Source organism: Danio rerio, chromosome 9 (genome assembly GCF_052040795.2).
Source record: "Danio rerio strain M-AB ecotype USA chromosome 9, GRCz13ab, whole genome shotgun sequence".
Classification (NCBI taxonomy): domain Eukaryota; kingdom Metazoa; phylum Chordata; class Actinopteri; order Cypriniformes; family Danionidae; genus Danio; species Danio rerio.
The window spans coordinates 56,171,351-56,243,439 of NC_141029.1; the positions used below are offsets into that span (position 1 = coordinate 56,171,351).

Here is a 72,089-nt window from a genome sequence, read left to right on the forward strand (position 1 = left end):
ACGTGCATGCAAGTGTGTTTGTGTATATGTATGTGTGTGTGTTTGACAGAACTAGAGGTCTGAGTGAAAGTTTGAGTGTGTTCCTCGTCTCCAATAAATGATCAGGTTTCCTCCTGCTGAGAGTTCAGCCTTTGAAAGCAGCACACACTGATTTCCTCCCTCTTCACACACACAACAGAGGATTGATTGGCTTTGATCTTTCTCTTAATAAGCAGAGACTTGCAGCTCAGCTTTACGAGGGGAAGAGTTTTGACGTCGCACCTGAGACTGACGCACACCTGGGATCCGGGAAGAACTCAGAGCTGATGATGTTTTTCTTTTGAGAGAGAGAGAGAGAGAGAGAGAGACGTCTCCAGTCGAGGTTCAACAATTCCTCAAGACGGAGAGAAAAAGCCCCCGCTGAGCTGGAAGTACATGAACATCTTTAAAAACTTCAGCTCTGAAGCAAAGCTGCAGTCTACAGTGATCACATCCAGCAGGTTTCATCTGTATAGATATTAATCCAGTGTGACAAAAATGATGAATGAAAACCATTGTAAAATACTACTAATACTACTACTAATTATTATTATTATTATCATCGTCATTATAAAATTAACAGTAATTCATAATTAATCCTTTACAATTTACTGGAGACAACAACACCAAAAATAATATTAATTATTATAATGGGCGAGGCAGTGGCGCAGTAGGTTGTGTTGTCGACTCATAGCAAGAAGGTCGCTGGGTCGAGCCTCGGCTCAGTTGGCGTTTCTGTGTGGAGTTTGCATGTTCTCCCTGCGTTCGCATGGGTTTCCTCCGGGTGCTCCAGTTTCCCCCACAGTCCAAAGACATGCGGTACAGGTGAATTGGGTAGGCTAAATTGTCCGTAGTTTATGAGTGTGTGTGTGTGTGTGTGTATGTTTCCCAGAGATGGGTTGCGGCTGGAAGGGCATCCGCAGCGTAAAAACTTGCTGGATAAGTTGGCGGTTCATTCCGCTGTGGCGACCCCGGATTATTAAAGGGACTAAGCTGACAAGAAAATGAATGAATGAATAATTATTATTAATATTATTGTAGCTCCTTGGTTCAATAAAGGATTGACTCTATCCCTGGTGGGGCAGCATTCACTTCACCGACGCCGTCATCTTACACCAAACACCTTACACCGTAAGCCAAACACCGTAAGGTAAACACCGTAAGAGCTTTGTATACAAAAAGAAAATGAAACCAAATGTAAGCAAACATGAAAGCCATGCACAAACAAACAGACATCACTAAAACTTCATATACAAACTCAATACAAACAAACAAACAGATTAAACAAGGAGTGTCAGTACCTTGTTCTTCAATCAAACCAGAAGCTAAACCTTCAGACCGTGGCATAACGCACGGCTGGGACGCCGTGATCATGTGCGATCTTTCCGTGTCTCCGTTTATATCCGTAATGATAATCAATTCAAAATAAAAGACTCCTGCTTTTACACTGAACACTTCCATAACAAAAATACCGTAAATATCAAAAATACATATAATAAAGAAGAGAGAGGGCGAGGCAGTGGCCAAGTAGGCAGTGCTGTCGCCTCACAGCAAGAAGGTCGCTGGGTTGCTGGTTTGAGCCTCGGCTCAGTTGGTGTTTCTGTGTGGAGTTTGCATGTTCTCCTTGCCTTCGCGTGGGTTTCCTCCGGGTGCTCCGGTTTTCCAGGTACAGGTGAATTGGGTAGGCTAAATTGTCCGTAGTGTATGAGTGTGTGTGTGGATGTTTCCCAGAGATGGGTTGCGGCTGGAAGGGCATGCGCTGCGTTAAAAACTTGCTGGATAATTCCGCTGTGGTGACCCCGGATTAATAAACGGACTAAGCCGACAAGAAAATGAAAGCATGAATAAAGAAGAGAGAGAAAAAAATGTATATAAAAATAATCAATATAAACATATTGTAGAAAATAGACATGATAACATAAACACCATATTAAAGTCATTAACAATTATTATTATTATTATAAAATTAACCCTCCTACATGAATCGCCACCTTGCATGGGTTTTGAGCACCTGAGTGATCATAAGAGCTATGTTGTCGGGGGCTAATGCCCCTGGTAGGGTCTCTCAAGGCAAAAAGGTCTTAGGTGACAGGTCAGATTAAGCGCGGTTCAAACACCCCTTATTAGTAAAATAACATCGAGGACCGTGACGTTGCCCAGTATGGGTCCCTACCCTAGAGCCAGGCCTGGAGTTGGGGCTTGGTGGTCGGGTTTTTTTTCCAATGGAACCCGGCCAGGCTCAGCCTGAAGGAGCGACGTGGGACCATCCTCTTGCAGACCCACCACCAAGGCGCCGGTGCATTGTGGAATGGGTGGTGGTTGAAGGTTAGGACAACGACAACCCGATCATCGGCCACAGAAACTGGCTTTTGGGAGGGAAGGAGTCCGAGCTTTTGCGGGAGGTAGAGCGTTTAAAGAGTTTACATCGGAAGTGGAAAGCTGTTGATCTCAACTGGGGCTGTTGAGAGGGTGAAAGGAATACTTTGACGATCTCCTTCACCCCACCGACATGTCTTTTATTAACATTGAGTTTAGGTCTCTGGATGCTGTGGGGCTGTCTTGGCTAACACGTCTCTACAACATCACATGGAGGTGGGGGACAGTGCCTATGGACTGAGGATCTGGGGTGGTGGTTCCCATTTTTAGGGGACCAGAGAGTGTGCTCCAACTATACAGGGGGATCACCTTCCTCCGCCTCCCTCGGAAAGTCTATGGCAGGGTACTGAAGATGAGAATCAGACCGATGGTTGAACCTAGGATTGCCATAATGGAATGAACCGCCAACTATTCTAGCATATGATTTATACCACGGATGCCCTTCTAGCCACAACCCAGTACTGGAAAACACCCACCCACACACACACACTCATACAATACAGCAAATTTTAGCTTATCTATTTCTCCTATAGTGCATTTATTTGGATTGTGGGGAAAATCCGGAGCACCCGGAGGAAATGCCAACACGTGGAGAGCATGCAAACTCCACACAGAAGTTGTGCTAACCACTGAGCCACCGTGACACCCCATAAATAAAATAAATATAATAAAAAAAAAATTCTCTATAGCAGTAGAAATAGCCAAATTAATATTTAATACAAAGGCATCAGTCACATCACATTCACATTCTCAAAAATTACCTCAGGAACTGAGAGCCCATGAAGCAATAACAGCCGAGGTATAAGACTGATGATTCATTGTGCTGTAAAAACATTAGTGTAGCGCCTCAGACATGCACATCACACATTTATTAGACACATTCAGCACTCATACATCCCATTTCTGAGTTCACAAGAGCATTTACGGACAAAACCTGAGCAAAATGTGACGACGCTATAAAAGGTCACAGAAAACGCAGAAATATTTGGTATTAAAATGCACGGGATCGTCTTTTTAGGTTGTTTTGTGGCTGTTTTGGATGACGGCGAGGCGGCTAATGGAAGACGGCCAAGCAAAGAAAGAGCGCCTGCAGGAAAATAATCAGAAATGAAGCATTATGGGAAGCTGGAGACTGGCTGAAGTATGAATGATCCACAAAAAAATGTGTCAGCGTGATACAAAATAATCTAGTGCACCCTTAACACACACTGTTTACTTTGAAACTATATGCACGTTTATGGGCTGCTAAATGTAAAGGGCATGATGAAAAAGACCTTCGGTAACCTGTTCAGAAAGGGTGTACTCTAAAAAAATTGAGTTGACTGTATTTATTTAACCCAGTGGTTGAGTTAAAAGTATTTGGTGCTATCCCGCCAACCAACCCGCTCCAAGCTGGTATCAAGCCGGTGAACTTCTGCATGGAAGTCGGGTGCTCTACCAAGGAGGCTAAAGACCATGGCCTCTAGTATAAGTCGCTAGAGCATCTTTAGAGGTCAGAGAAGTGAGGTTTACCTGCACAGCACACACTGTTACATTGGGTTATTTATAACCTTAGGTTATTTACAGTGGTGAAAAGACTCCTTAAAAATTATACTCAAGTAAAAGTACCATTACTTGTCTAAAATGTAGTGCGAGTGAAAGTATCTGTGGCAAATACATGCGCTGTGAAACCTGAGTAACAGCCTTTTGTGCAGAGGTGTCGGCACGCAGCGAGTTTTTAAGTTGACAAAACTAAAGTTTATATAATATGACGATGTTATTTTGACTAAGCATAGCTATGAAGCAGAAAGGAGGGATTATGAGTCAGGGAGGTAAGACTTAATAACATTAATTCTCAGTTATGAGTCTGGTCCATAGATATATATACACTAGATATCGCATAGGGACCCTGAGCATACGTCAATAGCGCCGCCACATTGGTACAGTGCTCCCAGGACAAATGCCATTCAACTGCACTAGACAAGACGGTGTTATTACGTGAAGATGCGGGACTTTAGCGCTGTCTACGGGTGTAGTAACGAGCAAACAAAGAAAACAAAGCACAAAGGCAGAACATTTCATGGGTAATATTAAGTTTTTATCTGTTTTTGTATGTTCTGAACTTTTGTGCTAATCAGGTAACGTTATTGATGATAACAGTCACTTACTGCATTCACCATACGACAAAGCAGCTCCAACTCGCACTAAACACTCGGCTTATGCTAGTTTTGTTGAATAAAATCAGCAAACAATGCAAAAGAAATATGACAATGAGATGCTGCGCTGCCAGAAACTTGTATTATTGTCGGCTAACGTTAGTGAAAGAGTCGTTCAGGGGATTCATTCACAAACGAATCGCTCCCTCCGTCAGTATGAGAGGTGAAAGCAGGAGAGGAGCTGTGTTTCAGGACATGATTAGATCAAATTTAACAGGGAGGGTGAATAGTACATTTCTGTACACACAAACACAAGCTTTTTGTCAGGAATGCCCGTGCGGTCACTGATCCATCAATGTAGAAAAGTGATGTAAAATTATAATTTTCGTAATAGAAAAAAAAAATACTAACATCCAGGAAAACTCCCGATCATAGATATATGTGTATATGTGTATATCTCTGGCTTTGTGTATATTTCTGGCCATAGTCCTCCACTGTACCTTGGTCCCGCATTCATTTCAAAGGAGCGCTACCCTGTAGCAAGATGGCGGAGCTATTGACGCATTCCGCCCAATAGACAACAATAGGCCAGGCGACATCTAATGTATATATCTATGAGTCGGGTCTAAGACCACAGATAATTCTATAAAACATTTTATTTTTTTGTATTCTTTAGATTTTGTCATAGATTGTCGTAATATTCATGCAAAATATTTCTTTGGTGACCTTGGCATATCACTCCAGTTGTGTTTCGCATTGTTTTCCAGTTTCATTTAGGATAGTTTTTTTAGATTTATTTAAAATAATAATTCTATAATAATAATAATAATAATAATAATGTCAATAATAAGTTGACAACATATTTATTATTAGGGCGTCACGGTGGCACAATGGGTACCACGATCGCCTCACTGCAAGAAGGTCGCTGGTTCAAGTCCCCACTAGGTCAATTGGCATTTCTGTGTTTGCATGTTCTCCCCGTGTTGGTGTGGGTTTCCCCCACAGGATCAAAGACATGCGCTATAGGGGAACTGGGTAAGCTAAATTGTCAGTAGTGTATGAGTGTGAATGAAAGTGTATGGGTGTTTCCCAGTGATGGGTTGCAGCTGGAAGGGCCATCCGCTGCCTAAAACATTTGCTGGATAAGTTGGCGTTTCATTCCACTGTGGCGACCCCAGATTAATAAAGAGACTGAGCCTAAAAGAAAATGAATGATTGATTATTATGAGTAACATTTCAGTTTGTTTGCTGTCTGAATTGATTATTTAAGACAATTACATTTGTTCCAAGGAGAGTATTAAAAAGTCACATGGGGTTTAGATGGGGTGGTTCAGCCAGGGTGCCATTTGAGTGTGCCACTGAGTGTGTAACCTATGTTTATTTAGCACAGGCAATGCCAAGGGGATAGAATTGGCATGGACAGATGGGGCGTGTCCCCACCAATATCCACCAATTACTAAAATGTCCCTACCAATAATTTAATCCACTTCAAAATAAAGTAATGCTCTATCAACTCTTAACCTACACATGTATTGTAAATAAACAGTTAAACTGTCAGTTATATGTTTTAAAATTATTATTAACAAAAGAAAAGTAAATATATACATTAGCAGCAAATACATTAGCAAACAGTTAAATTAATTTTATTAAAATTAATAGCTATTATAATGAAATAGAATCAAGCTATCAAATCTCATTAGCCGTTTCTCCACTGTATAACTCACACATTCTAATTAAAGAGCAACGAATGAATCTCTCATTTAATAAGATTTTTTAATTACATTAACTAAGAGGTGTCACTTTAAAAATGCACACATCTAATGTTATAATGAAAGCATTCGACTGCTTTTCTAGCTTTTTATGCTCATTTCAAGAGTTCACACTTAGCTCATGATTTATACATAGCTTGTTTGGCATGCTGTCCCGGGAGAGAGCCCTGAGCTCAAGGGATCCTCGAGCCCAGGGCTCCCCCCCTTTTGCAGGGCGAGTGGAGATTGAGCTCAGGTCTATCTCAAACTCCCCCGCTGCTGAGGCCAAGGCGAACTTCCTGAGAGTAAGACATTATAAAAAAGGTTTAGGCTTGTTTTATCTATAATATAGAGCACATTTGGATGGTGGGAGGAAACCGGGGAACCCGGGGGAAACCCACGCGGACACGGGGAGAACATGCAAACTCCACACAGAAATACCAGATGGCTCAGCGAGGACCCAACACCATTGGTATTCTTGCTGTGAGGCAACAGTGCTAGTCACTGGGCCACCGTGCCGCCCATTCTGGATAAAGGAGGAAGAAGGGGAGGAGGGGGGGGGTTTCTTCCAGACGAAGATAGTTGTAGAAAGGAAATGAGGGTATATATAGTGATTTGGGATCCTTCGATTGGAGGATCATAATTAGTTAATGTGGACCAGCTGGGTAAATCATGAGCACATGCTCCTCTCGAAATTAGTTTAAAACTAAACTTCACTTAAGACGAAATTAGTTGTGTTTGGAAAAAAAAAACACCAAGATTGACATCCTTATATGTTATTATTATTAATTATGTGTGTATGTCTGTTTAAACACGCACCCAAAAACCAGACTTTTTCTCTGCTTCAAATCAACACTTGGGAAACAGCGTCTGTTTATCTATGGAGCGCGTCAGCTGACAGTCATGCACCATTATATTTATTTGTTTTTTTGGATTTAATAGGATCATTATATGTTTTGAGGATTGTATAGGATGGGCGACGGCACCTGTAATCAAAAGGAAATGGAATCGCGCCATTTTTAATACTTATTTATAAGAGTTTTCATTCCTAAACAAAGCGAAAGCACAGAAGACTCACATTTTAGACGTGGGGCGACCCGTGGTGGTTCGGCAGTATAGGTTGTGTATAGGGAGTCTCGGCTGTTTAGAGAAAGACTGAAAATACGGGAAAATACCTTTACGGGATGATAGCAGGATAGAACAGTAAAATACGGGAGAATCCCGGGAAAAACGGGAGAGTTGACAGGTATGCTACTAGTTCACCGTAATACTAATTGTCACGTTTGGCGTGATCAAAACAGTACAAAAAACAAAAAGGTGCGGATCCAAGTGCAGATTATATTTATTTACAGTGCAACCAGCAAGGTGATAAGAATACAAAGTAACAAATAAACAACAAAACCAGAAACTAAATCAGAGACGAGGCTCAGGAAAAACAAACCCAAACAACTAAACCTAATTAGAACACAGACTAGACAAATGACACACGAACTAGACTAATGCAAAATACAAGAACAAGATCAGAATAACAAACTTGGAATCTAAGACTTACAGGAAACTCGGACAAGGAAGACAACGACGCGATCACAAACAGTGGTGAAATGGTTGTATAAATAGTCCAGATAATCAACGGTAACGCAAAACAGATGTGATGACAGGTCAGTGTAGGTGTTCCGGTGTGTGCGCGGGGCATGTATGAAAATTTAGTTTTTCTGAGACGCTGTAGTGCTGTCTTAGTCCTGATGCACTACAGCGCCCTCAGGTGGTCACTGATGGATGTGACAATTAATAACCAAGGCAGTGCAATTAATTAAAATTCAGTTTTGACTTTGGCCTTGATTAGGAGAAACAATAATCAGGATAAAACAACACAATCTCGCGGCAATTCGTAACTTTTCATTAATGGCTAATTCGTATGAATTCGTATGATCTAATTAGTACAATTTAGTACGATTTGCTCATCCCCCAATGACGGTTGGGTTTAGGGGTGGGGTTGGGTGCCACGCCTCCTTTTTAAAATCGTACCATTTCGTAAAACTAAACTCGTACGAATTAGCCACTAAACTAACAAAACGTAAAATACTTACATTTTCTCGTGAGATCAGGCTGGATAAAACTGTTAAATTGTGTCACACATCTCTCTAAATTTCTCTACATTAATACCTCCTTAAACCCTGACTGCAGTAAAATCATGTAAATTGACTCTTGCAGCATGGGAGAGGATTGTTATTTGTATTATTAAGTGTTTATTTTATATTACTAAGTACCTTGATCGTGTTTTTTAAAAGCGCAAAAGAGAATTTGAGCTGTTCAATGCATGAGCTGGATGTATGTCCCCACCAATGTCAAGAGCGAATCTGCACCCTTGGAAAATGCACCAAGCATCCATGCATTATTATATGTAATAGGCAAGAGTTTAAGACACTAAATGTCATTAAAACACACGTTAGAGAGGAATGTCTTATAAAGCAAAGGTCATTGGCATATTTTCCTTCTATCTCCGTGTAATTGTCAGAGCTGCTGTTGGAGACTGGCACACACTATTCTCATGGCATTTTCCCCAAATGTTGCAAATCATAATGCGCTTCACAGAAAAAAAAAAGAAAACAGTCTGGTTTCCCCAGGAGAGAGACGGCGTGTCCAGAAGGAATCTTAAAATCATCTCCTGCGAGAGCACTAATCAGCCGACTGCGGGCATCGCTGCCGTATAATTCGCTTCCCATTTCAAACCTTTATGAAGCCCGTTTCTAGTTTTATGTGTCGACTTCCGTGCCATTTCTTGAAGCATGTCATAGACGGATGTGATTAGCAAACTTGAAAATGCAAAAAGATATCCCCTGAAACCAAATGCATTTAGAATCCTATTAAAAATGGAATTATGTCTGTGAGCGGACTATAAATTTGGAATCGCTATCTCCTCTCAAACAGTTGCACAGCAGTTTTTTTCTGCCCCTACAAAAACCTCTTTTCAGCTCCTCGGATTCATTTGAAAGCACAAAAACAGATTGCCCTGAACTTGCAAAGAAAAGCTCTCTGCAAAATATAATGGAATGTTCTGGAATAAATTTTCCCGCCGCTCGATAGGTGTGTACGATAAACTGGAAATTCATGAAATATTTAAAAGAACTTCGCTGATCTGACTGCAGTTTTCTACAGAAAATTGCTAATTTCTCTCACGAGTTGCACCTGCTGTTCTCTTATAAATCCACCAGAGGCCGCTGTCAAATAACAGATTGACTGACTTACCCACCCACCTCCTTCCCTAAGCCCAACCAATAGTGTTCTAAAAAGCACTGATTGACCCGTCCACCCACTTCCCTAAACCCAACCAACAGTGTTTTCAAAGGCAATCCACAAAAAGCAAATCCCTCGTCTGATTTTTACCATGTTTACTAATTTGATCAGATTCTCACCCTGTTATTTTCTTGTTTATTTTATTTTATGCCTTCTGCTTTTGTCTTACCTACTTTCTGGAACCGAACTTCACCAGACTTGAACCCTGTCATCGTGGTCAACTCCTCTCTGCATCTCAAGTCTGCCAACATACCAGGCGAGCTACTGGACAAACTGGTAACAGCGTGAAAGCCATCCATACGAAGGTAAGTGAAAAATTATTCCAGAACATTCCCGATTATATTTCGCAGAAAGCATTTCAGGGCAATCTTTTTTCGTGTGCTTTCAAATAAATCCGACAACACAGGCTCATCCTGAAAACGCACCCCTATATACATTTCTGGAGGTCGTGAATTATGAAGCCAGAGGTACGTATGGCTGCATTTCGTCTTTAAAACAAAGTCGACAGCGGTGGATTTATGTGAGAACAGCAGGCGCAAATGGCACTTGTGAGAGAAATTTGAGATCTGCAGAAGTGTACACAGCGACCTCTGGTGGTGCAAAGAAAAAAAAATACCTCCAGAGACATATTTGGCGCTCCCAGAAATATATATAGAGGGTACGTAATCAGAATGAGAATGGGGTCGCTACAAAAACCTCTTCTCAGATCTGCGGATTCATTTGAAAGCACACAAAAAAAGATTACATACATACTTCTGGCTACATAATTTGTGATCTCCAGAAATGTATATAGGGCTACATGTTCAGAATGAGCCCGTGTTATAAATTTGAGATCTGGAAAAGCATGCACAGCGCCCTCTAGTGCATTTGCAAATACAAAAACTGGACAAAAAAGCGCACCTCCTGGGACATCTTTGTGGCTATCCTGAAATGTATGAAGGTAATTCAGTTGCGAAACTCGAGAGCTTGCAAATGTAAATGTGAGCACTTGTGATAATAATATTTGTATGTGTAGGTTAAAATGTACACTTACAGCTCTGATGTGAACAGCTGAAATCCTCGATTTGCACACACACACAACAATCCACACACTTGTGTTTTAAATTGGAAGTTGCAGATTAATAGTTGTGTATTTGTAAAATGTCATTTACAAATACAAAATGACAGACACACGTGTGCACGGCAAATTTGATTGCATCTTATCTCTACAACCACAGGTCGGCACTCACAACCTCTCAGATTCGTCAGTACAACTACAAATCTCCCGCGCTCTGACTTTTGCTACACATCTCCCGCGATCTCTGTAGCAGAACTCATCTGTGCACTCGCAGATGCAGAGGCGTGAGCAGCGCGGGGCGGGGGAGGGGCGGGGCTGGTGTAAAGCTGTTTGATTGGCTGATGCCTGACCAATGAACAATGCCAGCAGCCAACAGGACTGAGGTGCAAAATAATCATTTCCCACGATTATTTCATTATTTAGGGTTTATTTAAACTCTTTTCTGAAGAGATTCTTGTTAAAAATCATAAATTCTGTGAAAATGTACATACCAGTAAAAGAGCAGCAAAGCCAGTTTATTGGCTAGAGCCAGCCAATGAGATGGGGCGTTTCTGTTTGTCAGGACACAGGGCAGCTCACGTTGTTGGAGGGCTCGAGCAATCAGAGGGTAAGTTATGATTTTTAATAATTATCTATATGTTCAATACTGTTAGCTAAGCTAAGGACTGTGCTGGGTGCTTCTCTTGTGTGTTTTTTATATAAGAAACAGTTTTGAGTTATCTAGGAGTTGCTTTCAATCATGTTATATGGTTCTAAAGATACGATTCAACCCACATGAAATAAGAAGTTGTAATAGTATTTATAGTAAATAATATTACGTTTTTGAACCATACTAACTATAATAAACTGTATTATACTGTATATATTGCAGTATCTACAACTTTGTTAATGAATGCAACAGCACACTGTAGTATTAACTAGCATGAACTTTAATGAATTGAAGTATATTTACACACACGCACACATTAATAGCAATTAAAAATAACACTAGGCGTTTCAGTTTCTTACAGATCATACAGGTTTTTGTTATTATAACCTGCATCATATCTATCTATCCATCTATCTATTTACATGTTTGTGTACAGTGTGTTCTTTATATCACTTTTTTAATTATGAAAGTTACTACCTTTATTTCTCAGTTTCCTGTAAGGATGGAGTGACAGGAGAGATCAGTGTGTTTCAAGTCGATGAGGAACTCAGAGAAGCTGCATAGCTTGAAAAGGATGTTATTTATGCTAAAGATGACATGATGATCCAGCTCATCTACAAACACTTCAAAATGATTCAGATCATTCAAGAGGAAGCCGACCATTTATTTTTTCTTTTTACCTGCCAAGATGACTACAGATTTGAACAAAACACACACTCACCCACACACACAACTTTTATTTTGATAATTGTTTAATGTAGTATTTTTACACTTTACTGTAAAGTAGGGCTGTCAAACTTAGTTCCTGAAGGCCCGTAACCCTGCACGTTTTTAGTTTCAACCCTGCTTCAACACACTTAAGTGAAAGTTTCAAACAAACCTGAAGGACTCAATTAGTTTGATCAGGTGTGTTTAATTAGGGTTAGAACTAAACTTTGCAAAGCTGCAGCCCTCCAGGAACTGAGTTTGACACCTGTTCTGTAAGTGAAATGTAATTTGTCAAATAAAATTTACAGTCCAAATAAGTGCAGTGCAAATGTCTAGTTACTTGTATTGAAATATTTCAGGGTTTTTCCTTGTTCATATTGAGATGGAGGTGGTAAATCCAACTTCATCATTACCCATCAAATGTTATCTCCTCTTTAATCCTTTGCTCAAACCTTTACTAATGGTCAGAAAGCAAGCCATTGTGTAAAGCTGGTTGATGCTCGCTGTAATAGAGAGAGATGATGACTGTTCAGCTTATGTTGCTTAACCCTGCAGATGAGATGCTCAAAGTGGACCCTCAGCTGAGCGATGGACACTGTCTCCCTCACCTAGTTGCTCTTCCTGTGAACACACATATCATGTTGAAGGATGCAAGTTGTGGACCTAAATCAGATGTAATGCATGTAGATGTATAAATCAGAAAGAAATGAAACTGCTTTAAAATGTATTAGGTTTTACATATAAAGTATACTTCAATTCATTAAAGTTCATGCTAGTTAATACTACAGTGTGCTGTTGCATTCATTAACAAAGTTGTAGATACTGCAATATATACAGTATAATACAGTTTATTATAGTTAGTATGGTTCAAAAACGTAATATTATTTACTATAAATACTATTACAACTTCTTATTTCATGTGGGTTGAATCGTATCTTTAGAACCATATAACATGATTGAAAGCAACTCCTAGATAACTCAAAACTGTTTCTTATATAAAAAACACACAAGAGAAGCACCCAGCACAGTCCTTAGCTTAGCTAACAGTATTGAACATATAGATAATTATTAAAAATCATAACTTACCCTCTGATTGCTCGAGCCCTCCAACAACGTGAGCTGCCCTGTGTCCTGACAAACAGAAACGCCCCATCTCATTGGCTGGCTCTAGCCAATAAACCGGCTTTGCTGCTCTTTTACTGGTATGTACATTTCCACAGAATTTATGATTTTTAACAAGAATCTCTTCAGAAAAGAGTTTAAATAAACCCTAAATAATGAAATAATCGTGGGAAATGATTATTTTGCACCTCAGTCCTGTTGGCTGCTGGCATTGTTCATTGGTCAGGCATCAGCCAATCAAACAGCTTTACACCAGCCCCGCCCCTCCCCCGCCCCGCGCTGCTCACGCCTCTGCATCTGCGAGTGCACAGATGAGTTCTGCTACAGAGATCGCGGGAGATGTGTAGCAAAAGTCAGAGCGCGGGAGATTTGTAGTTGTACTGACGAATCTGAGAGGTTGTGAGTGCCGACCTGTGGTTGTAGAGATAAGATGCAATCAAATTTGCCGTGCACACGTGTGTCTGTCATTTTGTATTTGTAAATGACATTTTACAAATACACAACTATTAATCTGCAACTTCCAATTTAAAACACAAGTGTGTGGATTGTTGTGTGTGTGTGCAAATCGAGGATTTCAGGTGTTCACATCAGAGCTGTAAGTGTACATTTCAACCTACACATACAAATATTATTATCACAAGTGCTCACATTTACATTTGCAAGCTCTCGAGTTTCGCAACTGAATTACCTTCATAGAAATGTATATAGGGGTATGTTTTCAGAATGAGCCTGGTTGGTTTTCTGAGTTTAACAATCAGGGAGAGAATTTTACCCTGTGGGCGAGATTTGGATTTAGATTAAATATGAATACATTATAGCTGACTTATGCTTTGAGAGATTTATGATAAGAGACGGTTGGATGGATGAAGCTGACAGGCTGAAAACTGTGTTTTTTGCAGATATAAAAAAGTGCATGTTTTGAAACTCTCCAGCAGCTCTTCATGTGGTTTTTCAGCACTTTTAATCAACTTTTCACTTTCATTTCAATGGCCCTGCAGTGTGACAAATGAATTTTTATAAAGCACATATTCTCTGTAGTCTCTCAATTAATGAGGCCATGAAAACTGAAAGCACATAAATAATAAGAGCTTCTGAAAATGCACTTCTTTTTTTCATTCGGCTTCGGCTGTTTCGGGAGGTGTAACACCACAGGGCTGAATAAATGAACATGGATGGGTTTCCACAGATCTTAAATAGTTAATAGCAGGAGGCAGAACTTTGTTATTCTTAACTTACACGTTTGGAAAACTGTCTTATGTCCCGTCGGGGAAAAAGTGCCACATTTATCTCTAAAGATGCACGTTTAGAAAGAGATTTAGTAAGTTCCAGGAGTCCAATCGGATATTCTTTTTTATACCAAAGTGATCAGACTCGTGGTTTTGAGATCACAGCAATGTCTTATTTTTATAAGCAGTGTTAATTTTAATGTTTCTAAAGACACTTTTTGATCAGATTGCTCTTGTTCACTCACAGTGCATTAACTAATGTCATCAAGCACAACCTTGGATCTTAATAAAGCATTAGTAAACGCTGAATGATACTTAATAAATGCTGTACAAGTATTGTTGATTAGATCATGTAAAATGTGACCCAGTCATGTTACATCAGGATGAAGTGATGCTGCTCAAAACCAGATCAAAGATCTGCCATTTGAGCTCAGATTATTTTCCTCTTTAAATTAATGCATTATTCTGACTCTTCAGACGCTTCTGTTGTTTTAAGTGCAAATTCACTTATTTTTAGGATTATTTTTCAGAAATAAAGACTTTGTGTCTTTGGTAAATGCATCTTGATATAAGAATGTTTTCAGATTTTGCAGTCTGGATGTGCATTTCTAGCAATTCGATGTAAACTGTCTTAAATCCTTTTAAGGAAAAAGTGCCACATTTATCTCTAAAGATGCACATTTAGAAAGAGATTTAGTAAGTTCCAGGAGTCCAATCAGATATTCTTTTTTTATACCAAAGTGATCAGACTCGTGGTTTTGAGATCACAGCAATGTCTTATTTTTATAAGCAGTGTTAATTTTGATGCTTCTAAAGACACTTTAAGATCAGATTGCTCTTGTTCACTCACACTAACTAATGTCAACAAGCACAACTCAGGATGTTAATGAAGCATTAGTAAATGCTGAGTTATAATTGATAAATGCTGTACAAGTGTTGATTAGATCATGCTAAATGTGACCCAGTCAAGTTACATCAGGATGAAGTGATGCTGCTCAAAACCAGATCAAAGATCTGCCATTTGGGCTCAGATTATTTTTCCACTTTGAATAAATGCTTTCGTCTAATTCCACAGGCAGATGATTCTGTTGTTTCAAGTGTGAATTCCAATAGTATCTGGATGCAGTCTTTATGATGTAGCTGAGATTGCATCGTTCAGAGATGCAATGTCAGACACAATGAACTCAATGGAGCTAGTGATGTCACTGTGAGGGGTATAGAGTTAGTGGTGGGGATCTAGGTGAACGCATTAAAAAGCATTACATGCAGCTCAGATTTTATCTTCACATAGTCTGCAGTCACTTATTTTTTAGGATTATTTTGTTCATTAATCTTTGCTAAATGCATCTTGATATAAGATGCTTTCAAATTGTACAGTCTGGATGTGCATTTCTAGCAATTAGATGTAAAAGTATCTTTAGGAGCATCAAAATTAACACTGTTTATAAAAATAAGACATTGTGATCTCAAAACCACGAGTCACTTTGATATGAAAAAGAATATCCGATTGGAACTAACTAAATCTCTTTCTAAATGTGCATCTTTAGAGATAAATTCATTCATTTTCTTTTCGGCTTAGTCCCTTATTGATCTGGGGTTGCCACAGTGGAATGAACCACCCTTTAGAGATAAATATGGCACATTTACCTCAACAGGACATAAGACAGTTTACATCAGATTGTTAAAAATGCACTTCCAGACTGCAAAATCTGAAAACATTCTTATATCAAAATGCATTTACCAAAGACAAAGTCTTGATTTCTGAAAAAATAATCCTGAAAATAAGGGAATTTACACTTGAAACAACAGAAGTGTCTGAAGAGTCAGAATAATGCATTAATTTAAAGAGGAAAAATAATCTGAGCCCAATTGGCAGATCTTTGATCTCTTCATCCTGATGTAACATGACTGGGTCACATTTTACATGATCTAATCAACAATACGTGTACAGCATTTATTAATAATCATTCAACATTTTCTAATGCTTTATTAAGATCCAGAGTTGTGCTTGTTAACATTAGTTAATGCAATATGAGTGAACAAGAGTGATTTAATGTGAAAGTGTCTTTTGAAAGAATCAACATTAACACTGTTTATAAAAATAAGACAGTATATTGCAAAACCATGAGGCTGATTACTTTGGCATTAAGAAAAATATCTGATTGGGCTCCTGGAACTTACTAAATCTCTTTCTAAATGTGCATCTTTGAAAATAAATGTGGCACTTTTTCCCCAACGGGATTTAAGACAGTTTGCATGATATTGCTGAAAATGCACATCCAGACTGCAAAATTTGCACACATTCTTATATCAAGATGCATTTACCAAAGACACAAAGTCTTTATTTCTGAAAAAATAAAAATAAAAATAAGTGACTTTACACTTAAAACAACAGAAGCGCATTCATTCAAAGTGGAAAAATAATCTGAGCCCAATTGGCAAGTCTTTGATCTGGTTTTGAGCAGCATCACTTCATCCTGATGTAACTTGACTGAGTCACATTTTACATGATCTAATCAACAACACTTGTACAGCATTTATTAATAATCATTCAACATTTACTAATGCATTATTAAGATCCAGAGTTGTGCTTGTGGACATTAGTTAATGTGAGGGAACAAGAGTGATTGGATGTAAAAGTGTCTTTAAGTGCATCACAATTAACACAGTTTATAAAAACAAGACATTGCTGTGATCTCAAAATCTAATCACTTTGGTGTGAAAAAAAATCTGATTAGGCTCCTGGAACCAACTAAACCTCTAAATGTGCATCTTTAGAAATAAATATGACACATTTTACCCAACCGGACATGAGAGAGTTTACATTAAATTGCTGAAAATGCACATCCAGACTGCAAAATTTGGAAACATTCTCATATTAAGATGGCTGTTTCAAAAAAATCCTCCTTAAAATGAGCGAGTTTGCACTTAAAACAACAGAAGCGTCTGAAGAGTCAGAATAATGCATTAATTTAAAGTTGAAAAATAATCTGAGCCCGAATGGCAGATCTTCTGGTTTTGAGCAGCATCACTTCATCCTGATGTAACATGACTGGGTCACATTTAACATGATCTAATCAATAATACTTGTACAGCATTTATCAATTATGACTCATTATCACATTTACTAATGCATTAATATGATCCAGAGTTGTGCTTGTTGACATTAGTTAATGCAATGTGAGTGAACAACAGAAACTAACAATGGAGGAGTTTATTTTTAATTAGTTTTGGTTTGGGACTTGTGGGGCTGTGATGGATGGATTTGCTCTTCAGTGTTTGGACTTTCAGCAGTGAAAATTAAACCTGACACAGTTGCAGTTCACTAGAAGTTCTGTGTTAAGCTGCTTTAACATGATCATTGTAAACGCGCTATAGAAATAAACATGCATTGAACTGAATTAACTACTGTTATGAAGATTAATAGATACTTCAATAAACGTTCGTTTTATTATTGCATGTTATTAGATCAAGTGAGTGTCATTAATTTAGAATAAAAATTCAGAAAGTGATCAGTCTTCATCTTTGAGTACAGAATTGTCACGTCTCCCTCATTCCCACACAATGCCAGAAGATTCTCCTCAACTCAGTGCACATTTGGAGACAAAATCATGAAGACATTTTAAGGCTCCACTCAAACTGACAGGCACGCGCACATTTGAAGCGTTTATAAATAGTCTTTCTGTTCATAAGGAAGGACATTTCAAGTCCAGTCACATGACTGAAATACACCAGAAAGAGAAACGAAATCTCTTTTCTTTGTCCTGTCGCCCTCCCCGTGCGCGCGCGCCGATCATTCCCATCAGTTTTATTCCAGTGCGCGCTCTCGCACCGACCAGACCTGTGTGAAGGAAGGTGTGTTGGTCATTCGCGTGAATTGTAAATGTCATTGGAGTGTGTGTGTAAGTGTGTGTGTGAGAGAGTCGCGGGAGGAGTCAGAGAAGAAGAAGAAGAAGAAGAAGCTGCACGCAGAATAAGTGACTTCAGACTTCAGAGAGGCTGATGAGCAGCGGGACTCGCGCAGGTGACTCGCGCGCTTCTCCCGCCGCTGAACATGCAGACCCGGCTCTCTCTCGCGCGGACACTCGGAGCCGCGCTGCTCTGGGCGGCGGTGCTGTGCGAGGAGCGGACAGTCCGGTATAAGATATCCGAAGAGGTTCGTCCGCCTACAGTTATCGGAACACTCGCCAGCAATGTAACCTGGACTCCGGATAAAACGCGCAGGACTTTCCCTGGCATCAGGTTTAAGCTGATGAGTCCGTCAACCGGCTCCTTCATCCGATTTCGGGAAAGCGACGGCAGGCTGACGGCGGAGGAGCGCGTCGACCGCGAGCGCATCTGCAAGCGCAACCCGCGGTGCGTGATTACTTTTGACGTCGCCTTCGTGTCCGCCGAGCAGTTTGAGCTCTTCCATGTTGAAGTGGAAGTGCTGGATGTGAATGACAACTCTCCGGAGTTCCCGCGCGCAGAGTGCACCGTCGAGATCTCCGAGAGCGCGGCGCTGGGCACGCGCATCGCGCTGGACGCCGCCGAAGATTCAGACGTGGGTTCAAACTCCATCCAAAGCTACGAGCTAAGCGAGAACTCGCACTTCAGCATCGATGTCATCACGCGCGTGGATGGGGTTAAATATGCGGAGCTGGTGCTCGTCAAAGAGCTGGACAGAGAAGCGCGCGCTTTTTTCGCGCTCAAGCTGGTGGCGGCAGACGGAGGTCATCCGCCGAGGAGCGGCTCCACTAACGTGACCGTGAAAGTGAAGGACGCGAACGACAACAGCCCGCTGTTTGACCACAGCCACTACTCGGTGGACGTGCCGGAGGACACCCCTGTGGAGGCTCTACTGCTGGATCTAAACGCCATCGACCCAGACGAAGGACTTAATGGACAGGTCGTGTATGAATTTGGCAAACAAGTTACAACAGAAATCAGACAGCTGTTCAAGCTGGATTACAAGACTGGATATTTGACATTACAAAGCCCTGTGGATTACGAAGACGAGACGACATATGAAATTGATGTGCAGGCTACTGATCTGGGGCACAACCCGGTGCCTTCAGTGTGCAAAATTATCATCAACATCAGAGATGTCAACGACAACCCTCCTGAAATCATCATCACGTCCATAACATCAGTGACCGACGGTGTTGCGCATGTTAGTGAAGCCACAGGTCCAGATATCCTGGTGGCTTTAATCAGCATCAAAGACAAGGACACCGGGGCGAACGGACAGGTGAGCTGCACTCTGAATGGAGGACATGGGAACTTCAGGCTTAAGAGAGCCTACGAGGGCAGCTACACCATCGTCACGATGGCTCCTCTGGACAGAGAGAAGATTGCGGAGTATAATCTGACGGTGGTGGCTGAGGACTTCGGTGTGCCTCCGTTACGCACGGTGACTCAATACATTGTACGTCTGACAGACGTCAACGATAATGCCCCGGCGTTCAGTGCTAAGATATATGAAGGTTTCATTGAGGAGAATCAATTACCGGGTACTTACATCACAACAATTTTGGCTAGCGATCAGGATTCGGGATTAAATGGGGAAATAACCTACGAACTTTTTGACTCGGACACAAACAGCGTTTCCAGGTTTGCTATTATGAACCAAGCTGGGAACGTTTACGCGCTGCAGAGTTTCAATTACGAAGTCACAAAGAGGCTGGATTTACGCGTCCAGGCCAGCGACAGAGGATGGCCACAACTACACAACAACGCCATACTCATCATCAATGTAGTCGATCAGAACGACAACACTCCGTTTATAACCCATCCGCCGCTTATTAACGGATCTGCTGAAATACAGCTTCCCCGAGACGCACCTCCCGGTTACATCGTAACGCGAATAATAGCTAAAGATTCAGACGCCGGATTAAACGCAGAGCTCACTTATAAGATCTACGACGGAGGCGATTTTGGTTTCGCAATCGATCCGAATACTGGGGAAATATACATCAACCGCAAAATCACGTACGATGAGTACGATTCGTGGAAGGTCCTAGTGACGGTTAACGATAACGGCCAACCATCGCAAACGTCAACAGCCACGATTCATTTCACCCTAACCGAATCGGCACCCTCAAACGGCAACTTTTATGACGAAAGAGAGGAGGACGAGCCTAAACAATGGACGCTTGTTTTAATATTGGCTCTGACGACTTCCTCGCTGCTGTTTTTGGCTATTTTATCATTCATACTATGCAAAAGTCGTAAAAACAGTCCGAAGGGAAGCGATGACCTCCCTGAGGCATTGGATATCCCGTACTCCGATGAGAAAAACAGTGTGTCGATGATCTCAAACCAGACCGCCAATGTTTTCGAGACACACACTTTCCACTCCACGACCATCGACAGTCCTGAGAAGCTACACAGCAGTGTGCAGGCGACCGCTGAAGTCTTTAACGAAACCCCGCAGACCTTCAAGAGCAAATACAGGAGTGTGGCGGGGGATATCGATGTAAGTGGAGACAGTGTTTCTTTCTCTCTCTCTCTCTCTCTCTCTCTCTGTGTGTGTGAGGAGCCGTTCACACAGCACACATTCACCATGCATTGAAAACAGCTCGACGGAGCACAGCTGAACAACGCAGGGCTCAGAATGCAATGCTAATGATGAAGACGTGACAGCCAATCACATCAATCTAATGCAAATGTGCAGGGCAATACAAACTAGTGCAGGACACCAAAGGAGATGCTCCTCATGTATGTGTACAAATAAAGTGACTTGTCGAATAAATAAACACAGCAGCGGAAAAACAATGCAATATGCTTGCAAAAATAAAGAAAGAAATAAGGAAAGAAATAAAACAATATTCACATTGTAATAAAAAGTTTAAGACAAAATTATTAGCCCTGTTCTGAAATGTTAATCTCTTTTATAATACAAATATTTCCCAAGTGCTGTTTAACAGATATTAGGATATTAATATTGTCCTATTATATTTTTCTCCAGGAGAAGGTCAATTTTAAACTTTTTAAGCTGTTTGGACAGACATGTGTGTAAGTGTATTGTATATAGCGTCATATTGGGCTGATATAAACACACACAGTCCTTTGTTTTCAATTTAACGACATATAAACGATGGACCAATTGGACCGGTTTTCAGATCGACCGCATCTTGACGTAGGAGTGCGATCCCCCCGCCCACCAATACTGATTGACAGGCGCACATCACAATATCCTCAGTTTGTTGTTTCACGTCTGCCATTTCCAGCGTGTGAGTCAAAGCGATGTCACTAATGCCTAGTTCAGACTGCGTGATTTTAGCCCCAATTCTGGCTCGCCGACAGGTTTTGAGAAATCGCCGACAAATGCCTGAAATCACAGGCAAATCGCTGCTCGTGCACGTGAGTGACAATCACACAGTATGAACGATCAAAGACGTGATCTGAGAGAATCGCCGATGAGTCGCCGATGCCTGTGAGATATTTGGCGTGCTGAATATCTGGAGCTGTCGGCGATTCAAATCATGCCGTGTGAATTGAGTTTTGACTGAAAATAACATCAGCGATCGCCTACAGCCAATGAGAGAGCGGCATCCACTTGAGTGTGTGTGTGTGTGTGTGTGTATACCTGCTGCAGGCCAGCGGGAGGCTGGGGGAGAAGTTAAAAGCGCTCTTTTTCGGTTTATTTGGACCCACGAAATGGAGGGAAAACTTGTAGAGGTTTGACAGGACTCAGGAGCAGCCGTGTCTGTTTGACGTTTCATACAGAAAGAAATTAGTTTATTATCAACGTTGAGGAGAAATGGCTAATTCCCTTTAAACCCAGGTGAGCAAACATGTGCATGTTCTACCCCATTAAAGGCTTCTTTCTCATTATGTAGTTAATAACCAAAGATAGGCTATACGACGTGTTTTTGGCTGTGAGACGTAGTTTGGACGAAGTTGTCGGCGATTCTCCCTATAGTAAAGTCATGCAATGTGAAAGTCCCTGTCGCCGAACCATCTTGCAGTGTAAACAAAGCAGCGACGACACACAAGCCCAGATAGTCAAGCAGTGTGAACACATCTGTGACACGACTAGTTGGAAAATCATGCAGTCTGAACTCGGCATAAAGGAACACCCTTGCTCTATTTCAGGTCGCACACCAGAAGCGCCGCTCGCCACGCAGAGCCATGCATTTTGGAATTCTAAACATAGGTTTCTATCAGGATACACACACTGGCGCCACAAGTTGGCAGCTGTCGGCGGCGCCCGGCCACGGCTCAGGACGCAGTTCAATTTTCAGCCGCGCCACAGAGCGCCATCTTACTAGTTTCATGTTAAAAATCATTCGAATGTGCGCGTCTGGTGTGTGATACTTTAAACCAGGGGTCTCAAACTCGCGGCCCGCGGGCCATTTGCGGCCCTCAGTGCAATATTTTGTGGCCCACGCCGACCGCTGTACACTGACAGAATCAGCGGAGCGGGGAGAGAGAGCGCTCCCCGCTCCGCTGATTCTATCCGTACACAGCGGTCACTGGCATTCCCCGCCCGCCGTGTAAACAAAGGGGCGGGGATGCCGGTGACGTCACCACGCACCCCGCCCCTTTGTTAGACGCTGTGACTCGCGCCGGCCAGAACCAAGGTAAGCTGTTCCCGCCCCTGCCTGCCACTTAGCTACCTATCTGCAGCCTGCCACCTACCTAGCTACAGCCTGCATCTTATATATATTATAGGTAGATACAGACTGGTACAGACTGATGTGACTGGAGTGGGGTGGGGGTGTTTTATTTATACATATATACGCCTTTTTTTTTGGTGAGGTGAGGGAATGGAAGTTTTGAGTGAGTTCCCCCAAGCCATACTGAGGGTCTCAACTGCTTCCGCTCTAAAGCCAAATGTGGTTCAGATTTGTGAGAAGAAGCGCTGTCAAGTCTCTGGCAGTAAGGAGTAGGCAAAAGATGCCATGTTCAGAAGAACTGTTCATAATCTTCACTCAATGTTCTATTAATGTTCAGGACACTTCATGTTCAGAAGAAATAATTAAAACTGTTAATAATGACATTTGAGGACTTTTTTTTTTTGTGAAATCCCTTATGCAGCCCAGCCTCACCCAGACTGTGCCTCCTGCGGCCCCCAGGTAAATTGAGTTTGAAACCCCTGCTTTAAACTGTCATGTGCGCGCCATGTTGCGGCACTTCTGGTGTGCGATCTGCTTAAGGCTTATTGGGCTCGACAAAAGATCAATAATTACCACATTTATTATTTATTTGGTGATTGATTTAATGATCTGTTTATAGTTTTTCTACATATATATACATATATGTGTATGTATACTACTCCACCCCCCGTCCTCTTTTTTTATTATTTTCTTTTACTTTATTTAATTTAATTATTATGTACGACTCGGACACAGATCAAGCAGACAGTACACAATCATTTGTGTCTTTGTATAGTTTTACAGCAACTGTGTGCTAGTTTAAAGTGCCGAGTTTGTACACTGAGACTAATAACCACGTACACTGAATTAACTTTGAGTGCGGCACATGGATGACCCGCTTAGAGCCGCGACAATCCTGGCTGGGCCCCGCGGACAGCCGCCGACTTGAAGCGCCGTTATGTGTACCTTGATAGAAACCTGTTTAGAATTCTAAAGTGCATGGTGATGCGCGTCGCCGAGCGGCGCTTCTGGCGTGCGACCTGCAGGCAAGTTTGTTATTTTATTTCCAATGGAGCGACACTCACGTCGTGAGGCAAAGGCGCTCACACTTTCAGCTGCACCGAGTTAAGATCACCCAGGGAGCTTCTGTGACCTCGAGAAATGCAAACGGCTGAAGTTTAAGGTAGACGCAATAAAAAGTACACTAGTTTGCAAACCTACCTACAAACAAACTAAGTTGCAAGCAATAATTCCGATTAGAGCAATCATGTGGTGAATATTGATCTTGCTTTGAGCCCAATGAGCCTTGCATCTAAAAATAGAGCAAGGGGGTTCCTCTAGTAACATTGCTTTGACTCTCACGCTGAAAATGGCGGACGTGAAACGACAAACTGAGGATTAGGCTACGAGTGCCTGTCAATCAATATTGGTGGGCGGGGGGAACGCTCTCCTACATCAAGTTGCGGTCAATCTAAAAACTGCTCCAATTGGTCCAACGTTTTAAAAAAGGACTGTGTGTGTTTATTTCAGCCCAATATGATGATCTAGACACTATACTTACACACATGTCTATCCAAACAGCTTGAAAAGTAGATTTGTCACCAGTGGCGTAGCGGACAGGCCCGCAGGGAGTAGGGGGCCCCGCGTCGTCGCGATTTTCAATAATTGTAAATCCGGCGACCGCAATAATCAAACTCTTGGGAACAACTGTGGTCGGAACCAAAGTTCACAGGTCTGTGTTCTCTGAACACCTCTCAAGCGGTGGACTACTTCATTCTGATTGCTTGCCGCCAATGTTGCCAACTTAGCGACTTTGTCACTAGATTTAGCGACTTTTCAGACCCCCCTAGCGACAAATCTAGCGACTTTTTTGTGTGTTATTGTAGATTTTTTTAGACTGTCATTTGTCCATACTGTACCGTCCCTACTCTTCTCAACAAGCTGCGTGTGATGCCGCCGGCCCCTCCCCCGCCTCACAGCACTGACAGGCGGCCCAGTCAGTCCTCATACAGCAGCCTCTCCCACCTGCAGCCCGAGAGCAGATCACCCCTCTGCGTACCGACGACAAATGATTTAGCACAGGCAGTGTGAAGGTATTTCCCTTGTACAGTCAAACCGATCTACTTCTACTTTATTTAAACAATTTAATTGGACCGTTTATTCTTTTCTTGTTCACAATCACAGATATTTTAGTGACAGTTTCTGAACTTGTCTGAGTTTATTTCATATGAGAGATTACTGCACATTCACTACACATCTATAATGACATACTGTATTCAAACAGCAATACATTTAGTTAAATAAACATGCTTATATAAAGTGTAGTGCAATTATAAATACCCCTTAATTAACCATAGGCTGTTAAACAAACAAATGGTGGAACGTGATGACGTCAGTGATATGCAAATTGACGTATGACGTATCCCCCCCCCCACTTCATCAGGGGGCCCCGTCATCGATCCCTGCAGGGGGGCCTCCGCATTTTGCGCTACGCCACTGTTTGTCACCATAGGTGAGCTTTAATGTTGTCCTTAAAAGCATAACACTCATAGTGTGAAGCACTGAAGGAAAAAAAAAAAAATATATATATACATATATATATATATATATATATATGATTCAGTCATTGGTTTTTAATTTGACACGTTGTTTTAGGAATTACACCATTTGCAGTGTGTGGTGCTGAAAATGAACATGCAGTGAAACGTGACTAATTGAACAAAAACTGTAAAACAGACCAAGAAAAGAAGAAGCACAAAGCAGTGGGTTAATCACTGGGGTCATAAGATGCCTTTTAAAATCTGATAACTTAAAGTATGCAACGGCCAAAAGGGGGCTTATACTTTTGCACGTTATAAACAGGTCTATAGTCTTTTTTTATAAAATATCACTTTTTAAAGGGAACCAATTAATACCTATTCACAAGATGTTAAATAAGTAATGTCCCTAGAGTGCGTGTAGTTAAGTTTCAGCTCAAAAATAATAAAATAAAATAATAAATGAAAATAAAAATAATACTTTCTAACTCTCTGAAACTGACCCTTTTAGGTTTTGGCCCCCGTTGTGGCGTTTTGGTGACTGTCTCTTTAAATTAAAATGAGATTGTGCTCTTTTTAAAAGAGGGCGGAGCTACAAATGTCTAGTAAGCATAGTGGCAGATTCAAAATAGTGTTATCAGTGCTGGTCAGGTGTGCATGTGTGCTTCTGTTGCTGTTCATCTAAATCTCCACATCTATAATCCTTTTAGTCAATGCTGACATCATCTTCAGCAGCTCAAACACTCTAATGGCTAATGGACAGACGGCTGCTTCTCACTCAGGGCTGCTGTTTATGCTAATGAGGGAGAGATGGGCACTAGTGGGCGGGGCTCTTCCCCTTTGATGACACGTACAAAGGGGGATTGTCAATCAAAGTGTTTCTGAACACTGTTTTGATCAAGTCTGATTATAACAAATACAATTCATGCATTTTCACCATTAGAGGCTGGAGGTATTCACACACTGCTGACACACAACTGTGTTTAAACCTCTTATAAAAGTGATGTTTGCATAACAGGTCCCCTTTAAAGCTTTACATCAAATAGATTCATGCCATGGGAGGTTAAAATAAAATGCAATGCACGCATATACACAATAGCAGCTAAAATATTGCATACAGAACATCATTGTGTGTTAAATAAGGATGGGTGTTTGTTCTTGTGTTTTTTTTTGTTTATATATAGGGATATTCTACTTTACCTGGATATGGTAAAGACTCTGCTCGACCAATCACAGTGTGGAAAGGAAACTCCATGATGACCATCGCTGTCAGAGATCCACAGATCAGCGGTAAAGACAGTGGAAAAGGAGACAGCGATGTTAATGACAGCGATTCTGACATCAGCGAAGGACTCAAGAAAGACTACACTACATATAAAGGTGACTGACTAGGACTATTTATTATACATATTGATTATCAATATTCCTACTGAACATATAGGTGGAAGTATTTACTGACAACAAGTCGTTGAATTATTAGATAATAATGCACACCTGTCAGGTGTTTGTCCTCTTTAAGCTGTGAGCACTAGTGTGTAGCACTAGTTTCTTCCACATCGCGTCCAAAGCCTTCAGCTGTGTTCTGATGTGATTTCTGACTGTTGTAGCTGTGAAATAACTCTTATCATTCAGTGGAGTGATCTGGAGCTGTAATGTGCTCTAAACCTGCCGGAACTACTTTAGCTGTGCTTTTATCTGAAAAAACTGCACATCATATATTGTTCATTAGCCAATCAGAATCAAGCATAACAGTTACATATATGCAACTCAATGCATTTAGGCATGTAGACATGGTCAAGATGTTCTTTTGCAGTTCAAACCGAGCATCAGAATAAGGAAGAAAGGGGGTTTACATGACTTTGAACATGGCATGGTTGTTGGTGCCAGACGGGCTGGTCTGAGTATTTCAGAAACTGCTGATCTACTGGTCCACTGGGATTTTCACGCACAACCATCTCTAGGGTTTACAGAGAATGGTCTGAAAAAGAGGAAATATCCAGTGAGCGGCAGTTCTGTGGGCGTAAATGCCTTGTTGATGCCAGAGGTCAGAGGAGAATGGCCAGACTGGTTCCAGCTGATAGAAAGGCAACAGTGACACAAATAAGCACTCGTTACAACCGAGGTCTGCAGAAGAGCATCTCTGAACACACAACACGTCCAACCTTGAGGCGGATGGGCTACAGCAGCAGAAGACCACACCGGGTGCCGCTCCTGTCAGCTAAGAACAGGAAACTGAGGCTACAATTCACACAGACTCACCAAAACTGGACAATAGAAGATTGGAGAAACGTTGCCTGCTCTGATGAGTCTCCATTTTTGGATGGTCGGGTCAGAATTTGGCGTCAACAACATGAAAGCATGGATCCAACCTGCCTTGTATCAAGAGTTCAGGCTGGTGGTGGTGGTGTAATGGTGTGGGGGAGATTTTCTTGACACACTTTGGGTCCATTAGTACCAATTGATCATTGTGTCAAAGCCACAGCCTACCTGAGTATTGCTGCTGACCATGTCCATCCCTTTATGACCACAGTGTCTCCATCTTCTGATGGCTACCTCCAGCAGGATAACACACCATGTCATAAAGCATAAATCATCTCAGACTGGTTTCTTAAACATGACAATGAGTTCACTGTACTCAAATGGCCTTCACAATCACCAGATCTCAATCCAATAAAGCACCTTTGGGATGTGGTGGAGATTGGCATCATGGATGTGCAGCCGAAAAATCTGCAGCAACTGTGTGATGCTATCATGTTAATATGGAGCAAAATCTCTGAGGAATTTTCCAGTAGCTTGTTGAATCTATGCCATGAAGGATTAAGGCAGCTGTGAAGGCAAAAGGGGTCCAACCCGGAACTAGTAAGGTGTACCTAATAAAGTGGCCGGTGAGTGTAAAGTGACAGTATATACTCAGTGAAAATATAATTTAATGCAACACAAAGTCTGCTTGCTGCTGAATGACATTAATGTACATTAATGAGGCAGAAGAGAGCATTATCTTATTACTCAGTCAGTTTCACAGTGATCTCAGTGATGGTTTAAGTGCTCTTAATGAATCTGCAGCAATGAAACAGATGAAGACAGTGTCACAGGTGCCACGACGTCATCCAAAGGTTCGGCAAGCCAATTATTTCTACAGGATCATGGTTGCATTGATGAAGTGTCATGCGGATTAGTCAGGCAAACTTTGAGTCGGTGTAGTTAAAGTACAGAGGTGCTCAAATTAATGAGCTGTTGATTGGATCAGTTCACTTCAAGGTCAATGTTGATTCATTCCTGCTGCAACCTTGTTAAACGCTAATCTTTGGGAAACAAAGAGCCGAAGCAATCAAACTCAAGCTATTAGTAGAGCTGAAGACTGCATATTGTGGTACACAAATACAAGCACACAAAGAGTCAAATGTATGTCATTTCTGATGAAAATAGAGAAACGAGTAGGCATTTTAAGAACTGGTTACATACAAAATGAGTAAACTGCATTCTCCTTCTGCTTAGCCCCTTATATATCAGGGGTTGCCACAGCTCAATGAACCGCCAACTATTCCAGCATACGTTTTACACAGTGGATGCCCGTCCAGCTGCAACCCAGTACTGGGAAATTCCCATAAAATCTCATATTCACACATGCACTATAATCAATTCAATTCACCTAATTCACTTATAGAGACCCACGCCGACACGCGGAGAACATGCAAACTCCACACAGAAATGCCAACTGACCCAGCCAGGACTTGAACCAGAGACCTTCTTGCTGTGAGGCGACAGTGCTAACCACTGAGCCACCATGCTACCGAGATGCAAACTCACATATGTAAATTCGATATGTAAGTTAAGAAAATCTGAATTCTAAAATTTAAACTTTGAATTCAAAGAAAAAAAAAAGAATCAGAATTCAGAGATGAAAAAGAATCAGAATTCAGAGATGAAAAAGAATCAAGAACTCCGAGATGTAAACATAAAAAAAGGATTCAGAATTTCGAGATGTAAAAAGAATCAGAATTCGGAGATGTAAACTTGTAAATGAAAAAAAAAAGAATCAGAGTTCTGAAATGTAAACTTTAAACTAAAAAAAACATAAATAAATAAATAAAATAAAAAAATCTGAATGCCAATCTGTACACTTGTATCTCAAAGAAAAAAGAATCAGAATTCCGAGATGTAAACATGGGAACTACAAAAAAAAAAAGAAGAAAAAAAATCGGAATTCAAAGATATAAAAAAGAATCAGAAATTGAGATGTAAAAGTGGAACTCCAAGAAAAAAAGAATCAGTAATCCAAGATGTAAACTTGGAACTCCAAGAAAAAGAATCAGTATTTCGAGATGAAAACGTGGAACTCAAATAAAAAAAAAAGAATTACAATTCTGAGATGTGAACTTGGAACTCCAAAAAAAAAAAAGGAAAAAAAAAGAATCAATACTCCCAGCTGTAAACTTGGAATTCAAAGAAAAAAAAAAATCAGTATTCCCAGCTGTAAACTTGGAACTCTACGAAAAAAAGAATCAGAATTCTGAGATGTAAACTTGAAACTCAAAAAAAAAAAAAAAAAAAAAAAAAACAGAATTCAGAATATAAGCTTGGAACTCTAAGAAAAAAGAATCGGAATTCCGAGATGTAAACATGGGAACTTAAAGAAAAAAAAAAGAATCAGAATCCTGAGATGTAAACATGGAACTCAAAGAAAAAAGAATCGGAATTCCGAAATGTAAATTTGTAACTCCAAGAAAAAAGAACGAGTATTTGGAGATGTAAACTTGGAACTAAAAAAAAAGAATCAGAATTCAAGATGTAAACTTAAAACTCCAAGAAAAATGAATCAAAATTTAGAGATATAGAAATAAGCAGAATACTAAGATGTAAACTTGGAATTCTTAAAAGGAAATGTCAGAATCCTGATGAAATCGGACCTGAATGGCATTTTTCTGTGCCCGACTGACCTTCCCAAATGTGCACTGACCCTCCTTCTGTTTTTGCTCAGGTCTGTGGGCCTGTACCAGCGAGTGCCGTGTCCTCGGTCACTCCGACAGGTGCTGGAGTCCATCTGTAAGCAGATCCAGCGGGACCACCAACACCAGACATCTGTCTACCTTCTCCAGGACCAGGCCTCCATCCCAGGGAACACTTCAGCGAAGTGGCTACGACACACAGACGTCCCGCAGCGCCGCATTACAGAGCCTCACAGAAGACAACTATGACTACATCCACATCTGCTCTCCACACGCACACAGAAGACACGACACGGACAACAGAGACTCCAGCAAATCCATCAGCACAGAGCACAGTCCTGACTGACACCACACAAAAAAACATGCAACTAGAGGCTCGTACACACCGGGATGCTTTTCGCTCATAATTTTTTTTTTAAACGTTTTTCTTTATTCATCCCCAGTCGGTTTTCAGAGTGTTGAGCAGAGTGAACGTGCAAAATGACCCCTGACATTAGATGGCGCTTAATGAACTTGCAAGTCAGGAAAGAAAAGTGAAATGAAACTCACCATCAAATCATATTTGCTGATCTCCACCTCTGCTGGCATTATTGTAGCTGCTGTTGCGTTTATGACATATAAAAGCAGCTCCACATTCATATCGACTCGATGCTTTAACTTCTTCTTCATTGAATTAAAGTAAACCTGGGATCATATTGGCTGTTTTCTGCTTGAGCGCCTCTAAGTGGTGTTTACTGTAACTTCAGCAGCTCTGGGCACATGAGCAAAAGTGCCAATCAACAACAACAAAAAAAAACATTGGCACCCTTTATTTATTCATGAGGCGTTAAACCTTGATGAAAAGTGTGAGCAAAAGCATCCTGGTGTGAACGGGCCTAAAGGCTGTGACCATAAATACATGCATTGTGAATCGAGAAGTTATCCTGCATCGATGCATTATCACTTGAATGGATTCTGAGCTGTTTTTACAAAGAGATTGCGCAAATCTTTAACATCAGATGTTGCTCTAGTTTATTTTTTAATAGCAGACGACACTCTAGGCTAGCTCTAAACAGCAGCAGATGGCTGTTCTAGGCTAGTTTTAACAGCAGTTGGTGCTCTAGGCTAATTTATAACAGTAGAAAACTAAACTAGAGTGTCATCTACTGTTAAAAGCTAAACTAGAGCACCAACTGCTGTAAAAAATTTGCCTAGAGCGGCATCTGCTGTTAAAAACTAAACTAGAGCACCATCTGCTAAGTTAGAGCGCCATCTGCTGTTAAAAACAAATCTAGAGCACCATCTGCAAAGTCTAGAGTTCCATCTGCTGTTAAAAACAAATCTAGAGCACCATCTGCAAAGTCTAGAGTTCCATCTGCTGTTAAAAACAAATCTAGAGCACCATCTGCAAAGTCTAGAGTGCCATCTGCGGTTAAAAACAAATCAAGAGCACCATCTGCAAAGTCTAGAGCGCCATCTGCTGTTCAAAAACAAATGGGGCTCTAGGACAATTTTAAACAACGGATTGGGTTCGTCTTTTTTTTTTTACCAGATTGCCGCTCTAGACTAGAGTTTAACAGAAGATGGCACTCTAGGCTTTTTTTAACAGCAGACGGCAATCTATGCTGATATCTAACAGATTGCAGCTCTAGGCTAGTTTTTAACAGCAGATTGCTGCTCTAGGCTAGTTTTTAACAGCAGATTGCTGCTCTAGGCTAGTTTTTTTAACAACAGATTGATGCTCTAAGCTAGTTTTTTAACAACAGATTGATGCTCTAGGCTAGTTTTTAACAGCAGATTGATGCTCTAGGCTAGTTTTTAACAGCAGATTGCCGCTCAGGGCTAGTTTTTAACAACAGATTGATACTCTAGGCTAGATTTTAACAGTAGATGGTGCTCTAGGCTAGTTTTTAACAGCAGATTGCTGCTCTAGGCTAGTTTTTAACAACAGATTGATGCTCTAGGCATGTTTTTAACTACAGATTGATGCTCTAAGCTAGTTTTTAACAGCAGATTGCCGCTCTGGGCTAGTTTTTAACAACATATTGATGCTCTAGGCTAGTTTTTAACAGCAGATGGTGCTCTAGGCTAGTTTGTAACAACAGATTGATTCTCTAGGCTAGTTTTAACAGCAGATTGCTGCTCTAGTCTTGTTTTTAATAGCAGATTGTCGCTCTAGGCTAGTTTTTAACAGTAGATGGTGCTCTAGGCTAGTTTTTAACAGTAGATGGTGCTCTAGGCTAGTATTTAACTGCAGGTTGCTGCTATAGGCTAGTTTTTAACAGCAGACTGCTGCTCTAGGCTTTTTTTTAACAGAAGACAGCGCTCAATTTTTAACAGCAGACAGCAGATTCAGACTGCAGAACAGCACACTCTAGTTTAGTTTTTAACAGCAGATTGTGCTCTAGGCTAGTTTTTGTAACAGCCCACTGTTCATCTACGGTTACAAACTAGCCTAGAGCACCGTATGCAGTTTAAAAAGGCTAGAGCACCGTCTGCTGTTAAAAACTACACTAGAGACGCCGTCTTCTGGCAAAAACTAGCCCAGAGAGCCATTTGCTAAATCTAGAGTGCCATGGGCTGTTTAAAACAAGGCTAGAGCACAATCTACTGTTAAAAACTAGAGTGCTACCTACTGTTAAAAACAAGCCTAGAGCTTCTGTTAAAACAATCTAGTGCGCCACCTGCGGTTTAAAACTAAACTAAAGCATTATCTACTCTTAAAAACAAAACTAAAGCACCATCTACTGTTAAAAAAAGCTAAACTAGAGCACCATTTAAACTAGCGAAGCAGATGGCGCTCTAGTTGACTAAACTAGTTTTTAACAGCAGATGGCACTCTAAGTTGCTGTTACATACTGGCCAGGAGTGCAATCTTCTATTAAAAACTAGAGCGCCATCTGCTGTCTTTAAAACTAGCCTAGAGAGGTTTCAGTTGTTGAAAACTAAACCAGAACAGTTTCAACTAGAGCAACAGATGCCCTCTAGGCTGGTTTGTAACAGCAGATAATGCTGTAGACTAGATTTTACCGCAGATGGTGCTATAAGGAACTGTTAAAAACAAGCCAGGAGCACCATCTTCTGTTAAAAACTAAACTAGAGTACCATCTGCTTTTAAAAACTAAACTTGAGTGTCATCTACTGTTAAAAGCTAAACTAGAGCGCCAACTGCTGTTAAAAAAAATTAGCCTAGAGAGGCATCTTCTGTTAAAAACTAAACTAGAGTGCCTTCTACTGTTAAAAAAACTAGACTAGTCTAGAGCGCATCTGCTATTAAAAACTATGATGTGCTCTAGGCTAGTTTGTAACAGCAGATGATGCTGTAGACTAGATTTTAACAGCAGATGGTGCTATAAGGTACTGTTAAAAACGAACCAGTGTAACGGAGGCCAGCTAGTAGGTGCTGTGCAGATAAACCTCACTCCTCTGGTCTTTAGCCTCCTTGGTAGAGCAACCGACTTCCATGCGGAAAGCTGCTGGTTTGATACCCGTCGGAGCAAGTTGGGTGGCGTAGGACTGGCGGGGTTACACCAGGAGCATCGTTTTCTGTTAAAAACTTAACTAGAGTACCATCTGCTTTTAAAAACTAAACTAGAGTGCCATCTACTGTTAAAAGCTAAACTAGAGCACCAACTGCTGTTAAAAAATTAGCCTAGAGCGGCATCTGCTGTTAAAAACTAAACTAGAGCACCATCTGCTAAGTCTAGAGCGCCATCTGCTGTTAAAAACAAATCTAGAGCACCATCTGCAAAGTCTAGAGTTCCATCTGCTGTTAAAAACAAATCTAGAGCACCATTTGCTGTTAAAAACAAATCTAGAGCACCATCTGGTGTTAAAAACAAATCTAGAGCGCCGTCTGCTGTTAAAAACCTCAGAATCGATTCCAGAGAAACTCGTGCTGCATTCTAATATCTCTGAAATGATCTACTATTTGCAATGCATTGATTTATCATCGCAGCCCAGCTGCATCACTGTTTTCTACATGCAGAATATATTTTTAACAGTTCCTTCTCAGCATGTTTTAGAGGATTATCATGTGATTGTGTTTGTACGTCACTTTGGTCGCACTGTAATATATTAAATGTTGTTTTTTAAAAGCTACGGATGTTAGCACTTTTATAACAGTTACACTGAACAAGTTTGTTTCTTTATAAGGAATAAAACTACAAGAAATAAAATAAGTTATGGTCAAATTTATAATGGTTTTCATCTTTTCGTTAATCTAAAATCTTCTGCCAAACAGAACTCATTCATTCATTCATTCATTCATTCATTCATTCATTCATTCATTCATTCATTCATGTTCCTTCAGCTTAATCCCCTATTAATCAGGGGTCACCACAGTGGAATGAACCACCAACTATTCCAGCATATGTTTTACATAGCGGATGCCTTTCCAACAGCAACCCAGTACTGGGAAACACCCGTACACACCCTTACATATTCACACACACACACACACACACACACACACACACAAACTCTACGACCAATTTAGTTGATCAATTCCCCTATAGGACTCGAACCAGCGATCTTCTTGCCGTGAGGCCACAGTGCTAACCACTGAGCCACGGTGCCACCTCAGAATAGAACTGTAGACAAAAATAATTAATTCATTTGTTTTATTTTCGGCTTAGTCGCTTTATTATTCAGGGGTCATCACAGCGGACTGAACCACCAACTTATCCAGTATGCTTTACGCAGCAGATGCCTTTTCAGCTGCAACCCAGTACTGGGAAACACCCATACACTCATTTGCACACATACACTATGGCCAATTTAGCGTATACAATTCCCCATAGTGCAAGTGTTTAGACTGTGGGGGAAACCGGTGCACCTGGAGGAAACCCACCCCCTTAAATGAAATAATGAAAATAAAAATTTTAGGTGAATATTTCGGGGCCGTCCTGCAATCTTTAAATAAGGCCTTTTAATATGTCACTAAATGAGTCTTCTTCCAAATCTGCAGGACAAGATATTAACATAAAAAAACTGTTGCTATACTCAGTGGTGGGCAAGTTATTTAAGGAAAATAATTCATTACTAATTAAACATAATTAATATTGTATTTAAGTATAAGTATATGTGAAAAGTAATTTCATTCATTCATTTTCTTTTCAGCTTAGTCCCTTTATTAATCAGGGGTCGCCACAGCGGAATGAACCGCCAACTTATCCAGCATATGTTTTTCGCAGCAGATGCCCTTTCAGCTGCAACCTATCACTGGGAAACACTAATACACACACATACACTACGGACAATTTAGCCTATCTAATTCCCCTATAGTGTATGTGTTTGGACTGGAGCATCCAGGGAAAACCCACACCAACATGAGGAGAACATGCAAACTCCACACAGAAATACCAACTGCCCCAGCCGGAGCTCGAACCAGCCACCTTCTTGCTGTGAGGCGATTGTGCCACCCACTGCACCACCATGCTGCCCTGTTGGGTAAGTTATTTTTAAAAAAAAATTAATCTTCACTAATTAAACATAATTAAAACTGTATTTAGGTATATTTTTCTACTTTGTCGGATTTTTTGAAAAGTAATTTATTAAAACTTTTTTAAAAATTTAAATCGTAATTATTATTAAAACATAATATGCATCGAAACATGAAACAGTTCAAGCCACATAAATATTCCATATTTCATAAATCCCATATACTGACAATTTAATTTCTGACTCAATTATTTGTTTCTTAAAAGTACATTTGTTAAAAATCTAAACTTATTTAGCTGAAAAATCAAGATATTTAGCAAATTATCAGAAGAAAAAACGACTCAAATAACTTAATAAAGTCATCTGGAATTGCAAGAAAAATGTTCTTGCAGGACTCCCAGAGTTCATCAAGATTCTTTAGATTCATCTTCCTTTATCTTACCCCAGACATTCTCAATAATGTAAAAAAAAAAAAATAAAATAAAAACCTTTCTCAATAATGTTCCATCTGGTGACTGGGCAGGCCACTCCTGGAGCACCTAAACCGAAAAATAGAATAATTCTGCTACAGAAATGTGTATGTACAAATGATTTATACAGAATTGTTGCATTTGTGTACAGTATTTAAGACAAATATATTATAAGTAACTGTTATTAGCATACTTTTTTAGCTGAAAAAATTTCATATTTTACTACTTACAGTTCATTTTTAACCAATTAAACCCAATATTGATTATACTCGATGACATTTTGTAGTGTGTCTTTGTGTTAAATCAAGTTAAAAATACTGGTTCAGGTAAACCGGGCCTCTTTCTGGCAACAAATTGAATCTGAGTTGAGTTAAAAGCTCATGAATAGCGTCTGAATCGTGGCTCTCAGCCGCGTGTTTTCACAAGCCACAGAAAAACCCCAGGAGAGGAATTCCAGTCTTGAGTTTCTCCGGGATCCTGTTTATTTTGCCTGAAATGTTCCCCTCTCTCACCTACATGACAGAAACTGGAGAGACGCTTCACAAAGTCACAAAGCTCTTCTTTCAGTTCACGCAGGAACGCCATGGAGGAGACAGCGGAGAAAACTCCTGTCGAGGTAAGCGACGGTTCACGTCTTTAAATGTGACTTTATAGCATGTTATGATTGTGGATTTGGGTTTGTGTTTTCTTGAATAAGGCTTACAGCACTCTGAAGCCCAAAGGACTGATGAAGATGAAGAAAACGGCGCTCGTAGCCTTCATCGCCGGAGCTGCTCTGCTGCTGTTCGGAGGAGTCGGAGCGTTTTACCTGTGGAAAGTTACAGAGAAAGAAGTTAGTAGTGCTCATGATCTTCAACCAATTTGGCTTTAAATTGGTGCAAGTGTTCAGAAACATGTTGAGCAAAAAACTTTTGTTAGAGGATAAATGTGTGGCTTAAAGGGAAATCAAAGCGACCTTCATTATCAATTGAGTCATTCAAGTTGAAATGATGGAATTCGTTATGACAGATTTCATAAGAATTTTTTAGTTGGTTCTGTGCATGATTTCTGCATTATAAGATATATTTTTCAAAGTATATTTTAAGAAAGCAAACACTATTTACACTTTTCCAGAATTTCATGTTTAATTAAATATGTTATGTGTGAAAATATAGAGGTTTCTGAACCTATTTTCCCCACTATGCTTAATTTAAGCTCTAAGTAACTTTCCAGTCGAAAAAAAATATTTAAAGAAAACACTATTTTATTTTTTCTACCTCAAATTTCACATATAATTAAACAAATTCCCTATTCCTTATGACTATTTGAAATTTACTTGCAATATATGTGTGAAAACTGTTTCAGTGTTGTTAGTTTTTTGGTATCAATTTACCTGATGATTTATAAAAATAAAACAAATGCGGCAAGAAAAAATAGTTTATAGTTCCTATGAAATTTAACCAATTTGGCTTAAAATTGGTGCAAGTGTTCAGAAACATGTTGCAACTATCCGAAAAAAAAAATAAAAAATTTAGATGTAAAATGTGTGGCTTAAATGGAAATCAAAGTGACCTTCATTATCAATAGAGTCATTCAAGTTAGAATGATGGAATTCATTGTGACAGATTTCACAACAGTTTTTTAGTTGGTTCTGTGCATGATATCTGCATTATAAAATATATTTTACAAAGTATATTTTTAGAAGCAAACACTATTTATATTTTTCCAGAATTTCTTGTTTAATTAAACATGTTATGTGTAAAAATATAGAGGTTTCTGAACCTATTTTCCCCACTATGCTTAATTTAAGCTCTAAGTAACTTTCCAGTTGAAAAAAAAAAGTATTTTATTTTTTCTACCTCAAATTTCACATCTAATCAAACATATTCCCTATTCCTTATGACTATTTGAAATTTACTTGCAATACATGTGTGAAAAAACAGTTTATAGTTCTTATGAAATTTAACCAATTTGGCTTAAAATTGGTGCAAGTGTTCAGAAACATGTTGCAAGTTTCCTGAGCAAACAATATTTTGTTAGACGATAAATGTGTGGCTTAAAGGGAAATCAAAGCAACCTTCATTATCAATAGAGTCATTCAAGATGAAATGATGGAATTCATTGTGACAGATTTCACAACAGTTTTTAGTTGGTTCTGTGCATGATATCTGCATTATAAAATATATATTTTTAAAGTATATTTTAAGAAAGCTATTTACACTTTTCCAGAATTTCATGTTTAATTAAATATGTTGTGTGAGAAAATACAGAGGTTTCTGAACCTATTTTGCCAACTATGCTTAATTTAAGCTCCAGTTGAAAGAAAAATATTAAGAGAAAACAGTATTTTATTTTTTCTACTTCAACATTCATCTAATTAAACGTATTCCCAATTCTTTGTGACGATTTGAAATTTACTTGCAATTTATGTGTGAAAACTGTTTCAGTGTTGTTAGTTTTATTGTTAACATCTGATAATTTCCCTGATGATTTAAAAAAAAATTGTTTGCCAAGAAAAAAGTTAGAAGTTCTTATGAAATGTAACCAATTTGGTTTAGAATTGGTGCAAGTGTTCAGAAGCATGTTGCAAAAAATATTTTGTTAGAGGATAAATGTGTGGCTTAAATGGAAATCAAAGCAGCCTTCATTATCAATAGAGTCATTCAGGTTGGAATGATGGAATTCCTTGTGACAGATTTGTTGTTTCTGTGCATGATAAGTGTATTATAAAATATATTTTTCAAAGTACATTTTAGAAGCAAACACTGTTTAATATTTTTTAGAATTTCATGTTTGATTAAATATGTTATGTATGAAAATATTTCAGAGTGAAAAAAGGTTTTTGAACCTATTTTCCCCACTATGCTTACTTAATTTATCCCATAAAATATTGAAAAGAAAAGAGTATTTTATTTTTTCCACCACGCAGTTCACATCTAATTAAACCTATTCCCAATTCTTTGAGACTATTTGAAATTTACTTGCAATATAAGTATAAAAACCGTTTCAGTGTTATCTATTTATCTATTTACATTTGGTATTAATTTACCTGATGATTTATAAAAATAAAAAAATTCGCCCAGAAAAAGTTTATAGATCTTATGGAATTTAACCAATTTGGCAAGTGTTCTGAAACATGTTGCAACTGTCCTAGACAAAAAATATTTTGTTAGATGTAAAATGTGTGGCTTAAAGGATAATAAAAGTGACCTTCATTATCAATAGAGTCATTCAAGTTAAAATGATAGAATTCTTTGTAAGCGACTTTGTAACCTAGATTTTACAGTTTGTTTTGGATTCTGGGTTTAATTTGCATGTATGAAGTCAAAGGGGGAATTTTGAGTAGCTTCTATGTTTCAAGTGTATATGTTAATTATCCAACCTTACAAAATAGCCTAGGACTTTTGCATTAAAGATTATCATGTTTAAATGGCACCTATGCATGACTTATGCATTACAAAAATATATTTTTCAACATACAGTTGAAGTCAGAGTTATTAGCCCCCTTTGATTTTTATTTATTTTTATTTTTTTTATTGCTTATTTTAAATATTTCCCAAGTTATGTTTAATAGAGCAAGGAAATCTTTGCAGTATGGCTGATAATGTTTTTTCTTCTGGGAAAAGTCTTACTTGTTTTATTTTGGCTAGTATAAAAGCAGTTTTTAATTTTTTAGACACCATTTTAAGGACTAAATTATTAGCCCCTTTAAGCTATATTTGTTTTTGATAGTCTACAGAACAAACCAATAACAATAACTTGCCTAATTACCCTAACCTGCCTAGTTCACCTAATTAACCTAGTTAACCATTTAAATGTCTCTTTAAGATGTAAAGAAGTGTTTTTAAGAATATCTAGTCAAATATTATTTACTGTCATAATGACAAAGAAAAACAAATCAGTTATTAGAAATTGATTGTTAAAACTATTATGTTTAGAAATGTGTTGAAGAAATTTGCTCTCTGTTAAACAGAAATTGGGGGAAAAATAAACAGGGGCTCTAATACTTCAGGGGGGCTAATAAGTCTTCAGCTGTATAAGACTTCAACTGTATATTTTTACAAGCAAACACCATTTACTTTATTCAGAATTTCATGTTTATTTGTGAAATTTACAAACATTTGACCGTCTAAAAACGTTTTATGAAGCTCTTCTTCCACACTCTGCTTTATTTTAGCCATTTTAGTAACTTTCCAGTTATAGGAGAATATTAAAAGAGAACAGTATTCTATTTCTTCCACCTCCACATTTTAATTACATCTAACTAAACTTATTTGCAATTCTATGTGACTAATTTTGCAATTTACTTGCAATATAAGTTTAAAAAACGTTTCAATGTTATCAGTTTTAGGTAAAATTTTACCTGATGATTTAAAAAAAAAAAAATTCGCCAAGAAAAAAGTTCATAGTTCTTATGAAATGTAACTAATTTGGCTCAAAATTGGTGCAAGTGTTCAGAAGCATGTTGCAACTTTCTCAGATAAAACATTTCTTTTAGATGTTAAATTTGTGGCTTAAAGGGAAATAAAAGCAGCCTTCATTTTCAAAAGAGTCATTCAAGTTAAAACGCTAGAATTTATTGTAATAGATTTTGCAACCCATTTTTTTTTACACTTTGTTCTGTTTTGGGTTTAATGTATGAAGTCAAAGGGGAAATTTTGAGTAGCTTCTATTTTTCAAGTATACATTTTAATATCCAACCTTACAAAATAGCTCAACAGGCAACTATTTTGTTCTGAATTTCATGTTTGATTTTGTGTGAAAACTTTTCAGGATGAAAATTGGTTTTGAACCCATTTCCCCCAACTATGCTTTAATTTAGCTCTTAGTAACTTTCCAGTTTATTAATAAAATGTTTCTACCTCAAAGTTTACATCTAATTGCACGTATTCCCTGTACTTTGTGACTATTTGTAAAGTTTACCTCCAATATACAGTATGTATGAAAATGTTATTTATATGTATGAGATTTTTTTTGTTTTCATTATTGTAAATGTTGTAAGCTAATTGCTTTTTGCCAAGAAACAATTTTATAGTGGTTATGAAATTTAACCAATTTGGCTCAAAATTTGTGCATGTGTTCAGAAGGATGCTGCAACTATACCAATAACCAATTAGGCTCAAAATTGGTCCAAGTGTTCAGAAACATGTTGCAGACATTACAATATATATATATATATATATATATATATATATATATATATATATATATATATATATATATATATATATATATATATATATATATATATATATATATATATATTAGATATTAAACTTATGCCTTAAATGAAAATTAAAGTAGCGCTTGCAGTCAAACTGTCATTATTAATACTGTAATTCAAGCTTGAATTACATAATTGATTGTGACAGATTTTCTTTTACAGTTTGTGTCTTGGGTTTAATTTAAATATATCCATTCGTAGGGTAAATGTTGTGCCGCTGTGTTTAAAAAAAATTAATAATTAATTAAATTGTATGCATATATATATATATATATATATATATATATATATATATATATATATATATATATATATATATATATATATATATAAATCCAACATTGCATAATCCTTAACAGTCAACAGCATCAAAAAGGGATTTATTTGTATATTTTACAAGCAAGCACTATCTTTTCTTTTATAATTTCATGTTTATTTAAATGTGTTATGTGTGAAATTTACAAACATTTTAAGAGAACATTTTTTAACCTATTTTTATAGTAGCTTTCCAACTAATTTGGCTCAAAAGTTGTGCAAGTGTTTAGAAACATGTTGCAACTTTCATAGACAAAGATATATTTTTTAGATATTAAACTCGTGCCTTAAATGGAAATTAAAGTAGCGCCTGCAGTCAAACCTTCATTATTAATACTGTATTTCAAGCTGTAATGAAAGAATTCAGTTATTTATTGATTTTTTACTTTTTTTTTTTTTAAATAAATTGTTCGGTGTTTGCGGTTTAATTTGAATATATGCATTAATTGGGGGAATTTTGAGCTGCTTCTTTTTTAAAAACAAATTTAATATCCAACATTGCGTTACCCAACAGTCAAGAGGAACAAAAGCATTTTTGCATTAACTCTAAGTATATTTTACAAGCAACCACTATTTTTTTTATTTTTCTTCAAAATTTCATGTTTGATTAAATGTGTAATGTATGAAATTTACAAACATTTCAGAGAGAAAAATGTTTTTGAACCAATTTCTCCACTATTCTTTATTTTAGCCCTTAGTACCTTACCAAATTAACTTTATACATAAAAGAAAATATTATTAAAATATTTTTTTTCTCTAATTTCACATCTAATTAAATGTTATCAATTGTTTCAGACCAATGAGTTAGTTTTAGTTTATAAAAAAAAAATAGTTTTATGATGTACATTTATTATCATTTTACTTGATGTAAAATGATAACACATCACCAATAAAAAAATGTTAATCGTGCTTATGGAATAACCAATTTGGCTCAAAATTGGTGCAAGGGTTCAGAAACATGTTGCAAACTTTGCTCGACAAAAATATGCATTTTATATATTAAACTCATGGCTTAAATGGAAATTAAAGTAGTGCCTGCAGTCAAACTGTCATTATTAATACTGCATTTCAAGCCAGAATTATATAATTCATTGTGACATTGTGACCGTTTTTTACAATTTGTTCTGTGATTTGGGTATAATTTGAGTATATCCATTCATAGTGTAAATTTTGTGCCGCTGTGTGTTAATATAAAAAATATATATATATATGCATCCTTTTAGATGCCGTTGACTGTTGCCAATTATGCAATGTTTAATATATATATATATTCATCTAAAAGGAATTTTTGCATTAACATTTAAATGGCACCCATGCTTGATATATGCATTACACCAATATATATTTTCAAAGTATATTTTACAAGCAAACACTATCTTTTCTTTAAAAAATTCCATGTTAGATTAAATGTATTTGATTAAATGTGTCATGTGTGAGTAAAAATGTTTTTGAATCAATATTTCTCCACTATGCTTTATTTTAGACCTATGTAGCTTTCCAGTTTTATACTATAGTTAAAAGAAAATATGATTAAAGGAAAAAATAACTATCTCAAATTTCACACCTAATGAAATGTGTAAGCAATTTCTTATGATTATTTACTTGCAATATTTGTGAATAAAATGTAGATTAAAAAACAATCAGTGTTGTTAGTTTTATTATTAGCATTTGGTGTCATTTTAACTGGTGATTTAACTGTTTTTGTCATGAAAAATGTTAATAGTGCTTATGAACTAGAACCAATTTGGCTCAAAATTGGTGCAAGCATTCAGAAACATGCTGCAACTACCCTAGAGAAAAATATATATTTTAGAGATTAAACTTGTGTCTTAAATGGAAATTGAAGTAGTGCCTGCAGTCAAACCTTCATGATTAATAAAGCAACTCAAGCCGGAATGATTTAACTCACTGTGACAGATGTTGCAACATCATTTTTTTTTTTTTTAACAATTTGTTCTTCTAGATATGCACAGATTGTTCTGTGTTTTGGGCTTAATTTGCATGCATGCAGTCGTGGGGGGAATTTTGTGCTATTTTTAAAGTATACATTTTTAATATCTAGCATTGCACAATGGCCAATTTTCTAAACGTGCAATAGTTGCAGACGCATGGATATGCAAAGCACGCATACAATGAGTTTGAGCCTGAAAATATTTAAATTGCAGTTGGTCTCAGCAAAGTGTCAAGGTTGATCAATAAAGCGAGCGTGCCGTGTTTTGCATTTGCAGCCATTGATTTCAGGCACCTCTGGTATTTCAGAAAAATGCGGCAGGTTAAAGACGGCAAACAAAGAGGTCTGTGTGCAGGGTTATAATCACGCAGTGTTAACAGTGCAAACACATCAGCAGGCCTCACTGCCCTATACAAACACGAATGAGCCGCCCTGCAGCCTCAAGCACAGAAATAATCATCATAATCATGGGTGAATATTACGCATCCTGTTTTCATATGGGTTAATTCAGTAGTTCTCTAGGTTTGTTGCTGCTGTTATAGATTAAAACCCAATGATGCATCAAAATACATTAATGCATTAAAAAAATAATGTTCGATTGGCACCTATGCATTATAACACATATATTTTTCAAAGTATATTTTTTAAGCAAACATTATCTAATTTTTACTGACTTTTAAAAAATATAATTTAACACACAGCTTGTAAAATTTTTTGAAAAAAAAAAAAAACAGGAGTGAAAATGCTTTTGAACCATTTTTTCCCATGCATTACTTTATTTTAGCACTAAACTTTGAAATTTATATTTTATTATTTATTTTGTACACATTTATTTATTTATTTCCTATTTATTTATTTATTTATTTTACTATTTTTTTATTCTATTTATTTATTAATTTATTTAATTTACTATTTATTTTTTTTCTATTTATTTTTTTTCTATTTATTTGTTTATTTATTTATTTTACTATTTATATTTTCTATTTATTTATTTTACTATTAATATTTTCTATCTATCTATTTATTTATTTATTTATTTATTTTACTATCTATTTATTTTGCTATTAATATTTTATATTTATTTATTTTACCATTTATTTTTTTCTATTTATTTATTTATTTATTTATTTATGTATTTTACTATTTCTTTCTATTTATTTATTTTACTATTTATATTTTCTATCTATCTATTTATTTATTTATTTTACTATCTATTTATTTTGCTAGTAATATTTTCTATTTATTTATTTTACCATTTATATTTTCTATTTATTTATTTATTTATTGGTTTTACTATTTTTTTCTATTTATTTATTTTACTATTCATTCATTCATTTATTTTACTATTTTTTCTTTTTATTTTACTATTATTCATTTATTTATTTTCCTATGTTTTTTCTATTTATTTATTAAACTTTTTTTTCTATTTACTTATTTATTTATTTATTTTACTATTTATTTTTTCTATGTATTTATTTTTTCTATTTATTTATTTTTTCTGTTTATTTCTTTTATAATTTATTTTTTTCTACCATTTTTCACTTTGATTTGTAATATTTAATTGTTTCAGTTCCAGCATTTATTTATTTATTTGCATACTGTTTGCTATAATTTATTAATAATATTTTTACCTCAGATCCTCACATGTAATTAAGCGTGTTACTTGACGATTCTTTTTGACCATTTGTTTTTCAGTGGTTTCTAGGTTTAGTATTTTCAGTTGGTATCTTTTTCCGATAAGATTTAGTTTTATTTAAAATATTTTAAATTATTTTCCAATTGAATTTTTTCCACATTTTTATTGATTTTCTTATTTTCGTAATAAATGTTTTTTTTATTTATGTTGCCATTCACTAGAAAAATAACACTTTAAAGTATAAATATTGTGTATTTCTCTTTTTACATTTATATATATATATATATATATATATATATATATATATATATATATATATATATATATATATATATATATATATATATATATATATATATATATATATATATATATATATGGAAAATCTTAATTATGTTAATTGATATACATTTATTGATAATAAATTTTTTTTATTTATAAAAAGACAATTAATCATAACTAGTTTTATATCCATTTTAAATGTATTTTTCATCGAAAAGGATTAATGCATTCAAAAAAATATAATGTTCAATTAACCCAAATGCATGATACATGCATTATTATAACAATATATATATTTTTCCAAGTATATTTTTCCAAACATTATCTATTTTTGGTGTTGTTGTTTAATTTGTGGCTTGTAAAATTAACAAAAATGTCTGAGTAAAAATGCTTTTGAACCGTTTTCCCCCACTGTTTATTTTAGCACTGATCTTTGCAGTTTATTTTGTATTATTTAATTGTTTCTGTTCATTCATTCATTCATTCATTCATTCATTCATTCATTCATTTATTCATTTGTTTATTTATTTGCATACTGCTATAATTTTGCTAGAAAATGATAATTTAAAGTTGTAAAAATTGTGTATATTTTTACTTTAAATTTTCTCTTTTTTTGCAATTATTTGTCAATATTACTAGAAACTGAAAAACTAAATTTGGTTTCAAGATGTATGTATATATATATATATATATATATATATATATATATATATATATATATATATATATATATACATACAGTATGTATATGTATATATATATATATATATATATATATATATATATATATATATATATATATATATATATATATATATATATATATATATATATATATATATATATATATATATATATATATATATAATGGTCAAAATAATTGTATTACTTTTAATTTAGTTTAATAATTTATTCCAGTAATTTTAAAGGTGAATATTCAGCTTCATTACTCCAGTCTTCAGTGTCACATGAATCTTTAGAAATCCCTCTAATATTACTAATTATTAATTTATAAAATGATTATTATTAATATTATTATTAATGTTATTATTATTATTATTATTAATGTAATAGTAATAAAAGCAATAGTGACTGGAGTAATAATTGCATTCCAAACTAGATACAATAAGAAAGCAGTTATTGAAAATTTTTATAAATATTTAATAATACATTTTTTTATTTACATTTAATAAACGCCACCTTGATGAACATAATCATTTTCTTTTTTCTTTTTTTTAAATTACCCCATTTGACCGGTAGAGTAAATGGAAAATGTTTCTTTAATAATGACTTCTATTAATAAAAAATGTTACATCCATGTTTATTGTTTATTATTTCCAATTTTATTTTTTAAAAATGTAATAAAACAACAATTAATTATAACTAATTTTAATATCGCATAAATGTACTTTTAATGGTTTAGATTAAGTGACTGAACTAACGCTGTTGTCATCATCAGGCGATCAGCGCTCACCTGGGCAGAAACATCGATATAAAGATTGAAGATGATTCAGATTCTGCAGAGGGGACGATCGTGGAAGTTCAAGACTTTAAAGCTGTGAGTGAAAGAAACAAACACAATTATCTCATCTCAGAGACGTTCGCTTAACAACACTATTATTGTGCATCATTTCACAGGGCATCACCGCCGTCAAGTTTCCCGGAAAAGAGAAATGCTTCATCAAATCACAAGCTAGAACTGAACTTTCTGAGGTGAGAAACTTTCATCGTTTTATAAAACATCACTAAAACAACTATATAAGTAGCTCAAGTGTGCCCGCTCTGACCCCATCGAGAATATCAAAACAAATGACTGAAACAGTCGCTCAGAAATTAATCTACACGTCCATCATCATTTTGCATAAACCTCAGAAACACATCTGCTTCATAATTAAACATAATTGAGATAATTAAACCTGTTTAAATTAGAAAACAATTCATTAGCTGTAGCTACAAATAAACTTTCTCATCAGGCATGTACAGACTGTCCCTCTCTAAATAATCCAGCTGGAGTGTGTGATTAACATCATTATATAGAACAATATACTGGCTTCCTGGCCACGCCCACACCTAATGTCAGTCAAACAATTCACAACCAAATTATGTTTGTTACAAGTTACTGCCAGATTCGTGCTTATTAGAATATAAATATTAGATGGAAAATTTGCATATAAATTAATGTTTTGCAAAGATTCATTTCCATATATCACATCCAAAATAAAAGTTTGTTTTGACATGATATACACTCGCCGGCCACTTTAATAGGTACACCTTACTAGTACCGGTTGGACCCCTTTTGCCTTCAGAACTGCCTTAATCCTTCAAGGCGTAGATTCAACAAGCTACTGGAAAAATTCCTCAGAGATTTTGCTCCAAATTGACATGATAGCATCACACAGTTGCTGCAGATTTGTCGACTGCACATCCATGATGCCAATCTCCACCACATCCCAAAGGTGCTTTATTGGATTGAGCTCTGGTGACTGTGGAGGCCATTTGAGTACAGTGAACTCATTGTCATGTTCAAGAAACCAGTCTGAGATGATTCACGCTTTATGACATGGCATGTTATCCTGCTGGAAGTAGCCATCAGAAGATGAAGACACTGTGCTCATAAAGGGATGGACATGGTCAGCAACAATACTCAGGTAGGCTGTGGTGTTGACACGATGCTCAATTGGTACTAATGGACCCAAAGTGTGCCAAGAAAATCTCCCCCACACCATTACACCACCACCACCACCAGCCTGAACCGCTGATACAAGGCAGGATGGATCCATGCTTTCATGTTGTTGATGCCAAATTCTGACCCGACCACCCGAATGTGTCAGCAGAAATGGAGACGCATCAGAGCAGGCAACGTTTCTCCAATCTTCTATTGTCCAGTTTTGGTGAGTCTGTGTGAATTGTAGCCTCAGTTTCCTGTTCTTAGCTGACAGGAGCAGCACCCGGTGTGCTCTTCTGCTGCTGTAGCCCATCCGCCTCAAGGTTGGACGTGTTGTGTGTTCAGAGATGCTCTTCTGCAGAGCTCGGTTGTAACGAGTGCTTATTTGAGTTACTGTTGCCTTTCTATCAGCTGGAACCAGTCTGGCCATTCTCCTCTGACCTCTGACATCAACAAGGCATTTGCGCCCACAGAACTGCCGCTCACTGGATATTTCCTCTTTGTCGGAGCATTCTCTGTAAACCCTAGAGATGGTTGTGCATGAAAATCCCAGTAGATCAGCAGTTTCTGAAATACTCAGAGCAGCCCGTCTGTCACCAACAACCATGTCCCGTTCAAAGTCACTTAAATCCCCTTTCTTCCCCATTAGTTTGAACTGCAGCCGACAAGAAAATGAATGAATGACTAATTTAAAAAAGATTCAGAAACATGTCAAAGCTTTTCAGTCTTTTGTTTTGAATCAGTGTCTCAGAGCACGTATCAAATTAGCAAGTCACATGATTTCAGTAAAGGGGCTTCCAATTAAAAAAAAGTAAAAAATTCCTAGTTGCAAAAAAACATCCAATGACACACCTCAGAGTCTTGCAGGAGGTTTGATGTTTAGTTTCCCGCAGGATGAAGCCGGAGTGAAAGCTGAAGTGGCGTCTTTGGTCTGGATCACTTCAGAAGAGCCACTGAAGGACAGCAGCTTCCTGAGCCCCGAAATACTGCGATTCTGTGCAGATCTGCCCATTTACTGGCACCACCCCGCAAACTCCAGAGGTACAGCACATCATTATCAGCAAACCTGAAACAAGAGCAATGACAGAGTTACAGCAAACATTCTCTCAAAAACAAACCATTTAAGGCCCGGTACCGACATAAGTCTGCAATGTGGAAGTGCACTCATTATAGTCTGTGTTAAATGCAAGGCTATTTGTGAAATCCAGGGATAACACTGTATGTGTCAGGGTCTTGTCTGGTGTACCTGTGTCTGTTATGTCATGTGACTTCCCAGAGTGTTATTCCATGTGCTTTTGTTATGATCATGTGCTCCTTTGTTCTGTTTTTCCCACCTCTAGTTCCATGATTTTCACCTGTGCTCCTCCCCTGTGTGTTATACAGTTATAGGGCTCTATCATACACCCAGTGCAATGCGGCGCAAGGCGCGTCACAATTGTCGTTTGCTAGTTTCAGCTTGGCGCAAGAGTCATTTTGATGTTTTCTGTGCACGCTGTTTAAATAGCAAATGCATTTGCGCTCATATGTGCGCCCATAGGCATTCCGGGCCAAAAAAAGGAGGTGTGTAAAGGTGCATTGCTGGCGTGTTGCTATTTTGAGGAACTAAAATAGACTGCAGAATAGACCAGCTGACAGGAGGTCTAAAGTCCAGTGCAGAGCACGTTAGTTGTGCGCCTCACTTACACACTGCTTAATACACACAAGATGTAGAGCAATACACACATATCTTTACATATGAAAAAAAAATTAAAGGATTAAAATATTACAAAAATTATTATTTTCTACATAAATAAAAAACACCACAGCCTCCATGCCTTCTTCATCTCAGGGGGCTTTTTCAGTTTATTCATAACCATGTTCTTTTGTTTAATGTTATTATTATTAACAGCATTATTTATGTAACGAAAGGGCTGACACAGAGGGATCCATTTGCAGTATATTTATTAAACACAGTTTAATAAAGACAAGCACACAGATGTAATGCGTGTGCAAACTCACATCAAACACAATAGTGTTACGTAGCAAGGTAGAAGGAAGGTAATCACAGTATGAGTGTTCAGGCATGGGTCTGAGGCAGGCGGCGAATATCAAGGTCGGTGTTCTGGCTAGAGTTCAAGGCAGGCGGCTTGGATCAAAGTCGATAAGCAGGCAGAGGTACAAGGCTGGCAGGACGAGGTCAAGGAACAAGGCAAGGTAAGCACCGGGAAAGCAGGCAGTGTAGAGAAACGCTCAGTAGTGTTAGCCGGGCAGAACAAGACTTCACAATGACTGAGTGTGTGTGTGCTGCTTATAAGCGTGAGTGTGGGTGATCAAGTGGATGCGCTTCAGGTGTGCAGGCTATCAGTGTAAGTGGATGACGTAATGGTTAATAGTCCAGGGATGGTGACCTCTGCTGGCCAGCGAGGGGAATGACTGGGGCCGAGTCGGTGACAATTTATTATATGCAGATTTATATTTGTTTTATTAAAAACAAGCTTAGATTTGTCCACCTGTCAGGTTTTAGACCATATGGAGCTCAGCATGTGTATTTGGATGTAACTCAGTTGTTTGAGCACACTTCGTTATTATTGTTCATTTATTCGTTTGCTGTAAATTCAAACTGAATTTAGAAATAGTTTTGAAACAAATCTTTGCGGTTAATAAATGAAATTAATTATTTATAGGCTAATTGATGTCTGTGCGTACAACATGTTTCCTTGCATGAGAGTGAAAGTAAAGAATGAGGAGGCTCATCTCTCCTTCTCGCGCTGCAGATGCTCTGTTTAACCGTTTTCTCTCTAGTGAATCATTCAGTTTTTCCACTTACAAAGTCTGCCATGTAAATAGCAAATGCGCTTATGGCGCGACTCAACTGACTCTTAAAGGGAATGGGAGATGAGACTCTGATTGGTTTATTCTCAAAACACACCTAAAACTCATTAAGAGAATAAGCTCAACCCTGTTAGACCATGCGCCACGATACAAAGTGTATTTTTCCGTCCTTTAAATAGCAAAAGTGGATTCAGACACGCCCTTGATGCTTCTGCGCTTTGGACTTTGCGCCTAGATCGTCAAAATAGAGCCCATAGAGTTATTATGCTATGCTATAGAGTTATTGTGCCGCTTGTATTTATACCCCTGCTTTTGTTTAGTTTCGGGACTGGTCTACTTTGTTATGATGTTCACTATTAAAAAGACACACTGGAATCGCAGAAATGACAAAGTAGACCAGTCCCAGAACAGAACACGAACAAAGGACCACATGATCATACCAAAAGCACAGGGAACAACACAGAAGCCAATGGAATAACCATTCACGGTGAGAGATATGGATGTAGTATCCGTGATGTCACACAGGTTTCTGAAGAGCGCAAATGCAGCAACAAGTTGGCATGGCCAACCATCACCATTTTGTTTGCAGGTTATTTGCAGGATGTTGCTGCTTGGTTCTAACTAGGATTGTCAAAAATGACAAGTTCAGTCCCAGTCTGTTAAAATTTGATACAACTTTTTTCACAAATTTCTAAAACAAAAACTAACTTAATAATGTGCCTTTTTTAAAATAAAAATATATTTGTTTAGACATATTTTGCTGAGGGTGTTGCAGTGGCGCAGTGGGTAGCACGTTCGCCTCACAGCAAGAAGGTCGCTGGTTCGATCCTCGGCTCAGTTGGCGTTTTTGTGTGGAGTTTGCATGTTCTCCCTGCGTTCGTGTGGGTTTCCTTCGTGTGCTCAGGTTTCCCCCACAGTCCAAAGACATGTGGTACAGGAGAATTGGGTAGGCTAAATTGTCTGTAGTGTATGAGTGTGTGTGTGAATGTTTCCCAGAGATGGGTTGCGGCTGGAAGGGCATCCGCTGCTTAAAAACTTGCTAGATAAGTTGGCGGTTCATTCCACTGTGGTGACCCCGGATTAATAAAGGGATTAAGCCGACAAGAAAAGGAATGAACGAATGAATATCTTGATGAATCTTTTATCTATGAATATTTACAGCAGTCAAATATAAAGTAGGACCAGATTCATTAAAGTTTTTGACTACTGTAGATTTTTGTGCTGAAAACACAACAAAAACACAGCGATTGTTTGCAGTGCGCTGCAAAAAATGCTTTTCTTACTTAGATTTTTTGTCGTGTTTCTAGTCCAAAAATCTAAAACTTCCTAAATCAAGAGGAATTTTCTAGACAAGCAAAACATATTGTCTTGTTTTAAGATATAATATGCCAATATTAAGTGAGTTATTCCTTAAAACAAGCAAAATAATCTGCCAATGGGGTAAGCAAAATAATCTTACGTCAAAAGAAAAAACAAGAAAAACAAGAAAAAAAACAAGTGCTGGTCACTTACATGCATACTCTGACAATTGGTGATGATTTCCATCTGGAGCTGATAGATACGTCTCTTTAATGCTGTTAATCTTGAATCTGTGGTGTGTGTGAAGCGCTGAGGAAGAGGAGGAGTGCGACACGAATGAGACGCCAGACTTCGGCTGGAGTAAATCGACAACCGGCCAGGCGGAGAAACTCCACAGCTTCAGCCAGAGATGAGAGACCCACAGGGCCCGAATACAACCCAGAGAACCCCTATCATGTGAGAAATACCTTCAGTCCTTCAATTACAAACACAGAGAGCCATTAGGATGGTTATTTTAGGAAACTAATGGTCCTGATTATACAAGTTTGAATTATTCGCCCTTCTGTGAGTGGCTTTTTCAATATTTCCAAAATGATGTTTAACAGAGCAGGAAATGTTTCACAGTATTTCCTATAATGTTTTTTCTTCTGGAGAAAGTGTTATTTGTTTAATTTTGGCTGGAATAAAGCATTTTTTAATTGTTTTAAACCCATTTTAAGGTCAACATTATTAGCCTTCTTAAGCTACAACATATTAGTTTTGGATTGTCTCCAGAACAAACCACATTTATACAATGACTTGCCTATTTACCCTAACTTTACCCTAATTACCCTAGTTAATGTATGTCCCCTGTATTTTTTTCCCACTAATTTCTGTTTAACGGAAAGAAGACTTTTTTTCAACATTTCTAAACATAACGGGCTCTATTTTAACAATCTAGGCGCAAAGTCAAAAGCATTGAGCATGTTTGAATCAACTTTTGCTATTTTAAGGATGGAATAATACGCTCTGCGCCCCGGTGCACGGTCTAACAGGGTTGAGCTTATTCATAGAATAACGTGCATTAAACCAATCAGAGTCTCATCTTCCATTCCCTTTTAAGAGTAAGTTGCGTCGCGCCAAGGCTTAACTAGGTTAATTAGGGTAAAGTTAGGGTAATTAGGCAAGTCATTGTATAACAGTGGTTTGTTCTGGAGACAATCCAAAACTAATATTGCTAATAATATTGACCTTAAAAATGGGTTTAAAATATTCAAATCTGCTTTTATTCTAGTTCAAATAAAACAAATACAATTTTCTCCAGAACAAAAAATATTATAGGAAAAACTGTGAAAAATTCCTGAATCTGTTAAACATCATTGGGGAAATATTTTTAAAAGAAAAGAAACAGGTGAATAATTGTGACTTCAACTGTAAATATTGATGGACAATAATAGCTGACCGCTCTGTCTGGTGTCTGTCTCAGCAGCAGAATCAGGGTTCGGAGGGCACCATGGTGTTCGACCCCATGCTGGATCATCGTGGGATCTGCTGTACTGAATGTCACCGCAGCTACACTCACTGCGAGCGGGTGTGCGAGCCTCTGGGCGGCTACTGGCCCTGGCCCTACAACTACCACGGCTGCCGGCCCGTCTGCAGGCTCATCATGCCCTGCCGCTGGTGGGCCGCTCGCGTGCTGGGGCTGGTGTAGGAGATCCAGACGCTTTACAGATAATCAGCATTTCAGCTCCAGAAGAGGAGGAGTGAGGGATTTCAACAAGTACATGTGCAATTAGAGAAGTGTCAGACATGGGTGCAATGCAAAAAAAAAAAGCTTTCCTTACTTAAAAGTTTGTCTTGGTCTAGTCCAAATATCTAGAAAGTCTTAAATTAAGAAGCTTTTTATAGAGAAGCAAAAATATTTTGTTGTTTACAGAAATAATCAGTCGAAATGAACTGCAAAATTGCCAAAAATGCCTTTCTGTATTGGTGTTTTTGTCTTGTTTCTAGTTCAAATGTCTAGAAAGTCTTTAATCACGATGCATTTCCTTAGACCAGCAAAAATATTGTGTTGTTTTCAGGAATAATGGGTCAAAATGAACTGCAAAACTGCAATAAAATGTTTTTGTCTGAGAGTTTTTGTCTTGTTCTTAGTCCAAATATCTAGAAATTATTAAATCAAGATGATTTGTCTAGAGAAACAAAAGAATATTGTGCTGTTTTAAGAAATAATGAGTCAAAATGAACTGCAAAACTGCCAAAAAAGCTTTTCTGTTTTTGAGTTTTTGTCTTGTTTGTATAGTCCAAATATCTAGAAACTCTTAAATCACGATACATTTCCTTAGATGAGCAAAAATATTGTGTTGTTTTCAGATATAATGAGTGAAAATGAACTAAAAAACTGCAACAAAAAGTTTTTTTTTTGTTTTAGAGTTTTTGCCTTATTTCTAGACCAAATATCCAGACCGCAAATATATTTATTTGTTTTCACTAAAAAGCCAAAATGAACTACGAAATTTAGTAGTTCAAACTGAGTTTTTTTGTCTTGTTACTAGACATATTTATAAAGAAGCAAAAATATGAAGTTGTTAACAGAAAAGATGTAAAACTGCAGTAAAACCAGCATTTCAGCTTCAGAAGATGATTTATGAGGGATTTTAACCAGTTCAGACATGGGTGAATGCAAAAAATTTTTTTTTTCTTAAGAGTTTTTGTTTTGTTTTTAGTCCAAATATCTATAAATGTTTAATTCAAGAAGTTTTTTTATAAATAAGAAAATATATTTTGTTGTTTTCAGAAATAATGTGTCGAAATGAACGGCAAAACTGCCTTTCTGTCTCTGAGTTTTTCTTGTTTGTAGTCCAAATATCTAGAAATTCTTAAATTTAGAAGCACTTTCTTAGAAAAGAAACAAGTGTTTAGTTTTTTTCAGAAATAATGGGTCAAAATAAACTGCAAAACTGCAGTAAAATCAGCATTTCAGCCCCAGAAGAGGACGGATGAGGGATTGTATCAAGTAAATGTGCATTTGGAGAAGAGTCTGACATGGGTGAATGCAAAAAAAAAAAAAAAAAAAAAAAAAAAACTTTTCTATCCTATTTCTAGACCAATTATATTGATTTTTTTTTTAAATCAAGAAGCTTTTTATAGAAAAGCAAAGAATATTTAGTTGTTTTTAGAAATAATGAGTCAAAAGGATTTTAGTTTTTTTTGTCTTGTTTCTAGTCCAAATATCTAGAAAGTCTTAAATTAAGAAACATTTCCTTTGACCAGAAAAAATATTTAGTTGTTTTTAGAATAAGGAGTTAAAATGAACTGTGAACCTGCCAAAAATGCTTTACTGTCTTGGAGTTTTTGTCTTATTTCTAGTCTTAATATCTAGAAAATCCTAAATCAAGAGGCTTTTTCTAGACAAGGGAAAATATTTTGTTGTTTTCAGAAATAACAAGTCAAAATGAACTGCAAAACTGCAATAAAATGATTTTTGTCTTAGAGTTTTTGTCTTGTTTCTAGTCAAAAAATCTAGACCTATTTTCTAGACACGCATAAATGTTTTGCTTGTTGTTCATGAGTCAAAATTAACTACAAAACTGCAACAAAATGCTTTTCTGTCTTAGTGTTTTGTTTTGTTTCTAGACATTTTTTCAAGAAAGTAGAAATATTAAGTTGTTTTCAGAAATAATGAGTCAAAATGAACTGCAAAACTGCAGTAAAACCAGCACTTCAGCTTCAGAAGACGATTTTAACAAATTCATGTGCATTTAGAGAAGTGTCGGACATGGGTGAATGCAAAAAATGCTTTTTTTCTCAAGAGTTTTTGTCTTTCTTTTAGTCCCAATATCTTTAAATGTTTAATTCAAGAAGTTTTTTATTAATAAGAAAATATATTTAGTTGTTTTTAGAAATAATGTGTCAAAATGAACTGCAAAATTGCCTTTCTGTCTCTGAGTTTTTCTTGTTTGTAGCCCAAATATCTAGAAATTCTTAAATTTAGAAGCACTTTCTTAGAAAAGAAACAAGTATTTAGTTTTTTTCAGAAATAATGAGTCAAAATGAACTACAAAACTGCAATAAATGTTTTTGTCTGAGAGTTTTTGTCTTGTTTTAGTTTAAACATCTAGAAAGTCTTTAATTACAAAGCATTTCCTGAGACCAGCAAAAATATTTTGATGTTTTCAGAAATGAGTTAAAATGCAAAACAAAATACAAAACTGCCAAAAATGCTTTTCTGTCTCTGAGTTTTTGTCTTGTTTCTAGACCAAATATCGAAAAAAAAAAATTAATCCAGAAGCTTTTTTATATATGAGAAGCAAACATTTTAAGCTGTTATGAGAAATAATAAGTTGAAATGAACTGCAAAATGAAGTTTCACAAACTAATTTCCAGAGGAGCACGTGATATGATTGACTGCAGCTGGCCACTCATCTACACTCATTAGCTAGCCAATCAGATCGATCCAAACTCACTATAAATAACCTAGCTAAGATCTTCACCCCTATCTTCGTTTTCCGAAGAAACCCCCCATCCACCCCTTCTCCTCCTTTCCTCTTTTGCCGAGAGGAGCTCTCGAGAACACCTGACCTCGTACTCCCTACTCCCCTCACATGCTTTATGGACCTGGCGGGAGCCCTGGGCTCAACTTTCTCCAAGCTCAGGGTTCTCTCCGGGACAGCATGCCAAACCTGCTAACTTGCTAACAAGTTGTCAAACAGTATCTAAGTGTGAACTCTTGAAACTGTGATAAAATTAGCATTTCAGCTCCAGAGGAGGATGAATGAGGGATTTCAACAAGTACATGTGCATTTACAGAAGTGTCAGACATGAGGGAAATGCAGAAAAAATGCTTAAGAGTTTTTGTCTTGTTTCTAGTCCAAATATCTAGAAAATGACCTGCAAAACTGCCAAAAATGCCACTTAAATCCCCTTTCTTCCTCATTCTGATGCTCGGTTTGAACTGCAGCAGATTGTCTTGACCATGTCTACATGCCTAAATGCATTGAGTTGCTGCCATGTGATTGGCTGATAAGAAATTTGCGTTAAGGAGCAGTTGGATAGGTGTACCTAATAAAGTGGCCGGTGAGTGTAAGGGTTTTTAATAACCAGATTTCCAGATAAAGAGTAAGATTTTTAACGAGCAAACCGGATTCCAATGTGCATTTATGCAATAGAAATGTGAAGTTTTAAATAGTAGACATATTTAAGATTGTCCAAATGATTATCTGTGTATTTAATTGCAGTTTAAGTCACTTAAATAACCAGTTTGTTTACTAGAAATCATTATTTTTGCCATTTTGATTGGTGTAACCAAATTAAATCCTAAGAAAAGAAAAATATGTGCATTTCATTTTTAAAATCAAAAACATTTGCAGAAATATGTGTTGCAGCCTCTTCAGGCGATTAACAAAGAGTGAGTTGGATGAAACTAATATGATCTGGAGTCTAAGAGTTGCAACCTAATTTCCCCAAATCCTCTGCGTAGGCATTAATAACTCATTAAGCTTATGCTTGGTTTGCTGGTAATCTTTAAACTATAATCCGTGAATTAACCCACTGAGATAATAAACAGCGTGCCGTGTACTGGAAGATTTAAAGGAAATGCCAAACACCTTTTTGGGTTATATTCTTACATGTATTTTGATGTCAACTTCTTAAATTTAAGGTTTAAAATAAAGCTCATCACTTTCTTTAGGAGCAGATGCATACTGAGGTCCAATAACAGTACAATTATAATATTTTATTAAAATTATAATTAGAATATTTGCAATATTTTTGTTTTATATTTAAGTTTGGAGAATTTTGACCATTTAAATGTGTAAAACATATCAATTAAAGCAGACGTGTTTCAAATTGTGCAACATTTAGGGGTAAATGTGTTATATTGTTGATGTACAAATGATCAGTGACAGTAAAACTCCATTCATTTTTATCCATAATGACATTTATTTGTATGTTAATAGATTATAAATATTATAAAGGCAGACCTGTTTTTATATGAGAGGTTGTTAATTGATTAAATCTGGTTTTGATGTTGTTGAAGATCTTTTTTAACAACAGCTGTTTGTATCCGTGTAGGAAAAACTACATTACCCATAATGCTGCACAAACATTCCACCAATCAGAGCACTGCAACAAGAAAATTGAGGCAAAATTATATATTTAGCTCCGCCCACTCCAATCATTATATAGAGTCACTCTCAAAATACCTGCATATTTTATAAAAAAAAAGCTTGAAATATTTTGCTCTAATAGATTAGTTTAATTGAATTTAATTAATTACCTTAATTAAACAGTTTCACATTTCTTGTTAAAAAATAGTTGTATCAAAACAAGACTTCATCATGTGCCCGTCTTAATCTGATTCAGATGAAAATTCTTTACCGTATTCACTACAGCAAAACCAAACTGGCTAAAATCTCCCCCAATATAGATGAAACATGCGATCGTTGCAACTCATGCAAGGCAGACCTGACCCATATGTTCTGGTCATGTGACAAACTGAGACGATTTTGGTCTTCAATATTTGAAATTTTAAACTCAGCCTTTAATTTAAGAATTCAACCAAATCCGGAAATGGCTATTTTTGGAGTAACAAATGAGGACATCCATTTAGCTAAAGAAATAGAAAATGCCTTTGCCTTTGTAACATTAATAGCTAGAAGAAGAATTCTTATGGAGTGGAAATTCACCAATGCCACCCAAACTGTCACTTTGGCTTAGTGATGTAATGCTATTTTTGAAAACAGAAAAAATTTAATATTTTCTCAGAGGATCAACCAAAAAATTTTTCAAAACATAATACCCTCTAATAATTCATATTGAAACTAATGTACTCCTCCAACCATAAATTCCCACCCCCACCCCCACCCACCCTTTTTTTTTAATTAAATTTTTTTTAATTAATTAATTTTTTTTTCTGTAAATTTATTTTATTTTCATTTTTATTATTATTATTATATTTTTATTTAATGCATTTCCTTTTCATAATTTTTTTTTTATTATGTTAATTTGTCTTTTTTTTTCAATTTATGTATGGTTCAAAAAAAAAAAAAAAACGAAAATACCTTTGTAATTGAATACCTTTAATGTACTGTACCTTTTGTCAAAAACACAATAAAAAAATAAAAAAATAAAAAAAATAGTTGTATCTGCAGTGCTTCATGGGATTGTAGTTCCATCCTTATCCATAAACATGTTTATACTTTAAATCAGAGTTTGTAATGTTGAAATTCTCCTCACAACCAGCCAAATGTCACGAGGAAACTTAACTATAGCCCCTTTCACACAGTGATACCAGTAAATATCCGGAAAATTTCCGGAACGACTTTACCGGTATATTCAAAAAAGCGCTGTTCACACAGGCGAGGACGTTACGGAAATTTTCCGGAAAAGAGCATTCACACATCCATTCCAAAATACCGGTAAATTCTGACATCATTCACCACAAATGAGCTTTAAACGGCTGCGCTTGTGTTTGTAAACATTTGACTAAATTACAAACTCTGTGGATAATCAATATTGTGAACAACTTTCGCAGGATCACTTTCGCATGTCGAGATGTTCATAATATGTGCGTGTGCAGGCGCTCATATGCGCACGCAAAGCTTGAGGGTAAACAAACAACGGCTTATCATAAGCATCTCATCGATGATTATTTACACAGTTGGCATTAGGAAAAACATATAAACGTGATCTGACTAACTTCTAGCAGCTTAATGTGTCTGGAAAAATATTCAAAGGCTTTTATTCTCATAAACCGCGCAGACGTAAATGCGTCTGACTGTTGTGATTGGCTAAAGCAGACGTCTCACGTCAGCACGTTCTAGACGTGCACGCGCTTATTACGGCAATCTTCCTTCTGCATTCACACAGCGCAGCATTCCGGCAAATTGCCGGTAATGTTACAACTTCTCTTTCCGGAAAATAGCCAGAACGAATTTACCGGTATTTTCAAAAAGGAGCTGTTCACACATACAACCTTTCCGGAAAATTGCCGGCAATTTTCCGGAAAGGTCTGTATGTGTGAAAGGGGCTATATGTTACACTTCTGTCAGTTTAGTGGCTAATTCATATGAATTCGCATGAGTTCAGTTGTACTCAACCCCGCCCCTAACCTGACTGTCATTAGCGGACGCACAAATCATACAAAATTGCAGTGTTTGGTAGTAGCATGGCTACAAGTAGTGATGCTACTACCTTAACTACATTTCTCAGTAGCGTAACCCCGCCGGTCCTACGCCACCCAACCCGCTTCAAGCTGGTATCGAACGTTCCGCATGGGAGTTGGTTGCTCTACCGTGGAGGCTAAAGACCATGGCCTCTAGCGTCTGTCACTAGAGCACCTTTAGAAGTCAGAGGAGTGAGGTTTACCTGCACAGCACACACTAGCTGGCTTGCGTTACAGTAGCAATATATATCTTGAACACAAGATACATTACCCATAATGCTGCACAAACATTCCACCAATCAGAGCACTGTAACAAGGAAATTGTGATAAAAATTATAGCTCCACCCAGTCCAACTTATTAGCTCCGCCCAGTCCAATAACACAAAGGATTGCTGTCAAAATACCTGCATATTTCATTACAAATGTAAATATATCGCTTTAATAGATTAGTTTTAATTTTTTGACAACAGCGGTTATTATTTGTGCAGAGAAAACTACAATACCCATAATGCTGCACAGACATTTCACCAATCAGAGCACTGCAACAAGCAAATTGTGCCAGGAATGATAATTAGCTCCACCCACCCAAATGACACTAAGATGTGCTCTCTGAATACCTGCATATTTTTTTATAAAAAGCTTGAAATATATCGCTTTAATAGATTAGTTTAACTTTTTTGACAACAGCGGTTTGTATAGAGTGGAGGAACTATGACGTCACTTTGTAGGCTAATCGGCTGCTAGCATAAAACTGGTTCCCTCGTGGAAAATCCCTATAGGATTTCCCATAGGGTTTTCGAAGATTGCGAATAATAAGCTCTGTGTTCAAACACGGTTCATTACACTTACACGTTTTGTTCAGCCGGATAATCCTCACACAAAAATACAACTTTGTGCACTTTTTGATCTTAAATGCAAACGCAAGAATTAAAAAAGCTAACATTAGGCTATTAACGGACTACAGAGCCCTCAGCTTATTTTTTAGAAATATTATCCATGACAAAGAGTTAATCTCTCTGTTTATTATATTATAATCCACGCTATATATTATAAACTAATAAATACGCAAACACACATAGACCTTTGTGCCTTTTGGATCGTTTTTACGTGGGAAATACATCTGTTTTGCTTTGCGGTTGTTCTAAAAGTTTTTAAAATGTGTATAAATGTGCCTAGTATTATTATGAGACATATTTAAATAAGTGGCGTGCACACAGCCTGCTTACCTTAACAGACGACAGAAATGAGACGTGAGGAGAAACAAGTCTATCAAATGCCTGCAAGTTCCATCATCATGGACACAGAGCAACATTCAATATTCATTTTTTGTCACGAAGTACAGCGAAAAGCAGCCCATACAGTCACATCTGCTATACGTTTTATGGAGGAGTGTAAATACTGCAGTTAAATGTGTTCACATGAAGAAAAAAAAGACGTGAAATCACTTGATCACGTTAAAATGACAGTTAATATGCATGTATTTTTACACATTTATTCACACGTTTGCATTACTGAGAGCAGGGGAGAGACAGGCTGCACTGGTGAGCAGTATCTTCATAATATCATTTAATTAAAATAAATGATCAACAAATTAGTCTGTCTCGACAGTCTTTACATGTGAAGGAATTATCTACACACAATCTGAATTCTCAATTAGAATAATACAACAAACTATAAAATACTGTTCATGAAAATACCTAAATCACAGACAAATCCAAAAGCCCAACACAAGCGAGCTGCGCTCCAGACCTGATCAGCTCGATGACGTTTAATGTCCCCGACGCCGCCTGTAGTCCCATTTAGCAACTTGATAGCAACCGTCTTTTTAAAGAAGCATAATCGATTTAAAAGTTGAAGAGTGTGCTGTAACTGATGTGTTTTATGTCGTAGAACAAAACGTGAAGGTACCTTGAGTTGGTGTCAGCCACAAACCTTTTTTAAGTGATTTTACTGAAACCCCATTCAAAAAACCCATTGACTTAGGGACGAGGGAACCGGAAGTGCTAAAATGCTAACTCGCTTCCGGGTTTTTGCATACAAATTGACGTCATAGTACCTCCACTCTATTTGGGCATGAAAACTACATTACCTATAATGCTGCACAGACAATCCACCAATCAGAGCACTGCAACAATGAAATTGTGCCAAAAATGAAAGTTAGCTCCGCCCACTCCAATAACACAAAGGAGTGCTCTCAAAATACCTGCATATTTAATAAATGCGTGAAAGATATGGCTTTAATAAACAACTTATTTGAATATTTTTATATTTATTGTTAAACCAAATTCTATTTTATCTGCAGTGCATCATGGGATTGTAGTTCTTTCTTTAGCCTGATGCCTATATACTTTTCCTTAGTTCAAAGCAGTTGCACACAGGTGACTTACAGCACTTTTAAATACATATGAAAGAAACAAATGGACAAAAACATGCATTAAATGAAGCGCATTAAAACAAATAATACATTTCCACTCGCTTCCGTCCCCACATCCAACACTGAAAAAAATTATTAAAGGATAATTCCTTGAATTTACTTAATTTTTTCTAGTTAAGGGGTTGTAAACAATTTGTTTATGTTGAATTTAAACAAATAAATTAAGTTGAACATTACTAAATTTAATTTGTTTGTTTAAATTCAAAACAAATAAATTGTTTGCAACAATTTTGCAGACAGCATTTTTTTCAGTGAAGAACACATTTCCCTCATCTTCACCGTCGTAAACTAACATGTGTGTGTGTGTGTGTGTGTGTGTGTGCATCCTGAAGAAGTCATCTAAATAAATAAATGATGATATTTCAAATCTAAAAACACCCTTATCCACTTCAATAATTTGAAGGCTGTCTAGTCTGCGTCTTCATTTATTTATCCATTATTTATTATTTATTGTTTTCCCACAAACACACACACACAGGACACAAGTGATTTAGATTTAATGATGTATAAAGCACATTTCAAAGAACGCCACGCTGGAGTTTTTGCATTTCTTTTTTCCCCTCATCGGTGACACTGTTTTCGCGTGAACACACTAATGAGGAGGAATTCATTATAAAGCGCGACAGCAGTTGGTGTTTCAGGCACAGCACTGTTGTCCCGGTGGGAAACATGAGCAGCTCTACTGCAAATCAAATTGACTTTGGCATGTAGTGTCTAAGAATGTCCATGTCAGAAGTGAGCAAACTCACACCGCCTTGAGCAAATGTTCAGACATTTTAGCATTATGCTTAGACAGGAGATTTTTTTTTCTCTCTCTCTCTCAAAAGGGTGGAGGTTTATGGGCAGCTCTGGCTTCATTTTATGCAGTAACAGATATTTCGAGATGTGCATTGATTGTCTCCTAGTGACAAGTTCACGACCTGCTCAAAATCACACTTGACAAATAGGGGTTTTGCAGAGTTGACGCCCACACAGATAACTATAGAGCGACTCTGATGTACTGCATATGTGGAAATAGGGTAATGTATAAGTGAGTTACTGCAATATAAGCAATGTTTAACATTCTCTTTCTTTTGTGGATTGTGGATTGTGTTTAACACACAATCTTTAATGTGCAGCTCTCTGTTAATACTCAAAAAATGCTAGGTTATGTTGTCGTAACCTAAGGCTGGAGCAAATATGGATAAACCCAACTGTTTAAAAACCAGCGAACTAAATCAGTTATAAATTGATTCATTATGTCAAGTGATTTGTTCAATTTATGAAATGTTCACTGACGAAATTGCGGAATCGATCATTGTTTGAAACAAAATTACCTGAATTACTGATTCAAACTGATTCTGATTCATTAAGTCATTTACAAAGACTCGTTCTCTGAACCAATCAGTGTTTCAAAATCGGATCACTGAATCATTCTTTTAATTGATTCATTCAAAACATTGGATCATTCAATGGAGCTTTGATTAACTTGATGATTAATTCTCAGAATAGAATTAAAAAAGTTACAAAAACAGCTCACTGAATCATTTATAAATTGATTCATTAATCCAAATGATTTGTTTAATTTAGGAACCGTTCGCTGACGAAATACTTGAATCGATCATTGTTTCATAAAAATCACCTGAATTACTGATTCAAACTGATTCAGATTCATTGTCATTTACAAAGACTCGTTCTCTGAACCAATCAGTGTTTCAAAATCAGATCACTGAATCATTCTTTTAATTGATTCAATCAAAACATTGGATCATTCAATGGAGCTTTGATTAACTTGATGATTAATTCTCAGAGTTGAATCAAAAGAGTTATAAAAACAGCTCACTGAATCAGATATAAATTGATTCATTAATTCAAGTGATTTGTTTAATTTATGAACCATTCACTGACAAAATACTTGAATTGATCATTGTTTCATAAAAATCACCTGAATTACTGATTCAAACTGATTCTGATTCATTAAGTCATTTACAAAGACTCGTTCTCTGAACCAATCAGTGTTTCAAAATCGGATCACTGAATCATTCGTTTAATTGATTCAATCAAAACGTTGGATCATTCAATGGAGGTTTGATCAACTTGACGATTCATTCTTAGAGCTGAATCAAAAGAAATACAAAAACAGCTAAATGAATCAGTTATATAAATTAATTAATTTATTCAAGTAATTTGTTCAATTTATAAACCATTCACTGACAAAATTCCCGAATCAATCATTGTTCCATACAAATCACCTGAATTACTGATTTAAACTGATTCTGATTCAATGAGTCATTTACAAAGACTTGTTCTCTGAATCAATTAGTGTTTCAAAATCAGATCACTGAATCATTCATTTAATTGATTCATTCAAAACACTGAATCATTCAATGGTGCTTTGATTAACTTGATGATTCATTCTCAATTGATTCAAAGACAGCTAACTGAATCAGTAATCAGTTGATTCATTATGTCAAGTGATTTGTTCAATTTATGAACCGTTCCCTGACGAAATTCAGCTTCATACAAATCACCTGAATTACTGATTCCATTCTGATTCTGATTCAATGACTCATTCACAGAATCTCATTCTCTTAATCAGTCAGTGTTTCAAAATCATTTAACTGATTCAGTTAAAACATTCATCCACAGCTTGATGATTCATTCTCAGAGATGAATAAAAAAATCTGAATCAGAAATTAATTGATTCATTAATTCAAGTGATTTGTTTAATTTAAAATCTGTTCAAATTGAACTGTTTGATGATTTATTTACAGAGGAAATTCCTGAATCAATTATAAACTCAAACAAATCCCCCGAATCATTGATTCAATGACTCGTTTGCTCACTGTTTCATTCTCTAATGAAACACCTACTCTAGTTCCTCAGAGACCTGAACCTGAAGTGATCTTATAGACATCAGTCCTTCAAACCTCTCTTTCTTCTCACACAATAAAATCACACACACTCCATTCAACAGCGCACTAAATGTCCATTCATTACTAACCAGAATCAATGTTCAGTCAAGTTGATACGAGAGCCATCTCAGTGTCAAGGTCTGCTCTTTATTCAGAAATAACGATTGAGAGCCTTTATACTATATATCCAGCATTTACGAGCGTCTCTTTCTCTTCTGTAAAACCGTGAGCTTTCTGAAAGCCGTCAACAATGATGTTCAGAGAGTGCAACCGAACGTGAATCTGCCCTGATGATTACTGCGCTTTCTGTGAGCTTATTAATTCAAGCAGTTTGTTAAAATCATGACCCAATCATCTTTTGAACAATTTGATTTATTTACTGAGGCAATCCATGAATAAATAATTAATCATCTGAATTGCTGATTCAAACCGATTCTGATTCAATGAATCATTTACAAAAACGTTCTCAGAATCAATCAGTGTTTCAAAATTAAATCATTGAACCATTTATTTAATTGATTCAGTCAAAACATAGATTAACTTGATGATTCATTCTCAAAGTTGAATCAAAAAGTTACAAATGCAGCTAACTGAATCAGTTATAAATTAATGCATCATGTCAAGTGATTTGTTCAATTTATGAGCCGTTCACTGAGAAAATCCCTGAATCGATCATCGTTTAAAATCACCTGAATCACTGATTCAAACTGATTCTGATCCAATAATTCATTAACAAAGACTTGTTCTCTCAATTAATGAGTGTTTCTAAATCAGATCACTGAATCATTCATTTAATTGATTCATTCAAAACATCAGATTATTCAATGGTGCTTTGATTAACTTGATTAATTCTCAGAGTTGAATCAAAAAGTGTTTGATAAACCGCTCACTGAGTCAATGAAAAATTGATTTATTATATCAAGTGATTTGTTCAATTTATGAACCGTTCATTGACCAAATTGCGGAATCGATCATTTTTTGAAACAAAATACATGACTTACTGATTCAAACTGATTCTGATTCAATGAGTCATTTACAAAGACTCGTTTTCTGAATCAATTAGTGTTTCAAAATCAGATCACTGAATCATTCATTTAATTGATTCATTCAAAACACTGAATCATTCAATGGTGCTTTGATTAACTTGATGATTCATTCTCAGTTGATTCAAAGACAGCTAACTGAATCAGTAATCAGTTGATTCATTGTGTCAAGTGATTTGTTTAATTTATGAACCGTTCCCTGACGAAATTCAGCTTCATACAAATCACCTGAATTACTGATTCCATTCTGATTCTGATTCAATGACTCATTCACAGAATCTCATTCTCTTAATCAGTCAGTGTTTCAAAATCATTTAACTGATTCAGTTAAAACATTCATCCACAGCTTGATGATTCATTCTCAGAGATGAATAAAAAAATCTGAATCAGAAATTAATTGATTCATTAATTCAAGTGATTGGTTTTATTTATAATCCGTTCAAATTGAAATGTTTGATGATTTATTTACAGAGGAAATTCCTGAATTACTTATAAACTCAAACAAATCACCCGAATCATTGATTCAATGACTCGTTTGCTCACTGTTTCATTCTCTAATGAAACAGCTACTCTAGTTCCTCAGAGACCTGAACCTGAAGTGATCTTATAGACATCAGTCCTTCAACCCTCTCTTTCTTCTCACACAATAAAATCACACACACTCCATTCAACAGCGCACTAAATGTCCATTCATTACTAACCAGAATCAATGTTCAGTCAAGTTGATACGAGAGCCATCTCAGTGTCAAGGTCTGCTCTTTATTCAGAAATAACGATTGAGAGCCTTTATACTATATATCCAGCATTTACGAGTGTCTCTTTCTCTTCTGTAAAACCGTGAGCTTTCTGAAAGCCGTCAACAATGATGTTCAGAGAGTGCAACCGAACGTGAATCTGCCCTGATGATTACTGCGCTTTCATAACTGATACGACAGTCTTTCCGTAGGCTATATAATATTAATCCACACACCCACGCTTGCCAGATGCACTTAAAGAAAGGTGACAGGCGTGACATGCGCAGGACCTCCTGATGCTCCTGGACATTAACGGAGCCCTGAAGTGATGCACATTTGCTGGGATGGAGAGGATTCACATCTCCACCTCTGCACTTACTCTGCATCACGCTCATTAAAGGTAAATGAGAGAATGTAAGACGAGTTTCATACCTGACAGTGACTGTAGGAGTGGGACTGTCATCTGAGACACTCGTTTCATGTCCGCCCGTGTAAAAAAGAGAAAGAGATAGGCACTAATTGCTTCTGCGTAATGATTTGGTAGTGTGGATCCATAGACACAGCACAAGCTCATTGGAAATACATGCTACAGACAAATATTATAACTATACTTAAACATACAGAAAAATACTAAAATATGCATAAATACAGTTTCTAGGTAAAATGCTAACTATGGGGCAACATGCATTGTATTTTCTGATTTATGTTGCATCTTGAGCTAAAGCACAACATGGAAAAGTGGGAAATGTGGAAAAAAGTGGAAAATGACAATTCTGTTTCTGTCGACACGGTTAACACCAACTCTGCTATCGTCAACTCTGCCATTAACAACTCTGCTATTATCAACTCTGCTATCAATTCTGTTATTGTCAACTCTGTTACCGTCAGTTCCGCTATCATCAACTCTGTTGTCGTCAACTCTGCTTTCGTCAACTCAGTTACTGTTAACTCCGCTATCGTCAACTCTGCTTTCGTCAGCACAGTTACTGTCAACTCTGCTATCGTCAACTTCGCTATCGTCAACTCTGCTATCGTCAACTCTGCTATCGTCAACTACGCTTTCGTCAACACAGTTACTGTCAACTCTGCTATCATCAACTCTGTTAATGTCAGCTCTGCTGTCGTCAACTTTGCTATCGTCAACTCTGTTATCGTCAACTCTGTTACTATCAACCCTGTTATCGTCAACTTTGTGATTGTCAACTCTGTTACTATCAACTCTGAAATCGTCAACTTTGCTATCGTCAACTCTATTACTATCAACTCTGTTACTATCAACTCTGCTATCACCAACTGCTATCGTCAACTCTGCTATCATCAACTCTGTTACTATCAATTCTGTTATTGTAAGCTCTGCTATCATCAACTTTGCTATCGTCAACTCTGCTATCATCACTTCTGTTGTCGTCAGCTCTGTTATTATCAACTCTGCAATCGTCAATTTTGCTATTGTCAACTCTTTCTATCAACTCTGTTATCGTCAACTTTTTTAATGTCAACTCTGTCATCGTCAACTCTGCAACTGTCAACTTTGCTATCAATTCTGTTATTGTCAACTGTTATCGTCAATTCAGCTATCGTCCACTTTGTTTATTTCAACTCTGCTATCGTCAATTTTGTTAATTTCAACTCTGCTATTGTCAACTTTGCTATCGTCAACTCTGTTAACATCAACTGTCATCGTCAACTCGGTTATCTTCAACTCTGTTATCGTTAACTTTGCTATCGTCAACTCTGCTATCGTCAACTTTGCTATCGTCAACTCTGCTATCAATTCTGTTATTGTCAACTCTGTTATAGTCAATTCCGCTATCGTCAACTCTGTTAATGTTAACTCTGCTATCGTCAATTTTGTTAATTTCAACTCTGCTATTGTCAACTTTGCTATCGTCAACTCTGTTAACATCACCTTTTATCGTCAACTCGTTTATCTTCAACTCTGTTATCGTTAACTTTGCTATCGTCAACTCTGCTATCGTCAACTTTGCTATCGTCAACTCTGCTATCAATTCTGTTAATGTCAACTCTGTTATAGTCAATTCCGCTATCGTCAACTCTGTAAATGTTAACTTTGCTTTCGTCAATTTTGTTAATGTCAACTCTGCTATCGTTAACTCTGCTATCGTCAATTCTGTTATCGTCAATTCTGTTATCGTCAACTGTATTACTATCAACTCTGCTAGTGCTATTGTCAACTCTATTACTATCAACTCTGTTATCCATTCTGCTAACGTCAACTCTGTTATCGCCAATTCCGCAATCGTCAACTATTAATGTCAGCTCTGCTATTGTCAACTCTGTTACTATCAACTCAGCTATCGTCAACTCTTATACGGTTTAAAAATGTAACCAATTAAACAACAATTATTAACACAATCAAATGCTCCTTGTCACATCTAAGCACTTTGCATTATTTTACATTAATAATAGACTCCATTTACTGTAAATTATACATTTAAGCATTGCAATTTTTAATGTGCACGTAGCTATAATGGAGGATTATGACTCAAACTCAAACTATTTTTGTGTCATTTATGAGTCTTGACTGTCCATTTTCATTGCTCGTAAAAGAGACAGAGTGAATGTGTCCATAAACATTACCTTCCAGCTCCGTTTCATCTCTTTGTCTTGAGTGAATTGTTTTGGTTTTGGTCATGATTGTGATTTCGTGCACAAGTGAGTGCAGGAGCTCCAGCCAGTGGTCCAGGCTTTGGGCCAGCAGCTCTTTCTAAGCCACGAGCTTCTTATCATGGGTGTCCAGCCTTACTTTCAGTGCCTACATCCATCTTGTTGATTCTGCTGCTGCTGTGCTCCAAGAACAGATTTGCAGAGGCAAAGACCAACAGAGGGGGGAAAAAGCAGTCATGTGTGTCCCTCCAAGAATGCATAAAATGCCCAGCCTTTGTTCGGGCGCCGTTTTCACAGTCCTGAATTCAAATAAAAGAGCTGTATTATTATTATTTATTCCCATCAATGCTCTAAACACAATTTGCAATCTGGCTGCATTAATTGATTTGTGTGTGCATTAGCGATAATTTAAGATCTCGCTGCAATGATGGGAAAAACACTTTAATAAATAACTCCTCTTCCATACAATCCATTTATGCGTAAAGGAAAAGAGCTTGTTTGAAAGCTCTGTTAGATTAAATAAATGCCTGCAGGTGCTTTATTTTGCTCTCTCATTCATTTCGACAGCACTCGTGATTTACATAAGTTTAATCACATTTCTTAAAAATCCTATTTATTTCTGCGTCTAAAGCTGTAATTAGCAAAAAAATAGTTAAGTTAAACAATGTTGAGTGGCTTAACGGTTAGCACTGTGGACTCACAGCAAGAAGGTCACTGGTTTGAGTCCCAGTTGGCATTACTGTGTGGAGTTTGCATGTTCTCCCCATTTTGGCATGGGTTTCCTCCGGGTGCTCTGGCTTCCCCCAAAGTCCAAACACTTGGGCTATAGGGGAATTGACGAACTAAATTGGCCATAGAGTACGAGTGTGTGTGTGTGTGTAAATGAGTGTGTATGGGTGTTTCCCAGTGACGGGTTGCAGCTGCAAGGGCATCCGCTGCATAAAACGTGCTGAATAGCCAGAAATCATTATGGTTACCAACTGATGTGGACTTAGTTATCTGGAAATTAATGGTTGAAAATGCAAATTAGCACATATTTAAATAAATAATGCCTCATTTGCATAATTTAGTAACAGCATTTTAGAAAATGTGTAATACACTCGCTCAATCACTCCCAAACACACACATACAGACAAACATGTACACATGCAACCACACACACACACACACACACACACACACACACACACACACACACACACACACGCACACACACGCACACACATTGAAACACACGCACATACATACAAACAAATGCACACATTCATACATTTACACACACACACACACACACACACACACTCAAAACATGCACTCACACTCGCTTAAACACAAACATACAGACAAACACACATGTGCATCCACAAAAACACAAACACACACATTCACAAACACACACACACACACAGAAACATGCACACACACATATTGAAACACACACACATACATACAAACAACTGCACACATTCAAATATTCACACACACACACACTTAAACACAAACACACAAGTACAGACAAACACACGTGCATAAACACAAACATGCACACACACACGTTTGTTTTTGTGAAAAGTGGGGACATTACATAGGTTTCCATTCATTTTATACTGTCCAAACTGTATATTAAATTGACCTCACCCCACCCCTAAACCCAACCATCACAGATCATCACTGATTAATATCATTCTGTAGGATTTATAAGCATTTTGAGAAATGAGGACGTCACCAATGTCCTCATATTTCACCTGCTTTTTGTGATACC

At 37.1% G+C, this 72,089-nt stretch overlaps 2 protein-coding genes across 3 annotated transcripts; both read left to right on the forward strand.

Moving 5' to 3' along the window:
* The first annotated feature begins 18,318 nt into the window (after positions 1 to 18,318).
* On the forward strand, positions 18,319 to 34,476 carry pcdh8.2 (protocadherin 8, tandem duplication 2). The gene is given in 8 exon segments (NM_001442483.1): positions 18,319 to 20,790; positions 26,637 to 26,832; positions 30,431 to 31,746; positions 31,849 to 32,249; positions 32,280 to 32,700; positions 32,748 to 33,365; positions 33,674 to 34,178; positions 34,218 to 34,476. Coding segments are annotated over 3 exon segments (2,913 nt in total). The 5' UTR covers positions 18,319 to 18,387; the 3' UTR covers positions 30,745 to 31,746; positions 31,849 to 32,249; positions 32,280 to 32,700; positions 32,748 to 33,365; positions 33,674 to 34,178; positions 34,218 to 34,476.
* A 2,226-nt stretch (positions 34,477 to 36,702) lies between these two features.
* cnmd (chondromodulin) lies at positions 36,703 to 54,854 on the forward strand. 2 transcript variants are annotated; one of them, NM_001126448.2, is given in 7 exon segments: positions 36,703 to 36,905; positions 36,987 to 37,121; positions 47,136 to 47,234; positions 47,315 to 47,389; positions 49,235 to 49,382; positions 52,759 to 52,907; positions 53,920 to 54,854. In NM_001126448.2, coding segments are annotated over 7 exon segments (861 nt in total). In that variant the 5' UTR covers positions 36,703 to 36,872; the 3' UTR covers positions 54,142 to 54,854.
* The last annotated feature ends 17,235 nt before the right edge of the window (positions 54,855 to 72,089 follow it).

Coding starts and splice junctions, on each gene's coding strand:
- cnmd (XM_087267134.1), top strand. CDS start 36,873: ATGGAGGAGACAGCGGAGAAAACTCCTGTCGAG. Junction 47,235..47,314: donor AAGTTCAAGACTTTAAAGCT/GTGAGTGAAAGA, acceptor ATCATTTCACAG/GGCATCACCGCCGTCAAGTT. Junction 49,383..52,758: donor CCACCCCGCAAACTCCAGAG/GTACAGCACATC, acceptor GTGTGTGTGAAG/CGCTGAGGAAGAGGAGGAGT.